Genomic DNA, 60,948 nt, shown 5'->3' with positions numbered 1-60,948 from the left:
GAGGCTATTTTGTAAATGACAGTCGAGGATCGGTAGGATGGTCAGTTTTACGAGGGTATGTTGGCAGAGGGATGGATGCTTTGTTTGTGAAATAGGAAGCTGATTCTAGATTGGAGATGTTTAATGTGAGTCTGGAAGGAGAGTTTACAGTCTAACCAGACACCTAGGTATTTGTAGTTGTCCACATATTCTAAGTCAGAACCGTCCAGAGTAGTGATGCTGGACGGGTGGGCAGGTGTGGGCAGCGATCAGTTGAAGAGCATGCATTTAGTTTTACTTGCATTTAAGAGCAGTTGGAGGCCACAGAAGGAATGTTGTATGGCATTGAAGCTCATCTGGGGGTTAGTTAACACAGTGTCCAACGAAGGGCCAGAGATATACAGAATGGTGTTGTCTGCGTAGAGGTAGATCAAAGAATCACCAGCAGCAAGAGTGACATCACTGATGTATACAGAGAAGAGAGTCAGCCCAATAATTTAACCCTGTGGCACCCCCATAGAGACTGCCAGAGGTCCGGACAACAGGCCCTCTGATTTGACACACTGAACTCTATCGGAGAAGTAGTTGGTGAACCAAGTGAGGCAATCATTTGAGAAACCAAGGCTGTTCAGTTTGCCAATAAGAGTGTTGTGATTGACAGAGTCGAAAGCCTTAACCAGGTCGATGAATACGGCTGCACAGTAATGTCTCTTATCGATGACGGTTATGGTATCGTTTAGGACCTTGAGCGTGGCTGAGTTGCACCCATGACCAGCTCTGAAACCAGATTGCATAGTGGAAAGGTACGGTGAGATTCGAAATCGTCGGTAATCTGTTTATCTTGGCTTTCAAAGACCTTAGAAAGGCAGGGTAGAATAGATATAGGTCTGTAGCAGTTTGGGTTGAGTGTTCATCCCCCTTTTGAAGAGGGGGACCGTGGCAGTTTTCCAACCTATGGGAATCTCAGACGATACGAAAGAGAGGTTGAACAGGCTAGTAATAGGGGTTGCAATAATTTCGGCAGACATTTTAGAAAGAGAGGGTCCAGATTGTCTAGCCCGGCTGTTTTGTAGGGGTCCAGATTTTGCAGCTCTTTTAGAACATCAGCTATCTGGATTTGGGTGAAGCAGAAGTGGGGAACGTTTGGGCGAGTTGCTGTGGGGAGCGCAGGGCTATTGACCGGGGTAGGGGTAGCCAGGTGGAAATCATGGCCAGCCGTAGAAAAATGCTTATTGAAATTCTCAATTATTGTGGATTTATCAGTAGTGACAGTGTTTACTAGCCTCAGTGCAGTGGGCAGCTGGGAGGAGGTGTTCTTATTCTCCATGGACTTTAGTGTCCCAGAACTTTTTGGAGTTTGTACTACAGGATGCAAATTTCTGTTTGAAAAAGCTAGCCTTAGCTTTCCTAACTGCCCGTGTATATTGGTTCCTAACATCCCTGAAACGTTGTATATGACTGGGGCTATTCTATGCTAATGCAGAACGCCAGGATGTTTTTGTGCTGGTCAAGGGCAGACAGGTCTGGAGTGAACCAAGGGCTATGTCTATTCTTAGTTCTACATTTTTTAAATGGAGCATGCTTATTTAAGATGGTGAGGAAGGTACTGTTAAAGAATAACCAGCCATCCTCTACTGACGGGATGAGGTCAATGTCATTCCAGGATACCCCGGCCAGGTCGATTAGAAAGGCCTGTTCGCTGAAGTGTTTTAGGGAGCGTTGGACAATGATGAGGGGTGGTCATTTGACCGCAGGCCCATTACGGATGCAGGCAATGAGGCAGTGATCGCTGAGATCTTTGTTGAAAACAGCAGAGTTGTATTTGGAGGGCGAGTTAGTTAGGATGATATCTATGAGGGGGCCCGTGTTGACGGATTTGGGGTTGTACCTGGTAGGCTAATTGACCATTTGTGTGAGATTGAGGGCATCAAGCTTAGATTGTAGAATGGCCGGGGTGTTAAGCATGTCCCAGTTTAGGTCACCTAGCAGCACGAGCTCAGAAGATAGATGGGGAGCAATCAATTCACATATGGTGTCCATGGCACAGCTGGGGGCAGAGGGTGGTCTATAGCAAGCGGCAACGGTGAGAGACTTGATTCTGGAAAGGTGCATTTTTAGAAGTAGAAGCTTGAATTGTTTTGGTGAAGACCTGGATAGTAAGACAGGTTCAGAATTTGAGGTTGGAATCCGGGGATATGGAGAGAAAAATACAGTATGCTCTGTTTTGAAACGCGTTGTACGAACTGGCGAGAGCTTTCTGAGCTAAAGGTTCGCTGATGACCGCTAGCAGTGGTTAGCTGACTGATTAGCGGTTACCTAGCTAGCTTCAGTTAATGTATTCCAGTTTGGAGGTAAATAGACCTACTTTAGGGAAAAAATAAATAAATCCACACCACATTGGGTGAGGCGGGTTGCAGGAGATTATTTTGAAGTTGAGGTTTAGGGTAAATATTAAAAAGAATGTGAAGAAAAAGAGAAAAATATACATGGGACGAGACAAGACAAAGATGTCTGACTGCTACGCCATCTTGGAAATCTGATGTGTATGCCATGTTCAATAGGCAATGATCAATAGGCCATGTTAAAATAAAGTACATACATAGGGGATATTTAAGTGTCTGTGAAAGGATGGCACAGAGATAAATAAAAAAAATCAAGGCAACTCGATTATAAAAGCCCTTACCTTGAACTACACATTATTTTTATTTTTACATTGTTGTGTCCCCCACTAGGCTATAAATAGGAGCTAAGTGCAATTGTTAGTTCACTCTGAGGAATACCCTTTGGAAGTTTTTCTTGGTACGCCCTTTTGTTGGATTTTCATAATTGAACTCTTATCTATACATTGTATCACTTTTCTTTATAAGCTTTGACTTTTTCTTCTCTCACAAACATTTAGCATGTATGAACAATACTGAGACAACAGGCTCTTGATCAATCTTACCATTTTGTATGGCTTGTTTTTTTATACAGCATGTTGGGTGTCATTTTAGTTTATTATATTTTTCTTGTTATATCCATCATAGTATGTAACCTCATATCTATGAAATCCTGCAATGTTTATTTAGGTCAAACCACACATTTAGTGAAGCCCACATTTGTGGGCACAGGGCTGACAATGGCATAGCCATCCATATAAGCTGGTTTCTATTCTTATTAACTCAAATAGATCTTCGATCATCAGTGTCATTTTAGCTATAGAGTCAATCAGAGAGACTAAGGGATGGGTCTGTCTTTACTGGCCACAGGGACCCTGATAATATCTCAGGTCAAAAAAAGTCTACCTGATCTATCCTAAATAGTCTTGGTATTAGTTTTATTGCAGTTTTTTTTCAATCACTTTGTTGCAATTTTCACCACTGTTGTGCTGCACCATTATTTGCCTGTTTGTGGCCCGCTTGCTAGCTTGCACAATTCTTTGTTGTTCTCCTTCGACATCTCAACAACGAGCTGTTTTCCCCCACAGAACTGCCACTGACTGGATGTTTTTCTGTTTGTCGCACCATTCTCGTAAATCCTACTGTTGTGCGTGAAAAGCTCAGAAGGCCGCCCATTTCTGAGATAGGTCACTGGTTAAGCCCATTCTAATGTTCAATCGAACAGTAACTCGATGCCTGTCTGCCTGCCTGCCTGACTCACTGTCTGTAGGAGCTAACCATTTTTGTGAACAGGGTGGTGTATCTAATTAACTGGCCAAAGGGTGTATAGTTTGATAACTGCCACAATAAAACCTATATCTGATGATTTTTTTTCTACGAACAGTATGCACTGTATAAGGACACTGAAATTGTAAGACAGTTTTTCAACATGCTTCAAACTTTACATTGGATACAAACATACAATTGGTTTACAGTAAACTTTAAAAAATGTCCTTCAAGTTTTTTAAAATTACATTTATAGCAGTCAATACAAACTGAAAACCATTAGCATATAAAATATAAATGGATAAGAGCAACAAAATACAAACAAGAGTACAAGTCTTTAAATCGATAATGTCCTGCTGTCCTAAAGGAACTCATGGGATTGGTGACCTAATGTACCGTTCAGTTCTAGACTTAGAGTCTAGACTTAGTCGAGTCAGTTTGTTTTGGCTGCGGGTGTTCCTGCTTGTCACTGTGAATTGGGCAGGGGGTAGCTAGTCTGAATTTAGATTTTAGGAGGCGAAGTCAGTGTAGAATTGTGTCCGTCTTGAAGCCGTGTAAGGGACAGGGTCTTAAGTGCCTCAGTATAACTGAAGTATCCTCCTAGGATGGTGTGGTAGATTTCCTGTGAAGGTCCCTGATAGGACCTTGCACTTGTCAGGCTTCAGTGTCGTGCTGTGGTGTGCTGATGTTTGTTGTTGTACAAGTATGGACCCGATTTAGTTCTTCGACATATTTCCACCTAGTGTCAACATCCCGAGAGCATCCAGAAGACTTCCTTGAGCCATCAGCTCCTGCCAGTCTGAGAAGCTGTCTTGGTAGAGTTCATACTGGTACATAGCTAAATACTATATGGAAAATGGTATTTGCCCTCTATTATTCCTTCTATCAACACTTCAAAAAGATCCGTTTTGAGTAGTATATCATATATTTTTTTGCTATTGGATTAAGTGTTAGGCTCACCGTTTAATACTTTTAACTATCTGATGTATTGGTGACTAAGTGAAATGTTCTCATGGTATTTCACATAAGACTTCTGTATGAGTGACTCAGGGGTTAAAGATGTGTTCAACTGCTCAATGCTCAATCAAAGGTCCTGAACGTAAGACAGAGGGCATTACAAGTGTTATCAGTTTAGATTTTGGTACTAAGTTTTAGAAAATACACCACTTACACCTGAAACGTGCCAAAGTGATATTTGGCAAACCGTAATCTGGCATTTTTATGGCGGTTTTGGAGCAGTGGCTTTTTCCTTACTGAGCGGCCTTTCAGGATGTGTCGATATAGGACTAGTTTTACTGTGGATATAGATACTTTTGTACCGGTTTCCTCCAGCATCTTCACAAGGTCCTTTGCTGTTGTTCTGGGATTGATTTGCACTTTTCGCACCAAAGTACGTTCATCTCTAGGAGACAGAACGCGTCTCCTTCCTGAGCGGTATGACGGCTGCGTGGTCCCATGGTGTTTATACTTGTGTACTATTGTTTGTACAGATGAACGTGGTACCTTCAGGCGTTTGGAAATTGCTCCCAAGGATGAACCAGACTTGTGGAGGTCTACGATTGGAGGTCTTGGCTGATTTCTTTTGATTTTCCCATGATGTCAAACAAAGAGGCACTGAGTTTGAAGGTAGGCCTTGAAATACATCCACAGGTACACTTCCAATTGACTCAAAAGATGTCAATTAGCCTTTCAGAAACTTCTAAAGCCATGACATAATTTTCTGGAAGCTGTTGAAAGGCACAGGGAACTTAGTGTATGTAAACGTCTGACCCACTGGAATTGTGATAAGTCAAATAATCTGTCTAAACAATTGTTGGAAATATTACTTGTCATGCACAAAGTAGATGTCCTAACCGACTTGCCAAAACTATAGTTTGTTAACGAGACATTTGTGGAGTGGTTGAAAAACAAGTTTTAATGACTCCAACATAAGTGTATGTAAACTTCCGACTTCCACTGTAGCTGTTACCCAAATAAGCCATTCTACACCTTCCTACACTATTGATAACATGGACTAAACGAAATGTTTGTCCTTGTTTTCGTGCTAGAATAACTAAGTTACCCAATCATTACTGGAAGAATGTATAAATGGACATTTTATCAGGTGTCTCTCTGTTTCGGTCTCATGCAGGTATTGTCTGCGCTGCATGTGTGCCAAGAATGAGCAGGGAAGAATAGCTAAGTTAATCTCCTATGTTGTAGTGTACACATCTCCAACCTGCAACTTCCTGGAGGTTATGTAAGCTTCATTGATGTGCATAATTTACTCACCACACACTTTGTTTTACAGCACCTTTACCGGAGTTTTGTTTTACACATTCTTCCTTTTGTGAACGTTTGACTTAACATAACTGTTTCTTCATGCTGATGTGGTCCTACGCACAGCGCAACTCTGAAGACGGGTCAGAAGATTTGTGTGGACCCCACCCAACCCTAGGCCAAAATAACTTTGAAGAGATTGCAGTTATCGTCAGACTCCACTTGAGTAAATGTAAATTTCAATGCATCCTCCTGAATGATGCTATGCTGAAAAAGTTGTACTTTATGACACAGTATTTCCACAGCAGACAGTTGTAAATGGTGCTGCTTATTAAAGAGCTAAATGTGTCAGCCTTTTGACATTTCATATCTGATAAAGATTTTTGATAAGTAATGACTGATTCTTTCCACCCTGGATTTTTTTATTTTTATTATTGTTATGATTTCTGCTAACTGGGCAACTAAACCACTGAGTGAAATCAAAAATGTTACATTTTGATGACAGCTTAAAGTGATTGCAAATAAACTGCTCAGTGCGCTCTCTACCACCAATCTTGAGTATCGTTGTTTCCTTCATGACAACTGTAATATAACCTGGTGTTGTAAATACTTTCTTGGTGTTTTAGTTGTAAGACGACTTATTATAATACATATGGTTTTCCTCTGTGGACAGTTAGTGATTTATGACTGATCAGAGACCTTTGCAGAATGATCACTCATAGGGTGAATAGTTTCCTTTACAATGTCGCCATCTACTGAACATCAGAGGATAGTTGATTCTCTTATAAGAAAAAGCTGGTAGTTTGCCATAGTTTACATAAGTCTTGAAGTGATGTTACTTTATTTAACCAGGCAAGTCAGTTAAGAACAAATTCTTATTTGCAATGATGGCCTACACCGGCCAAACCCGGACAACGCTGAGCCAATTCCTATGGGACTCCCAATCATGGCCGGTTGTGATAAAGCCTGGAATCAAACCACAGTGTCTGTAGTGACGCCTCTAGCACTAAGATACAAAGCCTTAGACCGCTGCGCTACTCGGGAGCCGGAGGAATCAGTGGCGGTTTTAGGAGGGGGGCATAACCTGGTAGTGGGCCTGGGGGTCCTCAGAATTGTTTTGGGCATTAAATATAATTTCCTGCATTTCTACTAGGGCCGTCTTCGGCAACAACAAAAATCTTGTTGACCAAGAGTATCAATTGGTCCATTTTTAAACATGTATTTTTCCATAGACAAACGCTGTTTTAATAAGATCAACTAGGTTATATGTACTGACCTAGTCTGATGCTTGAAGCACGCTGTTTGATTAAATAAGACACAAATTACTCAAGAGGGAGCAAGAGATCAAGAGCCTTCTGCCATTAAGCTCCTGAAGTTTCCTGTAATAGACTACACCAGCGGTCAGCAACCTTCTCCATTTGGAGTGCCAATTTTGCTTACAATGTCTACCAATCTGCCCTAGTTATGATTTTCATATGCACATTTGTGGAAGTTTAATTTATAGTCTCTCAAAATCATTGTCTGTGGTTAATCTATAGTCAAATTATACAAATCTAATAGTAACTTTTGCCATCTAAAAATAGCCTACATAAAGCCAACACATATTGCAGCGTGCAGGTCAAAAATATCCTTTAAAATCACATTGGCTACATTGGTCACGCGAACTTCACACTAGCAACGTTGTATAAAATACTCTGGGCCCTCAGTTTCCCACACCAGTGAGCTCAGGACAGACACAGCTGTAGGCTATTTGTGCAAGGGATAAGAATTCATCAGTTATTTTATTAAGTTTCCACTGGATCAGAGCATTACATTTTTCACTTTCATGCTGAGTGGTTATCAAAAAGAGAGCTGGAACGATTGTTCAAATACTATACATTGAGGAACTATCATTCTGAATTGAGTCTAAAAACAGTTTGTTTACTTGCTGTTTGAGGTGAAGAAATATTACATGGAGAAGCTCCACAGCTCATTCATTAGTGGTGGAGAGTCAAAGCAATCAGACATCCCCAACTGGGCACATTTATAGAACTAAATTTGTGTGCCAGTCAAGTAGACTAGTCTTACTTCTATATGCACAATCAGGTGCACATCCTTACTCAAAATTGACAGGAGCATTTCAAACAAAAGACAATCAATAAATTAAAACTTTTTTTTTTTTGTTTAAGTTTCTCACAAGTGTAGCATAGATTGTGAGTTTTGCAAAACACATGTCCAAGCCGACAATGAGAACAGTAAATTACTAATAATACAATTTTGAATGCATTAACCAAACACACGTTACACCAGAGTTTACGCTGGGAGTCGGGAAGCAAGTACAGGACTGCCAATTAAATCAATAGAACAAAACAAGAAAAGCGTACAGACATGAAACAGTCAATAACACCTGAGGAAAGAACCAAAGGGAGTGACAGATATAGGGGGAGGTAAGAACCTGTCGAGCTAGCTGAGGCATGGAAGCCTGACGAGCCAGCTGAGGCGTCGCCGAGAGCTTAGGCAATGGAAGACTGACGAGCCAACCGAGGCTTGAGAACCTGTCGAGCCAGCTGAGGCATCCTCGGTTGCTTTGGCAGCCGCTCTCGGACCCCGACGTCACCAGTAAAAATAAACCCCTGTTGATTCCCCTTGGTGAGGCATTATTCTGTGACGTGTACACTGGGAGGCAGAAAGCAAGTACAGCGCCAAGAACCACAAAACACACACAGACATGATACAGAAACTGAGTCAATAACACCTGGGGAAATAACCAAAGGGAGTGAAAGATATAAGGGAGGTAATCAGGAAGGTGATGGAGTCCAGGTGAGTGTCATGAGGCGCAGGTGCGCGTAACGATGGTGGCAGGTGTGCGTAATGATGAGACAACTGGCGACAGCGAGCACCACGGAGGAGGAGCGGAAGTAGACATCACAATTGGAGATTAGAAATTATAGGAATTACAGACAAATGTAGGCTACTACTGGTGATATATGTAATGGGGAATTGATAGACACAGCAAAAAAAATACACACAATAAAGGGAAACAATGAATACCCACGAAATGTCGGGAGAGAATGCATTCTGGAGAGAAAGGTGCCTTGTGCATCTGAGCCACAATCCCCATATTGTTGGGGATTTCCCCATATTCCAGTATCAACATTTCCAAGCAAACAAAAACAGGGAAAAGGGAGAATCTGTAGACATGCTGATAAAAGAAGACACTCTGACAGAATTCAGCCCGCCTTCACAAGATCGTAACATGCAAATATGTCCCCTTTTGTGTTTTACATGATATTCAGTTTCACTGGCATAATAGTATGCTCTATTGGATGGTCATAAACTGCAGTAATTGAATAACTGCAGTAATTTAATTAAATGTTTTCAGTAATCTGAGATTATATGAACATGACTGGGTATTCAAACATTTACATTTACAGTGCATTCGGAAAGAATTCAGACCCAGTGACCTTTTCCACATGTTGTTACGTTACAGTCTTATTCTAAAATGTATTACATTTCTTTTTTTCCTCATCAATCTACACACAATACCCAATAATGACAAAGCAAACCTATTTTCATTTTTTATGTATAAGATCAATAACAACAACCACAACATTATTTACATAAGAATTCAGACCCTTTTCTATGACACTCAAAATTGAGTGTTTAGGGTTGCACATTTTGGGGAATATTCAGAGGCGGAAACTTTCTGTGGGAATTAACAGGAATACATGATAATTAAAGGGAATTAACGGAAATACATGCAAATTAATATTAATACCATTTAAATGTAGATGTTTTTTGCATTGGATATATTTACCATATCATATGGAGACAGAAACATAAACATTTTACCTTATCTTAAGTAGACATAATTGCTAATGATTAAATCCTTCCAATATAAATTTTAATGAACTAAACAATTGTTACGACTTGCATTTTAATTAAATTAGTTGACTCTTCACATGGGATGATTTCACTGAACAACAAAATAAAGGGAATATTGAATGATCCCCAATGATCTATCGCATCTCCCAAAAACATTTTCAACATATATCTGTAAAATGATAGTCTAGAAACTGGTTGAGAATGGCTCATTGTCAGACTCAAAAAGCCACCAATGGATGGATGGCCACCAATTTTTCAACCAGTGTATTCGTTAGCCTGTTGCGTGCTTTGGTGTGTGTGTTCCAAAACAAGGACCAGTTGTGCTCTGAGGCAACTGATGTTGGTGGGATTTGGAGGATGATGGAGGCCATAGGGGAAAGAGCCTCAGATCCACAAAGTCCCTTCGAGCAGGTGGCTGATGAGATATGTTGGCACGACTGCCATATTGCATCTCCATCCCAGAGCCCTTGCTTGGTAGTGTACTTTGCCAGACTGCCAAGAACCTTGCCCTCATCCAGGCCAAGGTGGCGAGACACGGTAGTGATGACACCATAGACCTTGTTGATCTCTGTACCAGACAGGATGCTCTTGCCAGCATACTTTGGGTCCAACATGTACGCTGCGGCGTGTGTTGGGCTTCAGGCAGCAGTCTTCGCGCTTCTTGATGTATTTCAAAACCGCAGTTTCCTCTGCTTGAAGTGGGCAGGGCAGTACAGATTTCTTCTCTTACATCTGCAAGCAGAGTCTGAACATCAGACAGGATGGCATTGTCTCAATCCGTGCAATGGCTACTGCTATAGGTTTCAGGCTGCTTACCACTCTCTCCCAAAATACATCATCCAAGAGGATCCTCATGATGGGGCTGTCCATATCGGCAGACTGTGATATGGCCATTTCTTGGAGAGACTCCTTCCCCTCCAGGAGATTGTCAAATATGATGACAACACCACCCTAATGGGTGTTGCTGGGCAGCTTCAATGTGGTGCTCTTATTCTTCTCACTTAGATTGCTGCTATAACTTCATGATCCTTTGCATACCTAACCATTTCTTTGGCTCTCTTGTAGAGTGTAACCATTGTTTTCAGTGCCATGATGTCCTTGATGAGCAGATGTAATGCATGAGCAGCACAGCCAAGGGGTGTGATGTGAGGGTAGAACTCCTCCACTTTAGACCAAGCAGCCTTCATGTTCGCAGCGTTGTCTGTCGCCAGTGCAAATAAATTCTGTGGTCCAAGGTCATTGAGGACTGCCTTCAGCTCATCTGCAATGTAGAGACCGGTGTGTCTGTTGTCCCTTGTGTATTTGCTCTTGTAGAATACTGGTTGAGGAGTGGAGATGATGTAGTTAATTATTCCTTGCCCACAAACATTTGACCACCCACCAGAGATGATTGCAATACAGTCTGGTTTCTGTATGATTTGCTTGACCTTCACTTGAACACTGTTGAACTCTGCATCCAGCAAATGAGTAGATAAAGCATGTCTGGTTGGAGAGGTGTATGCTGGGCGAAGAACATTCAGAAATCTCTTCCAATACACATTGCCTGTGAGCATCAGAGGTGAACCAGTTGCATACACAGCTCGAGCAAGACATTCATCAGCATTTCTCTGACTACGTTCCTCCATTGAGTCAATAAAACGTCTGATTCCAGGAGGACCATGAGCTGTTGCTATCGATAAGGTGCCTGATTCATAATTTTCACCTCGAATAGAGTAGAGGGACTTTTGTGAGAGGTTGCTTGTTGTCAGCACTGGGGGAACTTTATGCACTTGGTCAGATGATTCTGTATCTTTGTTGCATTCTTTACATATGATTTGGCACAGTATTTGTAAATGTACACAGCTTTTCCTTCTACATTAGCTTTTTAAAATGAAACATGTATGGAAACAGGTAAATTAACACTCCTCAGTCAGCAGAAACACATGGTAGCAAAAACTAACTGGCAGAAATGGTTAACAAGTTACAAATGATTTAAACACACTTTGCTGTAGGCTACAATTTACTAGTTAACAAAAAATAATGTATGTCTTATACAAATATATTCACCCCACCCAGTATTGTATTAAACACTTACCAGTGTGGTAGTGTGGGCTCAATAGCATCTCATTAGTTTGCAAGATCTTGAGAATCAGCTGTACACATGATGGAAGAGTGCTGTTAACAGGCAGTTAACTCACTGTTTCTAGGCCATCAATGAAAATAAGAATGTGTTCTTAACTGACTTGCCTAGTTAAATAAAGGTAAAAAAAAATTGAAGATTTCTGGAAAAATACTGGAAATTTCTCCAGAAATTTGGGGAGAAACAAATATCAGTCTTCAATCATTTGGCAGCTGATTTCATTGTTTGATTCAGGTCTAGCGTGATTGAGGCAAAAATAATAGCTAAAGTTAGTGAGCTAGCTAGCTGACGTTAGCAAACTTTTGGCTAGCTCTAATGGTACATCAACTGATGAAAACTAGCCAAGTGAATTTACTTCTGTTGAAATGGGACAAAAAGGCTACAAAACATTTCCATACACACAACAGCTGTTAAGATACAGCTACCTGACAGATAGAGAAACTAAAGATGAACTGGCTGTGGTAGCTACTAGCTAGCTAGTTCATTCTCTTCAGACAGAACTTCAGTGTAGAGGGGATGAAACATTACTGTAACTAACGTTACATGTCAGTTACACTACTAGCTCAGCACTGGAAATAAATGTTTTTTTTATTCTGTGTAGTCAAACAGCAGTTACCTTGCCAGCTACATCAGTCAAATAAAGAGTAGATTGTTTCTGTTCAGCTTGCTTTTACAACTCAGAGAAAAAGCTCACCATGAACAGAGACAGCACCTGCAGACAGCAGCACTGTACCTTTCAGACTTCACACAGACTGTCCGCAGGCTCTGTTGGGTCCAAGTGGTCCTAAATTCAGCCATCTGAAACCGCCAAACAGCCTAACTGAGGGCTCTGAGGCGTCCGCATGGTCCTAAAGCACACCGATGCCGCTTTTAGTATCATAGTGCATTAATAAAACTGGGGGGACAAAAATGCAATTTTAGAATGTGGGGGTGGGGGTCATGTCCCCCCCCGTCCCCCCGTCCCCAATGAAAGTTCCGCCCCTGGATGCAATGGTGTCTTTTACTAATTAGGTGACTGAAAGCATTTCATATTCAGAATCATTGAGCTTCACTAATCACACTGTACATATCAAAGCTGAGGTTGTAGCCTAGTATGGTCTTTTGAGAAATAATAGAATAAGGACATGTAGAATAAACTGAACATTTATTATAAATGTGAAAACATAACTCATAAATGTATTTATGCATTTATGAACATGCAAGTAATTTTGCATGACAAATATTCCCTTATCACAACAATTGTGTTTGATCACATTCTTTCATTCCTGTGTGTGTCAGTGTGTATGTGAGCTTATTCGTTAGCGTGTCTTCCTGTGTATCCTCTCCTCTCCCTCACTGGGCTGTATGTTTGGTGTGCTCCAGTTTCTCCTTCACCCCGGAACACTTCAGTAAGAGCTCTGCGTACCTCTCCTCTAGGCCGTCTGAGGCATGCACCTTCTCCTCAAAGTCCCTCAGAAGGGTATCGTTGCCCAGCAGGCCAGGTTGTCCATGCGGAGGCTGTCCCTGGCCTGCTTGGTCTTGGTCAGCACATCCTGGCCACCACCGCCTCCACGTCGGCCTGGTTGGCCTGGTTCTCCATCTGCACAAACTGGAGCTTCTCCTTCAAGTGGGCCAGTACCTGGACAGTGCTGGTGATCTTCTTGCACAGTTTGAGGAACTCCTCGTTGCGCTCCTCTATCTTCTCGTTCTTGTATGCCTGGTTCTCGATCTTCATCTGCTCGAAGTCGATGAGGCGCAGGTCCTCGACAAACTCCTCCTTGCAATCCACCTTCTCCTGGCTCTGCTGCCGCAGCTCCTCGGCCTGCTGCTTGTCCGCCTCCACGTCACGCCGGTGCTACCACTTCAGGTCCTCCATGACGGCTATTTACTTCTGGTAGCGCTGCTCCTGGTCAGACACGGACTTCTCCTACTTAGGACGTGAGTCGTAACCCGTCTTCTTGTGGACATACTCCACCCGCTTGATCCAGAGCTGACCTCTGACCTGGCTCTGTTTCTCCTTCTCCACCTGCAGCTCTATGAAGAAGTTCATGTAGTCTTCGTAGTCGATGCTGGGGCCTTACTCTTCTTCAACCTGAACAGGACTGCGGGCACTTCCTCTCGTGGGTCCCTGGGTCTAGTTTGGCCGGTCCATTTTCATCATCGTCATTATCGTCGCCATTTTCGAGTGGAAAACTCCACTCGCGGGAGAGAGGCTTCATCTCCGGGCCCTTTCCCTCTTCAAATGTCTAGCTTGTGGATAGGTTTGCTTATGTGGGTGACTCATCTCCAGCGCCTGGCTCAAATGCGGCTGAGTTCCCTCCCTCTGTCTCAGTGTAACTGATGTGAAATGGCTCGCTAGTTAGCGGTGCGCGCTAGTAACGTGTCAATCGGTGACATTCAATTGGTGCCCAGCAAGGGCAGTGGCTTTTGTGTGGCGATAGGTAACGATGCTTTGCGAGTGACTGTTGTCGATGTGTGCAGAGGTTCCCTGGTTCAAGCCCAGGTTGGGGCGAGGAAAGCAATGGAAGCAACATCAGTTGAGGTGCAATCTGTTTCCTGTTCAGGTGAGACCTTTTCAGACTCCACTAACCCGCCCTCCTCATCCTCATCTGCAGGGGTATCAGCTTTATTTTTACTGTCATCAACATTAGGGGATTTGACCTCCTCCAAGGGGTCTACAGCTTGTGTCTTCTGGAGTTGTTCATTGTTCCTCAGCTCTGTGTTTTCAGGGCTATATGATTGGACCCAGGGTCATTGTCTTGTTGCTCTGCCTCCGCATCCATGGGAATGTAGTATTCCTGACAAAAAAAAGCTAGAAAATCACATAAGTATGTCAATGAAGTCAATGAACTGAGCATGTAAGCCAATCACAGGCGTTTGCGCCAAGCGTATCAATATTAATGAGACGCAGTTGTGAGACTCCAGTACGCATGCCCTCCCCGCGCGACACTGCTGCTTCCAACAACAAGCAAGAAGCCAGCAACATGGCCGACCTAGGAAAGAAGTACTGCGTAAACTGCCTTGCAGACGTTACGAATCTGAGACTTCGCTGTACTGACTGCCCAGATATCGAACTGTGTCCGGAATGCTTCTCCGCGGGTGCAGAAATCGGTAATCATCGGCGATGGCACGGTTATCAGCAAGTCGACGGCGGGCGCTTCACACTCTGGGGTCCCGAAGCGGAGGGAGGATGGACTAGCAGGGAAGAGCAGTCGCTACTAGATGCGATCGAGCAATATGGCTTTGGAAACTGGGTATTTCAATTTATAGCCTACTTGTCTCATAGCTAGCTAGCTAGAATACAAACACAGGCATAAAATGTTATAGGTTAAATGTGAATTAGTAAACTTAGACTGTGTTATTTTTCATGAGTATCTCCGAATACATTGGACAATACATTGGACAACTTCAGACTGACAGCCATGTCCTGTCGAGAGTTGGCAATATCGATGCAACTCTGCAAGCCTTGAAATCCACCTTGGTTTTGTCCTGATTACAGCTAGCTAGCTAAATTGTTATTGTGCAAACCCGCACATTGCAAACCCGCACTGCATTATGAAAACGTTTAGTTTAATGTAGGCTAGTCATCTATTAAAATGTTGTATGTATCGCCTATCAACGGATTTCAACACACGTATGGTAATAGTGTATAGCAATGCATGCAGTGTCTGTCTGTCTAGATGCTTGCAGTGATGTGTAACTATCTGCATTTTATGAGGGAGAAAAAAAAGCATCCCCCCCAAGTAACACTCTGCCCTGTGTGTGTGTTGTCTTTCAGGAGGACATGGCCACTCACGTGGGGGCGTCTCGGACCCCCCAGGAAGTCATGGACCACTACGTCAGAATGTACATTCACGGCAACCTGGGCAAGGCCTGCGTCCCCGAAAGTATCCCCAACCGGGTAACAGACCACACCTGCCCCAGCGGTGCCCCCCTGTCCCCCAGCCTCACCACCCCCCTGCCCCCGCTGGACGTGACCCTGGGCGAGCAGCAGCAGCTGGGCTATATGCCCCTTCGCGACGACTATGAAATTGAGTATGACCAGGAGGCAGAGAAGCTCATCAGCGGCCTGTCGGTCAACTACGACGATGAAGACGTGGAGATTGAAATGAAGCGGGCGCACGTGGACATGTACGTGCGCAAGCTGCGGGAGCGTCAGCGCCGCAAGAATGTGGCCCGCGACTACAACCTGGTGCCCGTCTTCCTTGGGCGAGATAAGAAGGACAAGGAGAAGCCAGGCACGCTGGGAGTTGTAGGTGGCGGGGGTAGTGTTGGTGCCGTCGGAGTGGGAGGAGGAGTAGTGGGGACCCTTCTGATGCTGACCAATCCCATTGTGACGCCGGGAGCTGCAGCCGTTCCTACAGTGCCAAAGCGTAAGATCACCAAGGAGGAGAAGGAGCAGCGGGTCAAGTTACGGGGGATGTGCCAGTTCATGGCTCTGCGGGAGTTTGAGGACTTCTTTGACAACATGCACAAGGAGCGCGTGCTGCGCGTCAAGGTACGAGAGCTGCAACGATACCGCCGCAACGGCATCGCGCGACTGGATGAGTCGGCCGAGTACGAGTCGGCGCGGCACAAACGGGAGAAACGCAAGGAGAACAAGAGTGTGGCTACCTCCAAAACAGGCCGAGGCGGCGGGCTCGGCACTGGGGGAGGAGGGGGAGGGCTTGGAGGAGGGGCGGGAGGTGGAGGAGTGGGCGGTGGCGCCATCAAAGAGGAGGGCAAGGAAGGCGAGTTTGCGGCCATTGAGAACCTGTCCGGCTTTGAACTGCTGTCGGACCGGGAGAAGGTGCTGTGTAACACACTCAACCTCAGCCCCACGCGCTACCTGACCGTCAAGACCATCATCATCAAGGACCACCTTCAGAAGCGCCAGGGCATCACCTCCAAGAGCCGCCTGCCAGGCTACCTGGACAAGGTGCTCAAGAAACGCATCCTCAGCTTCCTCACAGAGAGCGGCTGGATATCCCGAGACATGTCCTAACAGTCCATCGGGTTTGTAGCAACTGGACCTGGGAAGTGTCCTAACAATGTGTGTATGGAGTTTGTGGGGACTGAGGATTACAGAAGGATCATGACTCTGTTCTCCGTTGGATTGTTGCGTCTCCGTGTGTCTTGTTAGAAACAATGTGAGATTTGCACTCGTAAGCTCCACATAGACCAAACTATTGGGTTTTACCACCTTTTGTCTCGTTTTGTCCAACGTCATCGACCACAGGACTGTTTGTGAATATGTACATTGCAAAGAATAAGGATTTCCACTTTCTTAAAAAAAAAAAAAGTTTGGATACCATTTACAGGGGAGGGATGAACAGATATATATTTTTGCATTTGAATCCATATGAATGATAATGTATTCGTATGGGTAGATGATACAGGGTCTTTGTATTGAAACTCCAGTGAAGGATCGCCTAATGCTGCTGGGCAAACCAGACAACACTGTCTTCAAAGCTGTTCTCAAAGTATAAATTGTTACGTATAGTTTGCCTCCAGCTTCTTTGTAGCCTGGTCCCAAATGAGTTGGTGCTGTCTAGCCAACTCCTATGGTCATTGACCAGACAACACCAACAGATCTGGGACCAGGCTAGCTTCCTTTAGGTCAGGATGTAGTTTTGGAGAGCACAAGTTAGTGCCTATTCAAACAGCAATACAGTCACACTGTGCTGGAACGCAGGGGGTATATCATCTTATTCTTCCCATGAAGAGATGAAGGCCGGCAAAGCATACAGGAGTCAGTATTTGGCAGCTATCGCTCTCGTAGAGTACTGCAGTAATCCCCGTTTTGACTCTTGTCAAAACTTTGTGGCTGTCTGACTTAGGATGGCAGGCTCAGAATTTGGCACTATGAGAGGAATAGCCTAACTTCTCAACTATTCTGTTCCATCCCCTGCACGATTTCTGATTCTAGTAGGCTGTTCACTAAGATAAGAAAAATATCAACTTTTAAATGTTTATATATGGGCATTAACCAATGACATGCGTACAATCCTTAAGCACAAATCAAAAATCTCTTGTTTGCCAAATGAGCATATAGGCTATCACTAGTTTTTTTTTACTACCCTGTTCCATCACAGGTTTAAGTTTGCCAGTTTGGATGTTATGGTGTATAAACTGTATGATGGCCTGTCAGACTGTTTTTTTTTTTACCTCTTAATGAATATGTGGTGCATGATTATTGTCTTCTTATCACCGGTTGCTTGCTGTTTTTGTTTGCCAGTGTGTCATTTATTCAAAGGGAGTAAAGTCATATTTAAATGTTTTGAAGACCTGCTAGATTTGCTCCATCTAACTTCCTGGTTCATTGTTTTTTTTTTTTTTTTTAAACGTTTTTTTAGTCCCAGCATTCATATAGGCTACTGTACACATCACATGGCCTTGCAAGTACAATATCAAAGGGCAGGAATAATCTGGTAGAGTAAAGGGACGACTGCCTCAGAAAAGCTTGGTTGCTGTTTAGACATTGATGTTTTCCATTGACATCAAATGTGTTTGTTCCCAGCACAGGTACTTTGAAGTGTCCACTGGCACCTTATCTTTCTGACGTCCAGTTAGCCTGTTATAACATGGGAAATGGTGAACTACTGCAGGGATATAGATGTGGTTTGGGTGTAGAGAAACAGTGTTGAGGAGTATCAAGTTAGACGCTGGGAAGTAGATGTAATGATCGCAGACCAGCGGAGGCTGGTCGGAGGAGCCTGTCCTCCTATAGCTCCTCCCACCAGGCTCCTCTGTCACACGTACAGGCCTTGGTGTTATCCCCACCATAGTATATTTTATCATACCACAGAAGTAATAAAAGCAATATTTTTTTATTTATGCTTCCTCATAAGCTTGAAAGTATCCAGACACTGACAAAGCCCCTGGGTTCTCGCATCGCCTACCTGAAGATTTCTATTTGTCGCAAAAACTGTCACGGTTTACAATCAAAGACTAGATTAACTCCTTATCTGGTTTAAAGAGAAAACAACTGTTTTTGAACCATAACGGCATCATCTATGATTTCTTTTCACTTTCCTCTGCGGTGTCGAGGGCTTTTGTGCGTGTCGATCAGAGAGGTGGCAGGAGAGCTCCATTTAAATGTAAATGGCGTTTTGAATGGGCATCGGTTGACGGGGAGAGTTGGAATACAAAAGTGGGGTTGAGGCTGGGAGAGCGAGGGGTGGGCGTAAGAAGTAGTGGAGTGTTCAAGCTCGATCTGTCAAAGCATAGATTTAGTTTTGTGCTGCTTCTTGTTCTATTTTCCTCCCTCCGCCTCTCCCTGTCCATGTACTGACTCTTGGATCTTGGCGCTTTTTACTGATAGGGATTTTGCCATAAAACGAAAGCCCCATTCCTCACTGCTGTTTCTGCTGCAGGGAGCCAGTTGCCCTGTGTTCAGAGGTGGAGCTGGCTGGTCAGCCCAGTGTTATATTTATTAGAGAACATGAAATAATAATTTCTTATTGGACAAGGCCAGGTAGTCCCTCCCTGTTTCACCCTATTGTCTTCCATTTGGTGCCTACTGAATGAGACCCAGGCTATGGTAAGAAGTCAGCATGAGAGGTCAGAGTTCAGTCTAGGCGAGAACCTCTAAAGTTGACAGTGCCTATTATCAGTCTCGTTTAATTTCCTGTCAAAGCTAGTAGCTAACTACTTCAACCATTGTCATTATAAAAAGTTCAAAGACATTAATACACACAGCCTGCTTCCCATAGCCTTGTTTAATAATCAGGGTGTGCCATTGCTGTGCCAAACCATTTTACCTATGGCACAGATTTCATGAGCGAGGGAAATGCAGTTAAGCTAAAGCTTCCCATCAGTAGATGGCATTCTCAATTGTTTCAGCCTCTTTTTCTGTTATTTAAGTTCTAAAGATAACATATTTTATAGGTGGTTGAAATTACACTTTTGTTGTTCTATGAAACATTACCATTTTATGGGCATACGGGAGGGAGTGTTTTGCCTGTTTTTGCATGTGAAGCAAAGTGTTTAAATGATGTAAGTAGTACATTTTGGTTAAATGGCTTGATTCAAAATTATTTTCACTTGAATTGTTTCTAAACATCAAGATTTTATGAGGGTGGGGAGAAAGGTTTTATTTTATTTCTGTGGAATTTTTAAGCAAAAACATTTGACCAAATGTACATGATTATTTGTAAATGAACATATTGATACTGACCTGTGAAATGTACAGTATTTTATTTCAGTTACTTTTTATAACAAATCTTCAATATGCGAGTGAGAACCATTCTAAGCCTTTTGCGTGTGTTGTTGTAGCATGCTGTTAAACTGTTCATGTGTATCAGTAGTATGCTTAGGAGGTCAAAGCATTTGACAATTCAGTGGTTGAAAATGTTGAGGGGGAATTTGATGGCCCATTCTTTGTGGTTGCACAGGACATAGTAGGTTTTGTATTAAAAGTGCAAATACTTTATACTTCTATGGCTTCCTTGGTTAACTTTTACAGCATCGGGTGTTGAGTATGTGGTAAAATCGCTGATAGTTTGAGTGTTCTACATGTATGAAGCCTTCTACCTACAGGGTAATAGTCAAATCGAAAGCAATAAAATCAGGGGACTTCTGATACAAAGTAAATCTGTTTATTTAAATGCTGTGGCACTCACTCAACAGGACAACTATAATGTTCAGTTCAAATAGTTATTGGATAAACTCAAAATCTGTATTATGCCGTCTATCCTAGACCACCAAGTCAACATCTGCCAAAGCAGTGATGTACAGTGAAGTCCGGAATGATTACGTCAGAGGTTCAACATCATGTTGCTTATTTCAGGTGAATCTGTAATCAATTTGACCAGAGCATTTCTGTCTCATTTTGACAACCAGTCAGTGTCCTACTGTACTATTGTAGCTGAACAATAATCAATTTGTCTAGACATCATTTCTGAAAATGAAGTATACAGTACATGTAAAAGTGTTCCTGGAAGCAATACTAAAACAGCAATTTACAGGGTTAAGTTGTGCCAAAGACAATCTTACAGGAAAAAAATTCATTTTAAATTCAATTGTATGAGAGTTATGATAGTGATGACAACAGTTGTCTATAATCAAATGAGATCCATTACATTCTCCCATCCATAACACAATAATTACAATGACTGGACAAAGAGATGAATGGAATCTGACCCCGATGACAAAAAAAGAAATAACTTGCATGAAACTCGTTCTGTGCTCTACATGCCATTACAAGTGTTACTTCTGTAAAAACATATTTGCTCCCAGCATATACATGGGCTCTGTCCCAATTATCTACCCTTCTCCCAAAGTATAAACTTGCACACTCCCTGTCATGGATTTAAAGACAGTGTAAACTCCCTCCAGCCAATGCTTATACCAATCCAATGCTTTTCAATTCATGACGGGGAGTGAGCAAGTGTACACTTCCGGAGAAGGGTGGAGAGTCGATATGCACAGTCAAAACAGGCTGTGTGATGATGTCGTCCATGGTAACGATATCAGTTCGAGTTGGATTCCTGCCTCTGAGGCAACGTTAGATGGTTGGGGAGGGGGCTCTGACCAGTCTGCTGTACCCAAGGTGATCCGTCGCCCAGGCAACAACAACATCACAGTCACACTGAATCTCTTTTTTTTTTAAGGGGCTTTGGCCACGCCCACCAGTGCCGGCCGGAGGGTGCGCCCATGGAGCTTGTAGCCCACCTTGGTTACTATGGCGACCGTGCCAGGCTCTTTACCCTCCACGGGGGCGTGAAATAGAGCCTCATGCTCATAGGGGTCAAACTTCTGCCCTCCGTCGGGGTTGAGCTTGAACAGGCCGTGCTTGGCGAAGACCTTCTGGATCTGCGTCTCTGTCATCACCAGGCCATCGTACAGGTTCTTCAGGTGGGGGTTCTTCTGAGAGGTCACCTCCTCCTTGGGCACACTGTCCGTCGCCTTCTCCAAGATGTCTGCCACCTCCAGCAGGTCTTTGCAGAAGCCTTGGATTCCTGATAGGTGTGGGAAGAAAAGAGAGATCCATTCTGTATTCTGAAAACATAGACTGAACACCACAACATCATGCAATATACCTACATATTAACTTCATACTGTGTTCCTTGCTGTCAATGAACCAAAATACCACCTATAAGTATATGTCTGCTGTGTCCAATGCACTGGTGAGACAAATCAATATGCAAACATTAACTCACCATATTTCTTTGCGTCTTCCACCATCTTCTGACTCCTCGTCCTGAGGTTCTCCATGTCTGCCAGAGAGCGCGTGTACTTGTCCTGTAAACCGAGACAACCACACTAATTCTGAGACCATGAGCAGATATTTTTCTCAAAGCTCTTCTGACTTAAGAATTCAGCCAGGATGACATCACAGCAACAGCGTAAATATGAGTATATGTATACCTTCCAATGTCCATACTAGTATACCACTAAGAATGTAATCAGGCTTCATTCTAGGTAGTATTTTGTTTTTATTTTATTATTTAACTAGGCAAGTCAGTCAAGAACTAATTCTTACGTACAATGACAGCCAAACCCTAACCCAGATGACGCTGCGCCCATTGTGCGCCGCCCTATGGGACCCCAATCACAGCCTGTTGTGATACAGCCGGGAATCGAACCAGGGTCTGTAGTGACACTTCTAGCACTGAGATGCAGTGCCTTAACCACTGTACCACTCAGGAGCTAGCATGGATGTTGGAACCAAGTCTATGTAGTGGCCCAGGAGTAGGGTGAAGATCCCCCTCCTAGACACTGATCTTGGGCCAGTGTTGCGTTTCCCCCTAATGCTTAAGGTTGGATTGGGGGAGGGGAAGCTTATCCTAGATCTGTACCTAGGGAAACTTCACCCTGGAGCCAGACTCACCGTGACCTCCTTAAGCTGCTCCTCCAGCTGACCCTTCTCCTCAACCAAGGCCTTTTCTGCAGGGCTCTGCTCAGCCTTCTGGTCCTCCTCCGACCCCTGGCCACTCTTCTGATGAGCTGCTGTGCATAGGAGCCGCGGGGATGCCCTAACAGAACAGAGAGAAACTGGTTAGATACACAACAGAACTTCAGCTGTTTACGCAGTGGTCAGTTTAGTTCATTGGTATTCTTGTAAATTAATGTAAGTGTGTAGCAATGGTTGAACCTACTTTATGTATATGCGCCATCGGGCAAATCGTTAATTGGTGGCACATGCCTTAAATGTTTCCTCCCCTTGGCGTTTTAGTAGGTAAGCCATCTGACTTGGCAGCATTGTGACTAGCTGAGCATAACGTTAAACCTGCTAACGTTAGTTCATGAAATCAAGGTTGTTTAACTGGCTAACGTTAGCTAGCCAGCTACGTTAGTAGATTGAGTTAGCTATGCTAGTGAATTTTTTTAACGGCTTCATAGGATTCAACTATTTATATGTTCAACATTTCATTCAGTTTGTTTTCCTATAACAAATGTGCTCCCATTATGAAAGCAGCATATGACAGGTTGACAAGTTATTTAGCTAGCAGGAGCCATGGGTGATAGCAAATGGCACAAGCTAGCTAGTTACTTTACAAACGACAACGTTACAATTATCTGAACAAACATCTTATAAAGCACACTCAATGTATTACCTTAGTAATGAAGGCGATGCCGCAACATAGTAACTCTGTCTTACAGCTCGTACACACCAGGTCGCCATTTTCAGTGATAACACAAGCTGAAGGAGCCGAGTAGCCCCAACGGCAAGACCGTGAGGTCGAGCCAATCATAAATCAGAAAGAGCCGAAATTAGTAGTCGCGTCCAATCAACGGTGGTATATAGAATTACGTTTTCCTGTAGTTTGGTTGAGGTTAAGTTTAAGGTCGAACACTTTGCACGTGACCAAGGACAGAATTAGTTTGTTTTGTAAACTGAAGGTTGTCCCTATTTTGTAACTTTTGGCAGCGATTTATCAAAACCTAACCCATCCCTGTCATTACAATGTTGGCTGGATAGGGCAATGATGATGATTACTGTGGTGATGCTGATGATGATCAGTAAGTTGGCCTGAGGCTATAATCACATATGCATATGAACATTGCTTTTAATTCCTAATAAAAATATAACACCACCTAGCGTTCCTCTTGAATTTAAATTTGGACGGCAAGTCTGTCCCTTTAACAATGTTTTATCCCCAAGGAGCCGTGAGAGTTTACACTTAACACAATGTGACAAAGTATTTGCCCCCTTTCTCTATTTTTGCATATCTTTTTTGATAGTGAATGTTATCAGATCTTCAAACAACATCTAATATTACATAAAGGGAACCTGAGTTTACAAATATTTATTTAACAAAGTTATGCAACATCCAATTGCCCTGTGTGGAAAAGTAATTTCCCCCTTACACTCAATAACTGGTTGTGCCACCTTCAGCGGCAATGACTGCAACCAAATGCTTCCTGTAGTTGTTGATCAGTCTCTCATGTTGCTGTGGATGAATTTCGGCCCACTCTTGCATGCAGAACTGCTTTAACTCAACAACATTTGTCAGTTTTCAAGCCTGAACCGCTCGTTTCAAGTCTTAATTGGGATTAGGTCTGGACTTTAACTAGGCCATTCCAAATATTAAAACATGTAGGTTTTTAGCCATTTTCATGTAGACTTGTATTGTCTGTTTTGGATCATTGTCTTGCTGCATGACCCAGCTGCACTTCAGCTTCAGCTCACATACGGATGGGCCTGACATTATCCTGTAGAATTCTCTGACACAGAGCACAATTCATGGTTCCTTCTATTAAGGCAAGTTGTCCAGGTCCTGAGGCAGGAAAGCATCCCCAAACCATCACACTACCACCACCATGCTTGAACGTTGGTATGAGATTCTCACTGTGGAATGCAGCGTTTTGGTTTTCGCCAGACATGATGGGGCCCATCTTGTTCAAAAAGTTTGCTCAAGTTTGACAAAAAAAGCACCTGGTAGCATCTGGATGATCATCAAGACTCTTGGAAGAATTTTCTATGGACAGATGAGTCAAAAGTAGAACTTTTTTGACGGCAAGGGTCCCATTATGCAAAAATAGAGAAATTCGTAAAGGGGTGAAATACTTAACGGTACTGCATATGTCTCGTTACAGTTAACAAACCATGGAGACTTGCCATTACACATTTTATACAACTAGTCTGAAACTCCTCCAGGCAATGTTCATCTTAACTGACAAACCTCAAAGACCTTCCTTTGCTTCACAGGAGTAGCTCAGAATTAAAAAAACAACAACAGAAGAACGGTTGTAAAAAATCTCTGCAGCAGGTATTGTTTGTCGGATGCAAAACGTTAGCACAAAAATCAGAGTCATTTTATGGCAATGAGAAGTGGCCTTCAGAGTGCGTCTGACTGTCAAGATGGGGCATTGTATTGTACATCAGAAGTCAGCATGTGGGAGCTCTGGATGATAGACAAGTTTCCCACAGTTGGAGGGCTGTTCAAGTGGATTTTTCCCAGTCATATGTATAAATTCCCACCTCCCACTTGGTTACAAACACAGCATTATTGCAGTTTGTCGCCTTGTGTTCCCAGTTTATAACTGCCTCTAGTGGGTCAAACAGGCATGATGACTTTTATCCCACAGCTCGATAGGGATGGACCTGAACGAAGAAGAAACATCACATGTTTTGTGCCACATTTGAGGGAACAAATCAGCCTCAGATCATGCACAGTAGTCTTTCTATCTACCCTTTTTATTTATTTCTCTCTCTCCATTTTATTTCTCTCTCTCTGATCTCTCTCACTCTCTTTTGGGGTCATATCTGAAGCGGCGGAGCCAATTGATTTCCAGCCCTCCTCGCTGTGCCACCTGTGCAGATATTTTGATAAGTGTTTGATAACCACCAAATTATTCATTTGCAGAAAGCGGCGCAGAAAGTGAAGCAGACAGAATCGGCGAGCGGCGGTGTGTGTCCCTTTACGGATTCCTAATTTCTTGACACAGGCCCTGTGAGATGGAGCTTGACTCTGTGTTGTCGTTTGATGATCCCAGGATGGTGTCCTGTCACAGGTCTTTGAACATAATTAAGATGTACTGTGTACGCAGCCAGTGGCGATTTTAGCATGTAGCCTAAATCTTGGTGGGGGGGAAGAAATAAAATTTTTTAGATGCATGCCAGCAAAGCCAATACACAACCCAACCCTAAACAATACATTAATTGCCCTAAAACGGTAACAAACGGTGCCCACAAACTGTTAGGGCAGACATAAAGCTTTCCCAACAGCAGAGCCTTATTTTCAGCACTATGGAGTGAATACTTACCACCGCTACACCTGGCTATCAGCAGAGCCTTGTCTGGCAGCAAAGAGTTCATTCAGCCTCATTTACTGCTTTTAAACAAAACCATAGCTGATATGGCTGACTTGCTTAAACAAATGTGGTTTCTACTGACAATTTAGATGTACAAACTATGGCATAAGGGAACGATGAGCGGATAAGAGGCAATCCGTAATTTCGACTCAGACATTAATGAGTGAGCTAATACGGACAGGGTCAATATAATTATTTGTTCAGCACTTTTGAAATGTACAGCGTCAAAATTCTGAAAATGATCCGTTCTTACAGTATTCTCCCTGTACACCAAGTCAGAACCGTATAATAAATATGAGGGACATATAAGCAGACAATGAGATCTCTTACAATATTCGATGACGATATGTCTCGAAAACAGGCTATAGGCTACATATGCACCACCAAGTCAGAACAGTTGGTTAAGTTATGAGGGGAAAAGAGACCAAATTATTAGGGTGAGGCATATGGGCTACTAACAGCATACACTTAGTATTACTTTCTTATCTACAGTATACATAACTCCCTGGCATATTATATAATGTATGCAGCAGCATAGAATACATTTTTGGACTCACCTTGTTGTGCTCACTTTAATAGGGAAAGGGGGATACCTAGTGAGTTGTACAACTGAATGCATCTTCCACATTTAACCCAACCTCTGGATCAGAGAGGTGTGGGGGGCTGCCAAAATCAACATCCACAGCCCCCATTGAGTTAACTGCCTTGCTAAGGGGCAGAATGACAGATGTTTACCTTGTCAGCTCAGGGATTCAAGCCTGCTACCTTTCGGTTACTGGCCCAATGCTCTAACCACAAGGCTACCTTGCCAGTCGGTGGAGTTCCTAGTTGTCTTGAACTCACTGAAGTCTGAGATTTCCCAATTCTGAGTTTTCAGTTGTTTTGAACGCTGCAGAAGTCATGCTGGATTGACAGCATGGCCAATGTATTCAACCTTTCTTTTTATCTATAATTTCTCTTCATATGACAAGGATTGAAAAGGGTTTGCCAGTAGATTGTTGACTTGATTCTTGATGATGACTGCTTGTCTAGCTTGCTAAGTAAGATTTTGAAAGTATGATGTAGACATGATCATTCCAATCAAAGCGTCGGTAGATATAGTGCCCCACCTGCACTAAATGACGGTTGTAACGATGTTCGTCTGAGGAAGAAGGAGTAGACCAAAGCGCAGCGTGGTACGTGTTCATATTTCCTTTAATTAACTGAACACTAAATACAAAAGAACAAGAGAATAAATGAAAACCGAAATAGTCCCATATGGTGCAAACACTGAAACGGAAAACAACTACCCACAACCCATAGTGGGAAAACAGGCTGCCTAAGTATGGTTCTCAATCAGAGACAACGATTGACAGCTGCCTCTGATTGGGAACCATACCAGGCCAAACACCTAGAAATATAACACACAGAACCAAAACATAGAATGCCCACCCCAACTCACGCCCTGACCAAACTAAAATAGAGACATAAAAAAGGAACTAAGGTCAGGACGTGACAACTGAACCCAGCGAACATGCCCACATTGGCAAGAAGTGGGCCTGTCATGCCAAATAGTGTCCCCCTGCCAAAAAGTGTCCACCTCCCTGCGTCACAATGGGATTCGACGAGTTCCAGCTTTCGTTGATGGGGCTGTTCCTAGAACTTGCAAAATTCTGACCGGCCTAAGTAATGAATCAAAGCATCCGTTGCTATGCTGGGTTGCTCTGCTCTATTTTACCTCTTGGCGGTCGCAGAGAACGCAGGCAGTTCTAGTTCTTTTTCACCTCATAAGCACTCGCACAGTCCACACAAACGTATTACATCAGAATCGCTCCTCAGGGATGGTGTTTTTGACTGTGACTACCAGCTGACTACCTACTGCTTCAGAAGACCGAAAAGATTGGAAAGAGAACACTTTCTTTACTATATATTTGTCTTTATATAAGAAAATGTTGTTAAATAGGAATACATTGTACAAGCTGGTTTTTTTACATTGCTAGCTACTGTACTTATTTACCTCAGCGTGTTTTATTTAGCTTAATGCGGGCTAAAATATTGGCCCCATGTAAGCTGCCAACATTGGGCTAATATGCCTTTGATCATCTGCTCCACGTTGGCGCCCAAGGCATTTGCCCAGTGTGGGCAGCCCATGTGTAGTAGGTATCCTTCACTCGGCCTGAAATAACTCCATCTTTTCCCAGTAAACATGCCAAAATTGGCTCGATGTGGGCTAATGCGGGCAAAAATATTGGCCCAATGTAGGCTGCCCACATCCATCCCTGTGACCATGATTCTGCCACCCACGTTCGATGCTACCAAAAAAGATGGTTCAGCTTACATGCTGACTTCCTGACAATTGCTTCAGTAACCATTCTGGCTTCCTGATTTAGTTTTTGTTTACTTGTCTGTTCTTTATAAGTATGTGTAGGCCTATTGAATTTAATATTTTGTATGCCCATGGATTTCAGTTTGTATTGACTGAATGTGACACATTGTAAATAAAGACAACAAAGTTGATACTCTGATTCATATATTTTTACAAGAGAAACTGTCTCATGTCACATGCACTTATTTGTCTTTTAAAAGTCTTTATCATTGGCAGTGTACAATATATTTTTTTAAATGGGCATCACACAACAGACCACTAAACTGGAGTGGACTCACGGAAGTTTGGACTCGCGGAAGCTTGCTACATAGGACCATTCCAGATCCTGAGTTTCATCAACCTGGTCACCTATCATCTCCTTCTTCCCAGGTCTGAGGGTCTTCACATCCTTTCATTTCTCCCATCTCATCCACATTGCCTTGCATGTGGATATGGTCATGGAGTCACTTCCTGTTTCTGAGCAGCAACTAAGGAGAATAGCGGGAAGAGACGCATTCTTTGCAAGGTGATCCATAATCTGGAAAATGACTGGCAAAAAGGTTCTTGTAAGCAGTACTTCCCACTAAGTGCAGAGCTGTCGGTGGTCGACGGTGTGCTGTTGAAGAACAGAATGGTGGTCCAATAGGCTTCTAAACAGCTTCTACCCTCAAGCCATGACTCCTGAACATCTAGTCAAATGGTTACCATTTGACTATTTGCAGTGCCCCCCCACCCCCTCTTTACACCACTGCTACTCTCTGTCATCTATGTATAGTGACTTTAAAAACTCTCCATACATGTACATACTACCTCAAATAACCGGTGCCCCCGCACATTGACCCTGTATCGGTACCTCCCTGTATATAGTCTTGCTATTGTCATTTCACTGCTGCTTCAATTACTTGTTACTTTTATCTCTTATTCTTATCTGAATTTTTTTTAATTGCATTGTTGGTTAGGGGCTCGTCAGTAAGCATCTGTAAGGTCTACCTACACCTGTTGTATTCGTCGCATGTGACTGATAGAATTTGATACCTACTTCAATGCGTCAGGAGATGCTACTGAGAGTGCATGAAGGACATCTGGGAGCTGAGAAATGTAAGAGAAATGTAAGAGTCCCTTTATTGGACAAATATAAATTCTGACATTGAGCAAATGGTGGGAAATTGTGACACATCCCCCATTTCATTATAGACAGTCCAAGGTGCCCATGGTTATGGGAGAGGTACCCACAGCCTGGGAGAAGGTTGGAAATTACTTGATTCACTGCAGTGTTAAGAACTATTTGACTATCGACCACTTGTCAGATTACCCTGAAATTGCACTCTTGTACAACACAATAGCTGTCATTTTGCACTTGAAATATTTTTTTGCTCTGCATGGGATTCCTCTAGTGGTGGTTTCTGATAATGCACCTCAGTTTGCTTGCAGTGAGTTCAAGATGATTGCAGAGCATTACGAGTTCTGATATATAACCTCTAGTCTGCCATATCCTAAAAGTAGTGGAAAGGCTGAAAAAGGTGTGCAAATCGTGAACACGCTTTAAAAAGATGCAGCACGCGGTGCTCAATACTTGGCTTTAATGTCTTACAGAGCAGCGCCCTTGGAATGTGGGCGGTCACCTGTGTCTTTTTGGGAAGCAAGTTGCGTTCTAGGTTGCCTAGCTTCTTCCTGAATGATCCATTGGCTGTGAAGGACAGGGCCCTGCAGCTGAAGGCAAGACAAACTCTACTATAACAAAACTGCTAGAGTGTTACGGTTGGCAGCTCAGGATGTGGTTTGAATCCGGGGTCTGGATTCATGGGATAGAAAGGCTACTGTTATTGGAGGAGGTTGCGCCTCGGTCATATACAGTCAGGACAGAAGATGGGGCTGCGTATCGGTGGAATAGACAAAGCCTTTTGAGAACACAGGAGATGTTTGAGGACGCTCAGGACACACAGGAAAATAAACGAGTAGGAATGTAAGTAGGGATGTGACAGAAGGTACTGGGAGTAGGACAGCTGCTTCGGACACAGTGCCTTAGATCCTGCGCAGGTCTGAGAGGACCAGCAAGCCTCCAGAAAGTTTGAATATTCAGTGGTGATGTTTAATGGACCAAAGACTGACTCATTGAGTTGTTGGTTTGTTTTGATATGTTCACTATATTGACTATTTTGAAACGGATGAATTGGTATTTGTGAATTGACAATGCTTGTTTATGAAATGTGTACGTTTTTATAAAAAATGATTGTGTGTACAAAAAAAAGAAATATGTATTGATGTGGTTCTGAGTGATGGTTTACGACACCTGTGGTATGTGTGGCAAGGGCGGAATCACACTAAAACTCATTAACTATGATTGATGGTTGTCTTTGCTCGCTGTAACTAACAAAGTAATACGAATTTATTCAACATTGAATAGTTTGGCGATTTCAAGGTAAAAAGTGCTTGTGTTTCCCAATAGACTGAGGATGGGGTCGTAATTTCAATCACTGAATTTAATAATATTTTGATTTTTTTTTAACCATTATTTAACTAGGCAAGTCAGTTAAGAACAAATTCTAATTTTCAATGACAGCCTATGAACAGTGGGTTAACTGCCTTGTTCAGGGGCAGAATGACATATTTTTACCTTGTCAACTCAAGGATTTGATCTTGCAACCATTCGGTTACTAGTACCAACACTCTAACCACTAGGCTACATAATGATATGCATATGAACCGAATATGGTTGTCAACAACAGCCAGTGTTTTTCTATATATTATTTTAACCAGTAGCCTAATCTGACTGTTACGTCAATGTAACTGATCGGCAATTGTGATAGAGCTTTGGTAACTTCCAATTTAGTTAACTAAACATGGCCTAATGCAGGGGCACCACGTTGGTTTTAGAAGTTTTAACTTGGCGGGGGGGAGGGGTCTGTGTCCCCACTCAGAATTTTTTTCGCCATCTAAAGTATTTCCTGCATTTTTACATAATCCAATATGCCGTCTTTGAACAAAAATTCAGCAAAAATGCCCAGTCATCAAGCTAGGTAATCAAGATCATTATTAAATGTTTAAGTGGTTAATAAGAATGAACTAGATCAAAGGTAATTCAATAGTAAATATTGTGTTGCACCTTTAACCAATAGCCTAACACATTAACAACTTGAAGTACAAATACTTTTGATTGTCTTTAAGACATCCTCTATATCAAATTTCAGCCTGCACGCCCGACCCCCACCGGTCTAGTCAATAACTCAACTCTCTCCCAACACTATTTCTTTCCCAGTTCCCACCTTTATTTTTTTAAATTCCAAAGTGAAAGTTTATTTTACTTGCACATAATATAGCTGGGTCGCCCCGTCCTGTCCCTAGGGGTCCACCACTCTGCAGCGCCCTAAACCAACAGTGACAACCCACAGGACGGCAGACCCCAAGGGCCAGGACTGAGCAGCCCAGCAGCTAGGCATGGCCTGAATAGTTATCTCCCCTGACTTGGCAAGTTTTCAATACTGACTCCCTTTGTTGTACTGTTTTCCATATAAGGCATCCAGACTTTATGAAAGTTGCCTAGTATACCCTTTAATTTTGTAATAAATCATATTTATTTGACATTGTGGGAGGGTAACCAGACGTACAATTAATTGACTGCATTTCTTACCCACTGTAAATGTTTGGTTACACATTTTCTTCGGATAAGTTTCCAGTATCAACTTTTCCAAGCAAAAAAAACAAACAAAAAACAGGGAGAACGGAGAATCTGAAGACATGCTGGGATAAAAGTACATACAGTGGGGCAAAAAAGTATTTAGTCAGCCACCAATTGTGCAAGTTCTCCCACTTAAAAAGATGAGAGAGGCCTGTAATTTTCATCATAGGTACTCTTCAACTATGACAGATAAAATGAGAAAAAAAATCCAGAAAATCACATTGTATGATTTTTTATTAATTAATTTGCGAATTATGGTGGAAAATAAGTATTTGGTCAATAACAAAAGTTTATCTCAATACTTTGTTATATACCCTTTGTTCACAAGGTTTTCACACACTGTTGCTAGTATTTTGGCCCATTCCTCCATGCAGATCTCCTCTAGAGCAGTGATGTTTTGGGGCTGTTGCTGGGCAACACAGACTTTCAACTCCCTCCAAAGATTTTCTATGGGGTTGAGAACTTGAGACTAGCTAGGCCACTCCAGGACCTTGAAATGCTTCTTACAAAGCCACTCCTTCGTTGCCCGGGCGGTGTGTTTGGGATCATTGTCATGCTGAAAGACCCAGCCACGTTTCATCTTCAATGCCCTTGCTGATGGAAAGAGGTTTTCACTCAAAATCTCATGATACATGGCCCCATTCATTCTTTCCTTTACACGGATCAGTCGCCCTGGTCCCTTTGCAGAAACACAGCCCCAAAGCATAATTAATTTGCAAATTATGGTGGAAAACAGTAATTCTTCACAAGCTTCACAGTAAGTATGGTGTTCTTTGGATGCAACTGTTACGGTGCGTGAATGAGGACCCAAAAGCGAATTAACGTAAACAGAGCTTCTTTAATAACAAAACAAACGTAGGCTCAGATGGACCGGCAGATTCCGACAGGACAGGACAAGGTTGCAGCAAACATGACGATAGTCTGGTTCAGGCATGAATAACACAAACAAGAATCCGACAAAGACAGAAACAAAAACAGAGAGAGATATAGAGGACTAATCAGAGGGAAAAAGGGAACAGGTGGGAAAAGGGGTGACGAGGTAGTTAGGAGGAGACAAGGAACAGCTGGGGGAAAGAGGGGGAGAAAAGGTAACCTAATAACAACCAGCAGAGGGAGACAGGGTGAAGGGAAAGGACAGAAACAAGACACAACATGACAATACATGACAGTACCCCCCCACTCACCGAGCGCCTCCTGGCGCACTCGAGGAGGAAACCTGGCGGCAACGGAGGAAATCCTCGATCAGCGCACGGTCCAGCACGTCCCGAGAGGGAACCCAACTCCTCTCCTCAGGACCGTACCCCTCCCAATCTACTAGGTACTGATGACCACGGCCCCGAGGACGCATGTCCAAAATCCTACGGACCCTGTAGATGGGTGCGCCCTCGACAAGGATGGGGGGGGGGGGAAGACGAGTGGGGGCGCGAAGAACGGGCTTGATACAGGAGACATGGAAGACCGGGTGGACGCGACGAAGATATCGCGGAAGAAGAAGTCGCACTGCGACAGGATTAATGATCCGAGAAATACGGAACGGACCAATGAACCGCGGGGTCAACTTGCGAGAAGCGGTCTTAAGGGGAAGGTTCTGAGTGGAGAGCCAAACTCTCTGACCGCGACAATATCTAGGACTCTTAGTTCTACGCTTATTAGCAGCCCTCACAGTCTGCGCCCTATAACGGCAAAGTGCAGACCTGACCCTCTTCCAGGTGCGCTCGCAACGTTGGACAAAAGCCTGAGCGGAGGGAACGCTGGACTCGGCGAACTGAGATGAGAACAGCGGAGGCTGGTACCCGAGGCTACTCTGAAAAGGAGATAGCCCGGTCGCAGACGAAGGAAGCGAGTTGTGGGCGTATTCTGCCCAGGGGAGCTGTTCTGACCAAGACGCAGGGTTGCGAAAAGAAAGACTGCGTAAGATGCGACCAATAGTCTGATTGGCCCGTTCTGCTTGACCGTTAGACTGGGGGTGAAAGCCGGAAGAGAGACTGACGGAAGCCCCAATCAAACGGCAAAACTCCCTCCAAAATTGAGACGTGAATTGCGGACCTCTGTCCGAAACGACGTCTGACGGAAGGCCATGAATTCTGAAAACATTCTCGATGATGATTTGTGCCGTCTCTTTAGCAGAAGGAAGCTTAGCAAGGGGAATAAAATGAGCCGCCTTAGAGAACCTGTCGACAACCGTAAGAATAACAGTCTTCCCCGCTGACGAAGGCAGTCCGGTGACAAAATCTAAGGCGATGTGAGACCACGGTCGAGAGGGAATGGGAAGCGGCCTGAGACGGCCGGCAGGAGGGGAGTTACCGGACTTAGTCTGCGCGCAGACCGAACAAGCAGCCACGAAGTGACGCGTGTCATGCTCCCGGGTGGGCCACCAAAAACGCTGGCGAATGGAAGCAAGCGTACCCCGAACGCCAGGGTGGCCGGCTAACTTGGCAGAGTGAGCCCACTGAAGAACGGCCAGACGAGTAGGAACGGGAACGAAAAGAAGGTTCCTGGGACAAGCGCGCGGCGACGGAGTTTGAGTGAGTGCTTGCTTTACCTGCCTCTCAATTCCCCAGACAGTCAACCCGACAACACGCCCCTCAGGGAGAATCCCCTCGGGGTCAGTGGAGGCTACTGAAGAACTGAAGAGACGAGATAAAGCATCAGGCTTGGTGTTCTTAGAGCCCGGACGATAAGAAATCACGAACTCGAAACGAGCGAAAAACAGCGCCCAGCGCGCCTGACGCGCATTAAGTCATTTGGCAGAACGGATGTACTCAAGGTTCCTATGGTCAGTCCAAACGACAAAAGGAACGGTCGCCCCCTCCAACCACTGTCGCCATTCGTCTAGGGCTAAGCGGATGGCGAGCAGTTCGCGGTTTCCCACATCATAGTTACGTTCCGACGGCGACAGGCGATGAGAAAAATACGCGCAAGGGTGGACCTTGTCGTCAGAGAGGGAGCGCTGAGAAAGAATGGCTCCCACGCCCACCTCTGACGCGTCAACCTCGACCACGAACTGTCTAGAGACGTCAGGTGTAACAAGGATAGGAGCGGATGTAAAACGATTCTTGAGGAGATCAAAAGCTCCCTGGGCGGAAACGGACCACTTAAAGCACGTCTTGACAGAAGTAAGGGCTGTGAGAGGAGCTGCCACCTGACCGAAATTACGGATGAAACGACGATAGAAGTTCGCGAAGCCGAGAAAGCGCTGCAGCTCGACGCGTGACTTAGGGACGGGCCAATCAATGACAGCCTGGACCTTAGCGGGATCCATCTTAATGCCTTCAGCGGAAATAACAGAACCGAGAAATGTGACGGAGGAGGCATGAAAAGTGCACTTCTCAGCCTTCACAAAAAGACAATTCTCTAAAAGGCGCTGGAGGACACGTCGAACGTGCTGAACATGAATCTGGAGTGACGGTGAAAAAATCAGGATATCGTCAAGGTAAACGAAAACAAAGATGTTCAGCATGTCTCTCAGGACATCATTGACTAATGCCTGAAAGACAGCTGGAGCGTTAGCGAGGCCGAAAGGAAGAACCCGGTATTCAAAGTGCCCTAACGGAGTGTTAAACGCCGTCTTCCACTCGTCCCCCTCCCTGATGCGCACGAGATGGTAAGCGTTACGAAGGTCCAACTTAGTGAAAAACCTGGCTCCCTGCAGGATCTCGAAGGCTGAAGACATAAGAGGAAGCGGATAACGATTCTTCACTGTTATGTCATTCAGCCCTCGATAATCTATGCAGGGGCGCAGGGACCCGTCCTTCTTCTTAACAAAAAAACCCCCCGCTCCGGCGGGAGAGGAGGAGGGGACTATGGTACCGGCGGCAAGAGCTACAGACAAATAATCTTCGAGAGCCTTACGTTCGGGAGCCGACAGAGAGTATAGTCTACCCCGGGGGGGAGTGGTTCCCGGAAGGAGATCAATACTACAATCATACGACCGGTGTGGAGGAAGAGAGGTGGCCCTGGACCGACTGAACACCGTGCGCAGATCGTGATATTCCTCCGGCACCCCTGTCAAATCACCAGGCTCCTCCTGTGAAGAAGAGACAGAGGAAACAGGAGGGATAGCAGACATTAAACATTTCACATGACAAGAGACGTTCCAGGAGAGGATAGAATTACTAGACCAATTAATGGAAGGATTATGACAAACTAGCCAGGGATGGCCCAAAACAACAGGTGTAAAAGGTGAACGAAAAATTAAAAAAGAAATGGTTTCACTATGATTACCAGAAACAGTGAGGGTTAAAGGTAGCGTCTCACGCTGAATCCTGGGGAGAGGACTACCATCCAGGGCGAACAAGGCCGTGGACTCCCTTAACTGTCTGAGAGGAATGTCATGTTCCCGAGCCCAGGTCTCGTCCATAAAACAGCCCTCCGCCCCAGAGTCTATTAAGGCACTGCAGGAAGCTGACGAACCGGTCCAGCGTAGATGGACCGACAAGGTAGTGCAGGATCTTGAAGGAGAGACAGGAGTAGTAGCGCTCACCAGTAGCCCTCCGCTTACTGATGAGCTCTGGCTTTTACTGGACATGAAGTGACAAAATGACCAGCAGAACCGCAATAGAGACAGAGGCGGTTGGTGATTCTCCGTTCCCTCTCCTTAGTCGAGATGCGGATACCTCCCAGCTGCATAGGCTCAGCACCCGAGCCGGCAGAGGAAGATGGTAGTGATGCGGAGAGGGAGGCAACGGAGAACGCGAGCTCCTTTCCACGAGCTCGGTGACGAAGATCAACCCGTCGCTCAATGCGAATAGCGAGTTCAATCAAGGAATCCACGCTGGAAGGAACCTCCCGGGAGAGAATCTCATCCTTTACCTCTGCGCGGAGACCCTCCAGAAAACGAGCGAGCAAAGCCGGCTCGTTCCAGCCACTGGAGGCAGCAAGAGTGCGAAACTCAATAGAGTAGTCTGTTATGGATCGATTACCTTGACATAGGGAAGACAGGACCCTGGAAGCCTCCTCCCCAAAAACAGATCGATCAAAAACCCGTATCATCTCCTCCTTAAAGTCCTGATACTGGTTAGTACACTCAGCCCTTGCCTCCCAGATTGCCGTGCCCCACTCACGAGCCCGTCCAGTAAGGAGAGATATGACGTAGGCGACACGAGCAGTGCTCCTGGAGTAAGTGTTGGGCTGGAGAGAAAACACAATATCACACTGGGTGAGGAACGAGCGGCATTCAGTGGGCTCCCCAGAGTAACACGGCGGGTTATTGATTCTGGGCTCCGGAGATTCGAAAGCCCTGGAAGTGGCCGGTGGATCGAGGCGGAGATGGTGAACCTGTTCTGTGAGGTTGGAGACTTGGGTGGCCAGGGTCTCAACGGCATGTCGAGCAGCAGACAATTCCTGCTCGTGTCTGCCTAGCATCGCTCCCTGGATCTCGACGGCTGAGTGGAGAGGATCCGAAGTCGCTGGGTCCATTCTTGGTCGGATTCTTCTGTTACGGTGCGTGAATGAGGACCCAAAAGCGAATTAACGTAAACAGAGCTTCTTTAATAACAAAACAAACGTAGGCTCAGATGGACCGGCAGATTCCGACAGGACAGGACAAGGTTGCAGCAAACATGACGATAGTCTGGTTCAGGCATGAATAACACAAACAAGAATCCGACAAAGACAGAAACAAAAACAGAGAGAGATATAGAGGACTAATCAGAGGGAAAAAGGGAACAGGTGGGAAAAGGGGTGACGAGGTAGTTAGGAGGAGACAAGGAACAGCGGGGGGAAAGAGGGGGAGAAAAGGTAACCTAATAACGACCAGCAGAGGGAGACAGGGTGAAGGGAAAGGACAGAAACAAGACACAACATGACAATACATGACAGCAACTCAGCATTCTTTGTCCTCCAAACACGACGAGTCGAGTTTTTACCAAAAAGTTATATTTTGGTTTTATCTGACCATATGACATTCTCCCAATCTTCTTCTGGATCATCCAAATGCTCTCTAGCAAACTTCAGACGGGCCTGGACATGTACTGGCTTAAGCAGGGGGACACGTCTGGCACTGCAGGATTTGAGTCCCTGGCGGCGTAGTGTGTTACTGATGGTAGGCTTTGTTACTTTGGTCCCAGCTCTCTGCAGGTCATTCACTAGATCCCCCCATGTGGTTCTGGGATTTTTGATCCCCGTTCTTGTGATAATTTTGACCCCACAGGGTGAGATCTTGCGTGGAGCCCCAGATCGAGGGAGATTATCAGTGGTCTTGTATGTCTTCCATTTCCTAATAATTGCTCCCACAGTTGATTTCTTCAAACCAAGCTGCTTACCTATTGCAGATTCAGTCTTCCCAGCCTGGTTCAGGTCTACCATTTTGTTTCTGGTGTCCTTTGACAGCTCTTTGGTCATTCACCATCTGATCCTCCTAAAATAAGGCATGACAAAGAACTACCTTGGTGTACATTTATACATTACATATATCCAATAATATAATCAGTGGATCAACAATTAAGCTTAAAATGCTGTCCTGTAGCTCCTGTAGGTCTAGCCATCAATTCATTATTGAACTTTGTATCATTCACTGATATTGTTAACATCTTGCAGAATTCAACTGAGCGCCGTAAACTGGTCTTCCCTGGTTGTCTGACTCTGCTGGGACCCCTGTCATAATCTGATCCTTCTAAGACATGATGAGCATAGTGTTGTGTACTGACTGTGCTCTAGAGGGCTGCCTGCGGGACTTGCGGGTCCCGACAGAGATCATTGCAGCACAGTCTGACAGAGATCATTGCAGCACGGTCTGTATTTTTAATTCTGCGTGCGAGAGTGGGCAGTCAGACAGATCGCTTTGGGATTAAAATATTTTTGTTGTTCCACAGATTGTTTGGAAACGGTCCTCTTTCTGCTTTGTATGCGTTAGCCTACCTATTGTATTCGAATAACATATTTTTCGTGTTACTCACTACTTAGCCAATGTCTCCTAGTTGGGCGTGAGAGTTCAAGTGCGCCTATGGTCTCATTGCCTACATGGCCGGAGAATCACGTGGCAGTTAACTTTCAGAATGCACTGTAAGTTTTCTGACCCCTTGACTTTTCCCACATTTTGTTACATTACAGCCTTATTCTAAAATTGATTAAATAAAATAAAAATGCTCATCAATCTACACACAATACCCCATAATGACAAAGTGAAAACAGGTTGTATTTTTTTTGTTGCAAATTTATTAAATATTAAAAAACAGAAATAAATGTTCACATAATTAGTTGATTGGGAGTCCACCTGTGGTAAATTCAATTGATTGGACATGATTTGGAAAGGCACACACCTGTCTATTTAAGGTCCCATAGTTGACAGCGCATGTCAGAGCAAAAACCAAGCCATGAGATTGAAGGAATTGTCCGTAGAGCACTCTGACAGAGCGCCAGAGTTCCTCTGTGGAGATGGGGGAAACTTCCAGAAGGACATCCATCTCTGCAGCCCTCCACCAATCAGGCATTTATGGTGGAGTGGCCAGTTGTAAGACACTCTTCAGTAAAAGTCACGACAGCCCGCTTGGAGTTTGCTAAAAGGCGCCTAAAGGACTCTCAGACCATGAGAAACAAGATTCTCTGGCCTGATGAAACCAAGATTGAACTCTTTGGCCTGAATGCCAAGCATCACGTCTGGAGGAAACCTGGCACCATCCCTTCGGTGAAGCATGTTGGTGGCAGCATCATGCTGTGGGGCTTTTTTAAAAGGGCCAGGAACTGGGAGATCAGTCAAGATAACGCAAGAGTGGCTTCGGGACAAGTCTCTGAATGCCCTTGAGTGGCCCAGCCCAGACTTGAACCCGATTTAACATCTCTGGAGAGACCTGAAAATCGCTGTGCAGCAACGCTCCTCATCCAACCTGACAGAGCATGAGAGGATTTGCAGAGAAGAATGGGAGAAACTCCCCAAATACAGGTGTGCCAAGCTTGTAGTGTCATACCCAAGAAGACGCAATGCTGTAATCGCTTCCAAACGTGCTTCAACAAAGTACTGAGTAATGGTCTGAATACTTATGTAAATGTGATATTTCCGTTTTTATTTTTTATTTAAAAAAAAAACTAAATAACTGGTTTGATTTGTCATTATGGGGTATTGTGTGTAGATTGATGAGGACAAAAAGCAATTCAATCCATTTTAGAATAAGGCTGTAACGTAACAAAATGTGGAAAGAGTCAAGTTTTTTTTTTACTTTCCGAATGCACTGTACTTCCTAAACAGGCCTATGATTAGGCTATAGTTTACTACATTGCCTAGAAATAAATATTGATCACCTATATTTCTCCGTCTGAAAATCTTCCCACTCCTAAATGGTAGGCTATAAAGAGAAGGTGCAAGTCTCTCCAACTCTGCTTTCTTCAAACTACATTAAGCATATTGGCTGATATAGCCCAGTAATACAGCCTAATATAAGGGCCATGTGAGAATCTCTGGTAATTTAACCTATTTCGTAAGTTATTTTTGTTCATTTGATATTGCCTGTAGGGCGCAACAATTGCTGGGATCACGGCTGGCAAGTAAGCTGCTTCAAATACGCCTAAAATCACATTGAGGGACTGCGGATAGGTTTGATACCAGTTCTTGCGGTAGCGAGTCGGACAGAAAGCCAGTGGGTGCTGACGGGGTGTGGAATGAAGAAATCTGTCCCAGACAGTGAAGCCTGTAACTTTTGAGCTGTTTATTATTGTGTCAGTGGGAAAAATAGGGAATTAGCTAGGGAAACTGACAGATCAATAACGTTACATGCCATACTGACTAATAAAAACTCACATTGCACCGAAAAAAAAATAATCTGTAAATCGGTCTTCAATCTTTTGCAGATGTTTGATTCAGGTCTAGTGTGATTGAGGAGGGAAAAAAACATTAGACAACTTTTGGCCAGCTCTCTCGGACGGTACATCAACTGACACAAACTATCCAAGTTTATTTACTTCTGTTGAAACAGGAAAAAACAAAGGCTACAACACATTTCCATACAATCAACAGCTGTTAATAACAATAGTCACCTCATATTCTATCTATCTATCTGACAGATAGCTAGCTAGAGGCTAGAGCTGACCTACTAGCTAGTGTAGTTAATTCATTAACCTCAGTTGAGAGGGCATGAAACATTAACTAATGTTACTGTACATGTCAGTTACAATACTAGCTCAGCACTGCGAATAAACACAAGTTTTGTTTTTTTCTGTTAAGTTAAACAGCAGTTACCTTGCCAGCTACATGAGTAAACTAAAGAGTAGTCAGTTTCTGCTCTCCTGCTCTTTGCCTTCACACAGCCTGACAGCCCGCTCTGAGGCGTCTGCATGGTCCTAAAGCACACTGCAGCCGCTATTTAAATCACATTGCAATGATAAAACAGGGATGGGAAAAATCAATTTCAGAATGTAAGGGGACACCCCCCACCCCTCGCCCCTCTTTCCATGACATAGACTGACCAGGTGAAAAACTATGATCCCTTATTGATATCACCAGACAACTCTAGTTCAGTTAGTGTACATGAATGGGAGGAGATTGGTTAAAACTTCTTATGGCTTGAATCGCACTAACGGGTTCGATATGACAACAGCCAGTGAAAGTGCAGGGTGCCAAATTCAAAACAACAGAAATGTATTTTACACCATTTTAAAGATAAACTTGTTGTTAATCCCACCACAGTGTCCGATTTCAAAAAGGCATTACGATGAAAGCACACCAAACGATTATGTTAGGTCTGCACCTAGTCACAGAAAAACACAGCCATTTTTTCAGAGAAAAGTCACAAAAAGAGAGAAAAAAAAGCAAAAATAGAGATAAAAGTAATCACTAACCTTTGATGATCTTCATCAGATGACACTCATAGAACTTCATGTTACACAATGCATGTATGTTTTGTTTGATAAAGTTCATATTTATATTCCAAAATCTGAGTTTACATTGGCGAGTTATGTTTAGTAGTTCCAAAACATCCGGTGATTTTGCAGAGAGCCACATCAATTTACAGAAATACTCATAATAAACATTGATAAAAGATACAACTATTATGCATGGAATTATAGATACACTTCTCCTTAATGCAACCGCTGTGTCAGATTTCAAAAAAGCTTTACAGAAAAAGCACACCATGCAATAATCTGAGTACAGCGCTCAGACAACAAATCAAGCCATGCAGATATCCACCATGTTATGGAGTCAACAGAAGTCAGAAATAACATTATAAATATTTACTTACCTTTGATGATCTTCATCAGAATGCACTCCCAGGAATCCCAGTTCCACAATAAATGTTTGATTTGTTCGATAAAGTCCATCATTTATGTCCATATAACTAATTTTTGTATAACTAAACTATAACTAAAAGTTCCGTCACAGTCCGTAGAAACATGTCAAACAAAGTATAGAATCAATCTTTAGGATGTTTTTAACATAAATCTTCAATAATGTTCCAACCGGAGAATTCCTTTGTCTTCAGAAATGCAATGGAACTCAAGCTAACTCAGCTCGTGGCACTCTGCCAGACCACTGACTCATTCAGCTGCCATTCCCCCCTCCTTCACAGTAGAAGCATCAAACAAGGTTCTAAAGACTGTTGACATCTAGTGGAAGCCTTAGGAAGTGCAATTCGACCCCATAGACACTGTATATTCGATAGGCAAAGAGTTGAAAAACTAAAAACCTCAGATTTCCCACTTCCTGGTTGGATTTTTTCTCAGGTTTTTGCCTGCCATATGAGTTCTGTTATACCCACAGACATCATTCAAACAGTTTTAGAAACTTCAGAGTGCTTTCTATCCAAATATATTAATAATAAGCATAAACTAGCAACTGGGCCTGAGTAGCAGGCAGTTTACTCTGGGCACCTTATTCATCCAAGCTACTCAATAAGAAGTTAAAGAATGATTTTTAAGCCTTGAGACAATTGAGACATGGATTTTGTATGTGTGCCATTCAGAGGGTGAATGGGCAAGAAAAAATATTTATGTGCCTTTGAACTGGGTATGGTAATGTGTGCCAGATGCACCGGTTTTAGTTTGTTAAGAACTGCAACACTGCTGGGTTTTTCATGCTCAACAGTTTTCCGTGTGTATCAAGAATAGTCCACCACCCAAAAGACACTCAGCCAACTTGGCACAACTGTGGCAAGCATTGGAGTCAAAATAGACCAGCATCCTTGTTGAACGCTTTCAACACTGGGTGGAGTGCGGGCCTCATATTTTACATAGTCAGGCAGTTGCAGATGGATTATTAGCAATTAAAGCTGGTGCGGGTGAACAAACGGCTGTTGGGCTGATGTGGGATTGGTGTAGGCCAGCCTGTGTTGGGCTTGTTGTGGGTTAGCCCATGCTGGGCTAGTGTAGGCTAGCCTTTGTTGGGCTGATGTGGGATTGTTGTGGGCTAGCCTGTGTTTGTCATGTTGTCTTGTCTCTGTCCTTTCCCTTCACCCTGTCTCCCTCTGCTGGTCGTTGTTATGTTACCTTTTCTCCCCCTCTTTTCCCCAGCTGTGCCTTGTCTCCTCCTAATTACCCATTCACCCCGTTCCCCACCTGTTCCCTTTTTTCCCTCTGATTAGGTCCCTATATCTGTCTCTGTTTCTGCTCCTGTCCTTGTCGGATTCTTGTTTGTTTGTTTATGTGTCTCATGCCTGAACCAGACTATCATCGTGTGTGCTGCAACCTTGTCCTGTCCTGTCGGAATCTACCTGTCCATCTGAGCCCACGTATGTTCGTCATTAAAGTACTCTGTTTGTTAATTCGCTTTTGGGTCCTCATTCACGCACCATAACAGAAGAATCCGACCAAGAATGGACCCAGCGACTTCGGATCCTCTCCACTCAGCCGTCGAGATCCAGGGAGCGATGCTAGGCAGACACAAGCAGGAATTGTCTGCTGCTCGACATGCCGTTGAGACCCTGGCCACCCAAGTCTCCAACCTCACAGAACAGGTTCACCATCTCCGCCTCGATCCACCGGCCACTTCCAGGGCTTTCGAATCTCCGGAGCCCAGAATCAATAACCCGCCGTGTTACTCTGGGGAGCCCACTGAATGCCGCTCGTTCCTCACCCAGTGTGATATTGTGTTTTCTCTCCAGCCCAACACTTACTCCAGGAGCACTGCTCGTGTCGCCTACGTCATATCTCTCCTTATTGGACGGGCTCGTGAGTGGGGCACGGCAATCTGGGAGGCAAGGGCTGAGTGTATTAACCAGTATCAAGACTTTAAGGAGGAGATGATACGGGTTTTTGATCGATCTGTTTTTGGGGAGGAGGCTTCCAGGGCCCTGTCTTCCCTATGTCAAGGCAATCGATCCATAACAGACTACTCTATTGAGTTTCGCACTCTTGCTGTCTCCAGTGGCTGGAACGAGCCGGCCTTGCTCGCTCGTCTTCTGGAGGGTTTCCGCGCAGAGGTAAAGGATGAGATTCTCTCCCGGGAGGTTCCTTCCAGCGTGGATTCCTTGATTGAACTCGCTATTCGCATTGAGCGACGGGTTGATCTTCGTCACCGAGCTCGTGGAAAGGAGCTCGCGCTCTCCGTCGCCTCCCTCTCCGCATCACTACCATCTTCCTCTGCCGGCTCGGGTGCTGAGCCCATGCAGCTGGGAGGTATCCGCATCTCGACTAAGGAGAGGGAACGGAGAATCACCAACCGCCTCTGTCTCTATTGCGGTTCCGCTGGTCATTTTGCCACTTCATGTCCAGTAAAAGGCCAGAGCTCGTCAGTAAGCGGAGGGCTACTGGTGAGCGCTACTACTCCTGTCTCTCCTTCAAGATCCTGCACTACCTTGTCGGTCCATCTACGCTGGACCGGTTCGTCAGCTTCCTGCAGTGCCTTAATAGACTCTGGGGCGGAGGGCTGTTTTATGGACGAGACCTGGGCTCGGGAACATGACATTCCTCTCAGACAGTTAAAGGAGCCCACGGCCTTGTTCGCCCTGGATGGTAGTCCTCTCCCCAGGATTCAGCGTGAGACGCTACCTTTAACCCTCACTGTTTCTGGTAATCATAGTGAAACCATTTCTTTTTTAATTTTTCGTTCACCTTTTACACCTGTTGTTTTGGGCCATCCCTGGCTAGTTTGTCATAATCCTTCCATTAATTGGTCTAGTAATTCTATCCTCTCCTGGAACGTCTCTTGTCATGTGAAATGTTTAATGTCTGCTATCCCTCCTGTTTCCTCTGTCTCTTCTTCACAGGAGGAGCCTGGTGATTTGACAGGGGTGCCGGAGGAATATCACGATCTGCGCACGGTGTTCAGTCGGTCCAGGGCCACCTCTCTTCCTCCACACCGGTCGTATGATTGTAGTATTGATCTCCTTCCGGGAACCACCCCCCCCCGGGGTAGACTATACTCTCTGTCGGCTCCCGAACGTAAGGCTCTCGAAGATTATTTGTCTGTAGCTCTTGACGCCGGTACCATAGTCCCCTCCTCCTCTCCCGCCGGAGCGGGGTTTTTTTTTGTCAAGAAGAAGGACGGGTCTCTGCGCCCCTGCATAGATTATCGAGGGCTGAATGACATAACAGTGAAGAATCGTTATCCGCTTCCTCTTATGTCTTCAGCCTTCGAGATCCTGCAGGGAGCCAGGTTTTTCACTAAGTTGGACCTTCGTAACGCTTACCATCTCGTGCGCATCAGGGAGGGGGACGAGTGGAAGACGGCGTTTAACACTCCGTTAGGGCACTTTGAATACCGGGTTCTTCCTTTCGGCCTCGCTAACGCTCCAGCTGTCTTTCAGGCATTAGTCAATGATGTCCTGAGAGACATGCTGAACATCTTTGTTTTCGTTTACCTTGACGATATCCTGATTTTTTCACCGTCACTCCAGATTCATGTTCAGCACGTTCGACGTGTCCTCCAGCGCCTTTTAGAGAATTGTCTTTTCGTGAAGGCTGAGAAGTGCACTTTTCATGCCTCCTCCGTCACATTTCTCGGTTCTGTTATTTCCGCTGAAGGCATTAAGATGGATCCCGCTAAGGTCCAAGCTGTCATTGATTGGCCCGTCCCTAAGTCACGCGTCGAGCTGCAGCGCTTTCTCGGCTTCGCGAACTTCTATCGTCGTTTCATCCGTAATTTCGGTCAGGTGGCAGCTCCTCTCACAGCCCTTACTTCTGTCAAGACGTGCTTTAAGTGGTCCGTTTCCGCCCAGGGAGCTTTTGATCTCCTCAAGAATCGTTTTACATCCGCTCCTATCCTTGTTACACCTGACGTCTCTAGACAGTTCGTTGTCGAGGTTGACGCGTCAGAGGTGGGAGTGGGAGCCATCCTTTCTCAGCGCTCCCTCTCTGACGACAAGGTCCACCCATGCGCGTATTTTTCTCATCGCCTGTCGCCGTCGGAACGTAACTATGATGTGGGTAACCGCGAACTGCTCGCCATCCGGTTAGCCCTAGGCGAATGGCGACAGTGGTTGGAGGGGGCGACCGTTCCTTTTGTCGTTTGGACTGACCATAGGAACCTTGAGTACATCCGTTCTGCCAAACGACTTAATGCGCGTCAGGCGCGTTGGGCGCTGTTTTTCGCTCGTTTCGAGTTCGTGATTTCTTATCGTCCGGGCTCTAAGAACACCAAGCCTGATGCTTTGTCTCGTCTCTTCAGTTCTTCAGTAGCCTCCACTGACCCCGAGGGGATTCTCCCTGAGGGGCGTGTTGTCGGGTTGACTGTCTGGGGAATTGAGAGGCAGGTAAAGCAAGCACTCACTCAAACTCCGTCGCCGCGCGCTTGTCCTAGGAACCTTCTTTTCGTTCCCGTTCCTACTCGTCTGGCCGTTCTTCAGTGGGCTCACTCTGCCAAGTTAGCCGGTCACCCTGGCGTTCGGGGTACGCTTGCTTCCATTCGCCAGCGTTTCTGGTGGCCCACCCGGGAGCATGACACGCGTCGTTTCGTGGCTGCTTGTTCGGTCTGCGCGCAGACTAAGTCCGGTAACTCTCCTCCTGCCGGCCGTCTCAGGCCGCTTCCTATTCCCTCTCGACCGTGGTCTCACATCGCCTTAGATTTTGTCACCGGACTGCCTTCGTCAGCGGGGAAGACTGTTATTCTTACGGTTGTCGATAGGTTCTCTAAGGCGGCTCATTTCATTCCCCTTGCTAAGCTTCCTTCTGCTAAAGAGACGGCACAAATCATCATCGAGAATGTTTTCAGAATTCATGGCCTTCCGTCAGACGTCGTTTCGGACAGAGGTCCGCAATTCACGTCTCAATTTTGGAGGGAGTTTTGCCGTTTGATTGGGGCTTCCGTCAGTCTCTCTTCCGGCTTTCACCCCCAGTCTAACGGTCAAGCAGAACGGGCCAATCAGACTATTGGTCGCATCTTACGCAGTCTTTCTTTTCGCAACCCTGCGTCTTGGTCAGAACAGCTCCCCTGGGCAGAATACGCCCACAACTCGCTTCCTTCGTCTGCGACCGGGCTATCTCCTTTTCAGAGTAGCCTCGGGTACCAGCCTCCGTTGTTCTCATCTCAGTTCGCCGAGTCCAGCGTCCCCTCCGCTCAGGCTTTTGTCCAACGTTGCGAGCGCACCTGGAAGAGGGTCAGGTCTGCACTTTGCCGTTATAGGGCGCAGACTGTGAGAGCTGCTAATAAGCGTAGAACGAAGAGCCCTAGATATTGTCGCGGTCAGAGAGTTTGGCTCTCCACTCAGAACCTTCCCCTTAAGACGGCTTCTCGCAAGTTGACCCCGCGGTTCATTGGTCCATTCCGTATCTCTCAAATCATTAACCCTGTCGCAGTGCGACTTCTTCTGCCGCGATATCTTCGTCGCGTCCACCCGGTCTTCCATGTCTCCTGTGTCAAGCCCGTTCTTCGCGCCCCCGCTCGTCTTCCCCCCCCCCCCCCCATCCTTGTCGAGGGCGCACCCATCTACAGGGTCCGCAGGATTTTGGACATGCGTCCTCGGGGCCGTGGTCACCAGTACCTTGTTGATTGGGAGGGGTACGGTCCGGAGGAGAGGAGTTGGGTTCCCTCTCGGGACGTGCTGGACCGTGCGCTGATCGATGATTTCCTCCGTTGCCGCCAGGCTTCCTCCTCGAGTGCGCCAGGAGGCGCTCGGTGAGTGGGGGGGTACTGTCATGTTGTCTTGTCTCTGTCCTTTCCCTTCACCCTGTCTCCCTCTGCTGGTCGTTGTTATGTTACCTTTTCTCCCCCTCTTTTCCCCAGCTGTGCCTTGTCTCCTCCTAATTACCCATTCACCCCGTTCCCCACCTGTTCCCTTTTTTCCCTCTGATTAGGTCCCTATATCTGTCTCTGTTTCTGCTCCTGTCCTTGTCGGATTCTTGTTTGTTTGTTTATGTGTCTCATGCCTGAACCAGACTATCATCGTGTGTGCTGCAACCTTGTCCTGTCCTGTCGGAATCTACCTGTCCATCTGAGCCCACGTATGTTCGTCATTAAAGTACTCTGTTTGTTAATTCGCTTTTGGGTCCTCATTCACGCACCATAACAGTGTTGGTCTTGTGGGCTAGCCCATGTTGGGGTGGTGTGGGTTAGCCAATTCTGGGGTTGCACAGATGTAGGATTGCAACCTGGTCTCAGAGCATTTAGTATTATTCTGTATGTAAATCCGTGACACTCCATTTAGTATAATATGTTATGTTTGGTATGGTTACATAAGACAGATGGTTACTTAAAGATGCACTATGCAGAAATCGTTCCTCCATTTCCTGGTTGCTAACATTCTATTAGTTCGCCTCATTTCAGTTTATGTGACAAAATAAGCAAGTATAGTGTAGACAATCATTGTACCATCTAAACTGCTGTGGAATATCTTTTCCATCACCAAAAATACAGTATTTTTAGCTGGTGTACAAAACCGAATGTAAAAGATGCAATAACGAACACGAGAAGCATAGAAATAGTGAACAGATCGACTCCTTCTTAAACTTTCTTTCAATGAGAATGACAGATCTGTAACTCTTCTATGTGAATTTGGTCTGGTTGCCCAAAAAGTTACATATTGCAGCTTTAAAGAAAAAACAAAAGGAGGGTGGTTGGTCAGAGTGGATGGGTAGCCGTATACCGTGAACATCTAGCAACCCGAAGGTTGCAAGAAATACATTTCCGTAAAGACAACTTTAGCATTTTAGCTAATTAGCAACTTTCCAACTACTTACTACTTTTTATCTACTTTGCAACTACTTAGCGTGTTAGCTAACCGTTCACCTGCCCTAACCTGTCACGCCCTGACCTTAGTATTCTTTGTTTTCTTTATTATTTTGGTTAGGTCAGGGTGTGAAATGGGTGATATATGTGTTTTGTACTGTCTAGAGGTTTTGTATGTTTATGGAGTTGTTTACTATCTAGGTGATTTGTATGTCGATGGTTGCCTAGATTGGTTCTCAATCAAAGGCAGCTGTTTATCGTTGTCTCTGATTGGGAACCATATTTAGGCAGCCATATTCTTTGGGTAATTCGTGGGTCATTGTCTATGTATTAGTTGCTTGTGTCGGCACTTATATTATATAGTGCCAAGTTCGGTTTATTGTTTTGTTCAAGTGTTCTTTGTTAAATAAATAAGAGGAATGTATTCATCTCACGCTGCGCTTTGGTCTCCTCCGTACAACGAACGTGACATAACCTTAACCCTTTTAGCTAACCTTAGTCTTAACCCTTTTAACCGAACTCCTAAACTTAACCTTAAACTCTAACCTCTATCCTAGCCTCCGTTAGCGAGCTAGCTAACGTTAGCCACTTAGCTAGAATTCGTAACATATATGTTTGCAAATTCGTAACATATTTTTACCATATAATGAGATCAGGTTGGGGATTGCTGTGGCCTAGTCTGTGTTGGCCTGGTGTAGACTTTGTGTGGGCTTGGTGTGGGCTAGCCCGTCCCCACCTTGCCCATCTAATACCCACATGGAGATAATGGGGTCATGTTTGCTGGGTAAGGGTTTGTGTAGAGCTGTTGGGTTTATATTTCAGTCTATGGCTTGAGAGCAGCATGTATTTTCAGTATCAGTTCATTAGAACTAGATGAGAAAGATGCAAACTAGCATGCAGTGATCTGGTATTTTGCATAACTATATATTAGTAATGAGTTAAAGGAGAATTCCAAATGCATTGACCAAGATAATTACTTGATTATTTTTGAATTGCCTGAGAAGGTTATATGAATCATCACTAACCAGAGAACGCAAACCTTAGTGGCTCATATAATTCAGGATCCATTTCTGCACTTTCTCTCTACTGGGGCCAAATAGAAAGATCATCTTTCTCCGTAAAAGAGATTTAGGTTCTTCACCAATGTACTTTTGTGTTTGTGTGCTCTTTGAACACCAACATGATCTGAGCAGGAAAATTTAGCAGGGGGGACACCCACCCACATTCTCGTCACAAAGATAAAATAGGAAGACAAAATGATCATCCCGTCTTATCTTTTCATGCCTGTGGTAAAAATGTCATTCTACGGGCTCTATTTTAACAAGCCTAACGCAATGTTATATCTAAGCGCTGGCAGAAGAGCTATAGGTTCCGGGGTGTGTCAGAAATATGTTTGTTGTATTCACAACCACAATTATTGCCGCTGGCGTTGGCGCGAAACGGACAGGTTTTGATGAATTAACAAGTTGCGGGTGTCTCGAAGCTTGGACCCTCACCGGCCAATCAGAAAGTGCTTCATGGCTAAATATGTTTTGGCTTCAAGTTGTGTATTTATGGTCTTTTATGTATTGCCTTGGAATCAACTCCAATCCAATTTTAGTCTATTATAATATAATTATATATAATATGATATAATTTAATATAATATAATTTTAGTCTATTATAAAGCTCATTATGGCTGAGCATGGACATGCCCAACATTGTCAATAGGCAAGATTAAATTCGTTATTTATAAGGCCTAAAACGAGAATGAATAATTCTAATCAAATTCTAAACAAAATGAAACAACAATGTGTTTTGAAGAGGCAATGTCTAAATACAGTTACAGGCACCATAATTGCTTTCCGTGGGCATATAATATTAAAGGGGGGTTTTACGCACATCCAAACTTGTCACACTAGTAATCTTTTTTTTTTTCAACAACAATGAATACATACATGTAAAATGTAATATCATAAAATCAGTATAAAAAACCCACGACAGATTGCTGTTGAACCAGCCTTCATTATAGTAGGCTTAGGGTAAGGGTAGCCTATGGAGGGCTTGGGTTTTACACAAGTAAATAGCCAAACCTGGCGTTAGGGCTGGAAAAGGCCAGTGCGCCGTTTTTTACATGTGGATAATGAAAACTAATGTGTGTTTGACTCTACTGCCACCAGCTGAAAATAGACCCCGCCATCTGAAACAAATGGGGGCTTATTAAAACATTTATGCAGGATCAAAGACTGTTTAAGATCAGCACAGAATCATTTTAACTGATGCAATATATTACATATTGTGACAGGGTAGGAACCCTAGTTTTGGCCCGTATTTCCATAGGGGACCCTAACTGGTGGGTAAAATGTGAAATGTATAAAAGCACCCTTTAACACCTGCTCAGGTGTCCTTCAAGATCATGTGCAGTTTGTGCTGTTTCTTGTCTATTTCTAAGGGCAACCATTTTGTGACCATGCTGTTTTGAAGACCTAATGTAATGTATGCAGGCACTTTTATCCAAAGCAACTTTGTGTGTGTACAATTGTTATTTTTATTTTTTTTACATATGGGTGGTCCCGGGAATTGAACTCACTATCCCACTATCAGTGACCTCATCCCTGCTTGTCTGTCTGTGTTTTACGATCTCTGATACCTCCCTGACTTCATTAGCCGTTTCTCCATTTCCAGACAACTCTCCAAAGTTGATGTGGGTAGACAGTTTGTTTTTCTTCCACTCTGGTGCTTTTCTAGGTTAAGGGCCTAGTCCTCATGAATAGTCATAGTGACTGTACCACCCCGGGGGGCCTGCGGACACTCTTTGCTGCTGCTCCTATGCTGTTAGTGATGGTGACAGATGAGATGCACCGAAATAGAAGGCTGATGTCATGCAGGGGGAGGGGGAAAGAGTGAGAGAGGAGGAGAGGGGGAGAGAGAGAGATGGCAAAGAGGCAGGTAGAGAGAGGAGAGAGGTGTAGAGCAGCCTGAAAGGGAGGGTAAAGAGAGAGTGGGTTTGTTAAGTTAACTCTTCATCGAGATCTTAAGGAATTCTAATGCAAACAGAAAGATGCGAGACAAGTTTCATATTGGTCTCGTTGTTTATTAGCAATTAACAGGAATCTTTCATAACCCCTCGTTCTCTTGCATTGAGACTAACAAGGCTGTCACAACACTGCGGAGCAGCTGTCACTTGTCTTTATACATGTCAAATCGCTACTGTTGCTTGGTGTGAGTCCTCTGTTACAAAAAAACACATTTATGTTGTGATTGACAGACAACTCCACACACTCTATCATGAATGGTCAATAGAGGGCACTGAAGCATAGTCTACCTGCCTGGCCTGGTCCCACAGAACGATAAAATGTGCAGGCTATAGTTCTACTGTAGTCCAGCATTGAAACACCCAAACCTCTTGTCAAGGGCCCAGAAGGAGAGAATGTATTTTATACATTAGGAAGACAGTGCATATTTCTGTCATGTCTGGATGAATGTTCATGACAGACAGAAAGACATTCATCCATCTCTACTTTTATTGACTGAATTCTTTGACACATAAAGCGAAAGACAAAAAGAGAGCTGTTCCTTTGAGAGAGGCCGTGGCGACCCATCATTCAGGGCAGGTGGGGCTTGCCTGTTTTACATGTTATTTTGGCATTAATATGTGTCACATATCAGTTTGCAAACAATGTAAAAAATATATATATCATTGAGTTAATAAAGTCGCATACAAACATGGTCTCTTTTTTGTTTTCTTGAGTAAGGCAGCTCCATAATGCAGGTGTTTTCAGCCTAGCTCAGTGCTTTCTGTGGTGGTGCGGCAAGCCAGCAGAAAATATGGAGCGTTGCTGTCATGTACTGTCATGTTGTCTTGTCTCTGTCCTTTCCCTTCACCCTGTCTCCCTCTGCTGGTCGTTATTATGTTACCTTTTCTCCCCCTCTTTTCCCCAGCTGTGCCCTGTCTCCTCCTAACTACCTCGTCACCCCGTTCCCCACCTGTTCCCTTTTTCCCTCTGATTAGGTCCCTATATCTGTCTCTGTTTCTGCTCCTGTCCTTGTCGGATTCTTGTTTGTTTGTTTGTGTCATTCATGCCTGAACCAGACTGCCGTCATGTTTGCTGTAACCTTGTCCTGTCCTGTCGGAATCTGCCGGTCCATCTGAGCCTACGTATGTTCGTCATTAAAGTACTCTGTTTGTTAATTCGCTTTTGGGTCCTCATTCACGCACCATAACAGAAGAATCCGACCAAGAATGGACCCAGCGACTTCGGATCCTCTCCACTCAGCCGTCGAGATCCAGGGAGCGATGCTAGGCAGACACAAGCAGGAATTGTCTGCTGCTCGACATGCCGTTGAGACCCTGGCCACCCAAGTCTCCAACCTCACAGAACAGGTTCACCATCTCCGCCTCGATCCACCGGCCACTTCCAGGGCTTTCGAATCTCCGGAGCCCAGAATCAATAACCCGCCGTGTTACTCTGGGGAGCCCACTGAATGCCGCTCGTTCCTCACCCAGTGTGATATTGTGTTTTCTCTCCAGCCCAACACTTACTCCAGGAGCACTGCTCGTGTCGCCTACGTCATATCTCTCCTTATTGGACGGGCTCGTGAGTGGGGCACGGCAATCTGGGAGGCAAGGGCTGAGTGTATTAACCAGTATCAAGACTTTAAGGAGGAGATGATACGGGTTTTTGATCGATCTGTTTTTGGGGAGGAGGCTTCCAGGGCCCTGTCTTCCCTATGTCAAGGCAATCGATCCATAACAGACTACTCTATTGAGTTTCGCACTCTTGCTGTCTCCAGTGGCTGGAACGAGCCGGCCTTGCTCGCTCGTCTTCTGGAGGGTTTCCGCGCAGAGGTAAAGGATGAGATTCTCTCCCGGGAGGTTCCTTCCAGCGTGGATTCCTTGATTGAACTCGCTATTCGCATTGAGCGACGGGTTGATCTTCGTCACCGAGCTCGTGGAAAGGAGCTCGCGCTCTCCGTCGCCTCCCTCTCCGCATCACTACCATCTTCCTCTGCCGGCTCGGGTGCTGAGCCCATGCGGCTGGGAGGTATCCGCATCTCGACTAAGGAGAGGGAACGGAGAATCACCAACCGCCTCTGTCTCTATTGCGGTTCCGCTGGTCATTTTGCCACTTCATGTCCAGTAAAAGGCCAGAGCTCGTCAGTAAGCGGAGGGCTACTGGTGAGCGCTACTACTCCTGTCTCTCCTTCAAGATCCTGCACTACCTTGTCGGTCCATCTACGCTGGACCGGTTCGTCAGCTTCCTGCAGTGCCTTAATAGACTCTGGGGCGGAGGGCTGTTTTATGGACGAGACCTGGGCTCGGGAACATGACATTCCTCTCAGACAGTTAAAGGAGCCCACGGCCTTGTTCGCCCTGGATGGTAGTCCTCTCCCCAGGATTCAGCGTGAGACGCTACCTTTAACCCTCACTGTTTCTGGTAATCATAGTGAAACCATTTCTTTTTTAATTTTTCGTTCACCTTTTACACCTGTTGTTTTGGGCCATCCCTGGCTAGTTTGTCATAATCCTTCCATTAATTGGTCTAGTAATTCTATCCTCTCCTGGAACGTCTCTTGTCATGTGAAATGTTTAATGTCTGCTATCCCTCCTGTTTCCTCTGTCTCTTCTTCACAGGAGGAGCCTGGTGATTTGACAGGGGTGCCGGAGGAATATCACGATCTGCGCACGGTGTTCAGTCGGTCCAGGGCCACCTCTCTTCCTCCACACCGGTCGTATGATTGTAGTATTGATCTCCTTCCGGGAACCACCCCCCCCCGGGGTAGACTATACTCTCTGTCGGCTCCCGAACGTAAGGCTCTCGAAGATTATTTGTCTGTAGCTCTTGACGCCGGTACCATAGTCCCCTCCTCCTCTCCCGCCGGAGCGGGGTTTTTTTTTGTCAAGAAGAAGGACGGGTCTCTGCGCCCCTGCATAGATTATCGAGGGCTGAATGACATAACAGTGAAGAATCGTTATCCGCTTCCTCTTATGTCTTCAGCCTTCGAGATCCTGCAGGGAGCCAGGTTTTTCACTAAGTTGGACCTTCGTAACGCTTACCATCTCGTGCGCATCAGGGAGGGGGACGAGTGGAAGACGGCGTTTAACACTCCGTTAGGGCACTTTGAATACCGGGTTCTTCCTTTCGGCCTCGCTAACGCTCCAGCTGTCTTTCAGGCATTAGTCAATGATGTCCTGAGAGACATGCTGAACATCTTTGTTTTCGTTTACCTTGACGATATCCTGATTTTTTCACCGTCACTCCAGGTTCATGTTCAGCACGTTCGACGTGTCCTCCAGCGCCTTTTAGAGAATTGTCTTTTCGTGAAGGCTGAGAAGTGCACTTTTCATGCCTCCTCCGTCACATTTCTCGGTTCTGTTATTTCCGCTGAAGGCATTAAGATGGATCCCGCTAAGGTCCAAGCTGTCATTGATTGGCCCGTCCCTAAGTCACGCGTCGAGCTGCAGCGCTTTCTCGGCTTCGCGAACTTCTATCGTCGTTTCATCCGTAATTTCGGTCAGGTGGCAGCTCCTCTCACAGCCCTTACTTCTGTCAAGACGTGCTTTAAGTGGTCCGTTTCCGCCCAGGGAGCTTTTGATCTCCTCAAGAATCGTTTTACATCCGCTCCTATCCTTGTTACACCTGACGTCTCTAGACAGTTCGTTGTCGAGGTTGACGCGTCAGAGGTGGGAGTGGGAGCCATCCTTTCTCAGCGCTCCCTCTCTGACGACAAGGTCCACCCATGCGCGTATTTTTCTCATCGCCTGTCGCCGTCGGAACGTAACTATGATGTGGGTAACCGCGAACTGCTCGCCATCCGGTTAGCCCTAGGCGAATGGCGACAGTGGTTGGAGGGGGCGACCGTTCCTTTTGTCGTTTGGACTGACCATAGGAACCTTGAGTACATCCGTTCTGCCAAACGACTTAATGCGCGTCAGGCGCGTTGGGCGCTGTTTTTCGCTCGTTTCGAGTTCGTGATTTCTTATCGTCCGGGCTCTAAGAACACCAAGCCTGATGCTTTGTCTCGTCTCTTCAGTTCTTCAGTAGCCTCCACTGATCCCGAGGGGATTCTCCCTGAGGGGCGTGTTGTCGGGTTGACTGTCTGGGGAATTGAGAGGCAGGTAAAGCAAGCACTCACTCAAACTCCGTCGCCGCGCGCTTGTCCTAGGAACCTTCTTTTCGTTCCCGTTCCTACTCGTCTGGCCGTTCTTCAGTGGGCTCACTCTGCCAAGTTAGCCGGCCACCCTGGCGTTCGGGGTACGCTTGCTTCCATTCGCCAGCGTTTCTGGTGGCCCACCCGGGAGCATGACACGCGTCGTTTCGTGGCTGCTTGTTCGGTCTGCGCGCAGACTAAGTCCGGTAACTCTCCTCCTGCCGGCCGTCTCAGGCCGCTTCCTATTCCCTCTCGACCGTGGTCTCACATCGCCTTAGATTTTGTCACCGGACTGCCTTCGTCAGCGGGGAAGACTGTTATTCTTACGGTTGTCGATAGGTTCTCTAAGGCGGCTCATTTCATTCCCCTTGCTAAGCTTCCTTCTGCTAAAGAGACGGCACAAATCATCATCGAGAATGTTTTCAGAATTCATGGCCTTCCGTCAGACGTCGTTTCGGACAGAGGTCCGCAATTCACGTCTCGATTTTGGAGGGAGTTTTGCCGTTTGATTGGGGCTTCCGTCAGTCTCTCTTCCGGCTTTCACCCCCAGTCTAACGGTCAAGCAGAACGGGCCAATCAGACTATTGGTCGCATCTTACGCAGTCTTTCTTTTCGCAACCCTGCGTCTTGGTCAGAACAGCTCCCCTGGGCAGAATACGCCCACAACTCGCTTCCTTCGTCTGCGACCGGGCTATCTCCTTTTCAGAGTAGCCTCGGGTACCAGCCTCCGTTGTTCTCATCTCAGTTCGCCGAGTCCAGCGTCCCCTCCGCTCAGGCTTTTGTCCAACGTTGCGAGCGCACCTGGAAGAGGGTCAGGTCTGCACTTTGCCGTTATAGGGCGCAGACTGTGAGAGCTGCTAATAAGCGTAGAACGAAGAGCCCTAGATATTGTCGCGGTCAGAGAGTTTGGCTCTCCACTCAGAACCTTCCCCTTAAGACGGCTTCTCGCAAGTTGACCCCGCGGTTCATTGGTCCATTCCGTATCTCTCAGGTCATTAATCCTGTCGCAGTGCGACTTCTTCTTCCGCGATATCTTCGTCGCGTCCACCCGGTCTTCCATGTCTCCTGTGTTAAGCCCGCTCTTCGCGCCCCCGCTCGTCTTCCCCCCCCCCCCCCCATCCTTGTCGAGGGCGCACCTATCTACAGGGTCCGTAAAATCTTGGACATGCGTCCTCGGGGCCGTGGTCATCAGTACCTAGTTGACTGGGAGGGGTACGGTCCTGAGGAGAGGAGTTGGGTTCCCTCTCGGGACGTGCTGGACCGTGCGCTGATTGATGATTTCCTCCGTTGCCGCCAGGTTTCCTCCTCGAGTGCGCCAGGAGGCGCTCGGTGAGTGGGGGGGTACTGTCATGTACTGTCATGTTGTCTTGTCTCTGTCCTTTCCCTTCACCCTGTCTCCCTCTGCTGGTCGTTATTATGTTACCTTTTCTCCCCCTCTTTTCCCCAGCTGTGCCCTGTCTCCTCCTAACTACCTCGTCACCCCGTTCCCCACCTGTTCCCTTTTTCCCTCTGATTAGGTCCCTATATCTGTCTCTGTTTCTGCTCCTGTCCTTGTCGGATTCTTGTTTGTTTGTTTGTGTCATTCATGCCTGAACCAGACTGCCGTCATGTTTGCTGTAACCTTGTCCTGTCCTGTCGGAATCTGCCGGTCCATCTGAGCCTACGTATGTTCGTCATTAAAGTACTCTGTTTGTTAATTCGCTTTTGGGTCCTCATTCACGCACCATAACAGTTGCGCCATGATTGGCTCAGTGTTCTGTCACTCATGGGGACACTACGTCACCGCCAAGTCTCTGGCAAGGGTAGAGCTTGAAAATTCTATCCCCTTGGGTGCTGCCATAGAGTTACATTACAAGTGCCCATCCAAGAAGGTCCTTGGCCACAGATAAAAGGATGTCAAATCACGTTATATGTACAGTAGCTTTGATTGGACTGATCATGTCAACATCATACTTTATAAATCTTAGTCATCCTTAATCAAGTCGACAATCTACTGGCAAATCATTTTTAATCCTTGTCATATGAAGAGAAATAATTAAGATAAATTATAGATAAAACATATCGGTGCTCATCGGCCATTGGACATAAACATTACACAACAAGTTGGAAATCGCAAATTCAATAATGAGTGGTTTGGAAGGAATCAGTGACAGTGGCTAACTGCAAGCATTGCAAAGCAATCATTAGCCTGCTATTCAGTGGAGTGGCTGTGTGGTCTCAAATCTGGGATTAAGGGGCTCTTTTCCAAGTTTAAAATGCCGCACTCAAAACAACTGTTAACTCAGATCTGCGAAAACTTGACTTCAGTGAGTTCAAGACGACTGGGAAGTCGGGAATAAACGAGCTCCGACTGGGAAAACAAGTTTTGAGCGGTCATCCAACTGTAAATTGTAAATCCGGCCTCTTTCTCGAGTTACGACCTGAAGATCAATGACGTCATCATGATTCGGCCTTGTTATTTTCCTGAGTTCCCAGTTGTTTTGAAAGCACCATAAATCCAAAGAATGCCAGACTTTGATGACAAAATTTGCCCACGAAGGACTGCGGTGCCACCTTCCTGTTCAAGTGAGCACAACAAGGCCTCCCAGGTGGCGCAGTGGTCTAGGGCACAGTGGCACAGTGGTCTATTGCAGCGCTAGCTGTGCCACCAGAGAGTCTGGTGGCAGTGCACGCTTACCAAGGTCGCCAGGTACACAGTGTTTCCTCCGACACATTGGTGCGGCTGGCTTCCGGGTTGGATGTGCGCTGTGTTAAGAAGCAGTGCGGCTTGGTTGGGCTGTGTTTCGGAGGACGCATGACTTTCAACCTTCGTCTCTCCCAAGCCCGTACGGGAGTTGTAGCGATGAGACAAGATAGTAACCACTAATAATTGGATACTATGAAATTGGGGAGAAAAAGGGGGTACATTTATTATTATTTTTTATTTAAAAAAGTGAGCACAACAAGGTGTATTGTATACTTCTGCATAAATGCTGTAATATGCCAGGGACTGTTGCTAAGAAAGGAATAGCAAGTGTGTGTTATGTAGTAAGATGTTAGTAGCCCATGTGCCTCACCCTAATAATTTGGTATATTTACCGCTCTTAATTTCACCTACTGTTCTGACTTGGTGGTACACATGTAGCCTATGACCTGTTTTAGAGAAATGTAATCATCAAATATTGTAAGAGCTTTCATTGTCTGCTTATATGCCCCCTTTATTTATCCTACGGTTCTGACTTGGTGTACAGGGAGAACACTGTAAGAACAGCCCATGTTCTGATTTCTGTTGCTGTATATTTCAAAAGTGCTAAACAAACAGTTTACTACGTTCGTCCTAGCTCGCTCATTAATGTCTTAATCAAAATTACGGATTGCCTCGTATCCGCTTGTCGTCCCCTTATGCCTTATGCCAATTGACATTAGAAACCACATTTGTTTAAGCAAGTCAGCCATATCAGCTATGTTTTTTTAAAAGGCTGAATTAACTGTTTCGCTGCCAGACAAGGCTCTGCTGACAGCCAGGTGAAGCAGTGGAAAGATGTTGGGACTGCTGTTGGGATAGCTTGATGCTTGATGTAGGCCCTGACAGTTTGTTGGCACCGTTTGTCACCGCTATAGTGCAATTCATGTATTGTTTAGTGTTTTTTTGTGTTGCAGCTTTGCTGGCATGCATCCCAGTTTATTTATTTTTTTGCCCCACCAAGATTTACATGGTAAAAACACCACTGGAGAGAGGAATCTGTCCTCACTGCTATCTTCAGAGCTCATCAATGTGTATCTGCATGTGCGTGTGAGCTGGGCATATTGTCCCACTGCAGTGTATGTTTGTAAGGGAAAGATGCCTTTTCCGTCTCCATTTGGGACCGTAAGAGTTTTGTTTTGCTTTCCGAGCTGCGGCACCATTAAATGTTAATCCGTCTCTGAAACTCCCCGGTGGTGTGGATAAAGATGGATTCCCTCTCATTAAATCCTTCATAAGTGTTATATTATTTGGCTTTCATTCACATTTTGGGCCTCTCGGGCTCGCATAGACACAGAACATTTTCACCTTGTGCATTGTGTTTACTGCAAAGTGCATTAATCAGTTTTAGACATTCTCAAAGTACCACATTTCCCCCCTATCTCCTTCAACCTCAACCACAAGCACATCATCCCAATAATTTTGACTCTGAGCAATGCACTTGATCTCATTGGTAAGAAAACTTCCTTGGCATTTTTTCCTCACAGGAGTTTTGGCTCTTATCAGGCGACCTACATCTAACCTTGTGTGTGGGATAACTTTGCAGCTTAATTCACTGGTAAATGTGTCAGTGTGATCGCGTCATTTCCTCCAGTCTCCCTAGGCACAGAGAAAAGCATGAAATCCACCCTCCCTCTCTCCAATCCCCCTCCCTCTCCCTTGATTATGATTAAGATGTTGTTTGCCTAGCTAGGTGTAAACAGATCTGTCACAATTAGTGGCGTTAGAGAATGATGGTGTTCCTACTTCCCCTTGTCGTGGACCAACGGCACAGAACACCAGGGGTGTGATAGTGGGAGTGTCCTATAGCGAACAGGAGGTTGGTAGTATCCTTAGGGAAGAGCTGGATTGAGTGTGAGTTCTGTATGGGAAGGTGTGGAAAATATCCCACTTGAGAATAGATGCATAGGAGTTGACCATCCCTAATCCAGCTATAACTCTCTAAATTTCCATTGCGTTATTAC

General features: G+C 45.1%; 2 protein-coding genes and 1 pseudogene across 2 annotated transcripts; 1 reads left to right on the top strand and 2 right to left on the bottom strand.

The window, feature by feature from the left end:
• Positions 1-12,994: 12,994 nt before the first annotated feature.
• LOC149980880 (uncharacterized) lies at positions 12,995-14,492 on the bottom strand (annotated as a pseudogene).
• Positions 14,493-14,773: 281 nt separating this feature from the next.
• On the top strand, positions 14,774-20,259 carry LOC110531881 (transcriptional adapter 2-beta). Its single transcript, XM_021615356.3, has 2 exons — positions 14,774-15,098; positions 15,623-20,259. Exons 1-2 carry the CDS (start codon positions 14,775-14,777, stop codon positions 16,826-16,828), a joined length of 1,530 nt encoding a protein of 509 aa, XP_021471031.2. The 5' UTR covers position 14,774; the 3' UTR covers positions 16,829-20,259.
• A 148-nt stretch (positions 20,260-20,407) lies between these two features.
• On the bottom strand, positions 20,408-23,731 carry LOC110531882 (grpE protein homolog 1, mitochondrial). The gene is made up of 4 exons (XM_021615358.3): positions 23,385-23,731; positions 22,658-22,802; positions 21,987-22,068; positions 20,408-21,785 (listed from the first exon to the last, which is right to left on the bottom strand). Exons 1-4 carry the CDS (start codon positions 23,450-23,452, stop codon positions 21,433-21,435), a joined length of 648 nt encoding a protein of 215 aa, XP_021471033.1. The 5' UTR covers positions 23,453-23,731; the 3' UTR covers positions 20,408-21,432.
• Positions 23,732-60,948: the final 37,217 nt, after the last annotated feature.

Source organism: Oncorhynchus mykiss, chromosome 9, assembly GCF_057628025.1.
Source record: "Oncorhynchus mykiss isolate SJ-2025 chromosome 9, ASM5762802v1, whole genome shotgun sequence".
NCBI lineage: Eukaryota > Metazoa > Chordata > Actinopteri > Salmoniformes > Salmonidae > Oncorhynchus > Oncorhynchus mykiss.
The sequence above is the reverse complement of the archived record's forward strand: the minus strand, read 5'-3'. Positions and strand labels throughout refer to the sequence as shown.

Excerpts from the sequence above, each read along its gene's own strand:
- LOC110531882 (XM_021615358.3), bottom strand. The coding sequence starts at position 23,452 with ATGGCGACCTGGTGTGTACGAGCTGTAAGACAGAGTTACTATGTTGCG. Across the intron at positions 22,803-23,384 it reads GCATCGCCTTCATTACTAAG|GGCATCCCCGCGGCTCCTAT; the intron begins GTAATACATTGA and ends CTGTTCTGTTAG. Across the intron at positions 21,786-21,986 it reads GGAAGACGCAAAGAAATATG|GAATCCAAGGCTTCTGCAAA; the intron begins GTGAGTTAATGT and ends CACACCTATCAG.
- LOC110531881 (XM_021615356.3), top strand. The coding sequence starts at position 14,775 with ATGCCCTCCCCGCGCGACACTGCTGCTTCCAACAACAAGCAAGAAGCC. Across the intron at positions 15,099-15,622 it reads AATATGGCTTTGGAAACTGG|GAGGACATGGCCACTCACGT; the intron begins GTATTTCAATTT and ends GTTGTCTTTCAG.